Genomic DNA, 72,089 nt, shown 5'->3' with positions numbered 1-72,089 from the left:
CAAAAAATATTTGTTTCAATATGCATCCTAAGTCCGTCACCTCCATGACAGAAGGTGTGCAGTCTGTTTTATCTCTGAAATCGTGATGGTCAGCTATATTAATGAAGAGTTCTTAAATGAAAGGCTATAATTAAGAATCCTGCTAGAGAACTGGACTTTCCCCCAACTTTAAGGGCACTGTTGGCACTGGAATAATAGCTGTGTCCCTGAGTTTATAGCTGCATTATTTCCAAATGCTTCTCCTTTCATTTCTCCTTTTTCCTCCCACATTAAGTTTCTACCCTTAAAGGTGTCATGATTTAAAATGCTTCCATACAACTACTTCAAGGCTCAAAATAAATATTTGCACAGATTTTGCACTGAAAAACAGTGACATGTATCCCATTTTGCCTTCAAGGGAGAACATTTTACTGAGCCAAAGGGGTAAATGCTTGAGTTTGTAAATCTGTAATGGGAGTGGATGACATTAAAGAGGCTGGATAATTAAATTTTTAATTTAAAAAAATAATAATTTTTTTCTTTCTCTTTTTTCCCCAGAAGGTGCTGCTGATGTTTCCAGACACATTTTCATTATTGTCCTTGTATCTTCAGCTGCATTCATCTTTCTAGTGATTATGTGTGTCATTTATAGAATTGATATACTTTTATGTTACAGGGACCTCATTAGAAGAGATGAGACTTTAACAGGTAAACTTTATCGCTTTACTGGGCTTTCTTTTCTTGTCTCATATATATACTCCGTTCTCAAATGAGAAGTTAGTGTGCATTTAATTGTATTGCATTGTTATGACATAATATTTGTTGTTAGATATAATAGTAAAGAGGGTTGTAGGGCTAAACAATACCTCCCATTATCTGAGGTGACACTTTGAATTACCTTAGCACTCAATGAGTTTTTACTGTGCTCTCTTCCAGTTTTCGAAATGTTATCTAGAAACTCTGCTCTGGTTGTTCTATAGTTATTTGTCTGTCTGTTTTGTCCCCTTCAAAGATGTGGGAACCTCCTCAAAAATAGGTCTTTTTCTTTTGTATGTGCTGTGCAGTGTTATATTCTTAATAAATATTTGTTGAATTAAGCTGAATTGCTGTTGATTATTTTGGCCTGGCAAGAGGAGCAACATTGGGTAATGGAAGGAACATTATATACAGAGTCACAAAACCTCAGTTATTTCTAGTATTAGCTCTTTCCCTCCCTAGTGTGTGACATCAGGCAAATCATTTGTCATTTTGAACCCAAGTTTACTCGTTTGCAATATGAAGGATGAGCACTAAATGACTTGGGGGGCAGAGGATAGAGTGCTGGATCTGGAGACTGGAAGTCATGAGTTCAAATCCAGACCATACACTTACTAGCCATGTGACCCTTGTCAAGTCACTTAAACTTTGTCTGATTCAGTTTTCTCTTCAGTAAAACAAGAATAATCATAGCCCAAGGTTTTTTTGTAAAGATAAAATGAAATAATATTTGTAATGTACTTTGTAAACTTTAAAGTATTATATTTATGATGTTGATTAGTCATTTTCAGTCATGTCCAACTCTTTGTGACACCCTTTTGGGGTTTTCTTGGCAAAGATACTACTGGAGTGGTTTGCCATTTCCTTCTCCAACTTGTTTTACAGATGAGTAAACTAAGGCAAACAGCATTAAGTGACTTGCCCAGGGTCACGCAGCTAGTAAGTACAGACTGGATTTGAGCTCAGGTCTTCTTGACTCCTGACCCAGTGCTCTATCCACTGTGCCAACCAGCTGCCAGAGTCTGATTCTATGACCCTAAAATTATGTAGGATAAGGTAATTATAATCTGTTGGATTTATGGAGATTAAAAAAAATAACACTGTGAGAACAAAAAAGCTCATAAGCTTGGTTGTGAGATGCATGGCTTTCTGGTGAAGAGAAGCTGTAGCAAACTGTGAGAAATCTATTATATTTACAATTTGGCTTTTATAAAGGACCCAAACAAAGTCCAGCAATTTAAACAGCCTCCTCTGTTTTTGAAACAAGTATTTTCTAGGTATTTTGGATCTGAGTTGGAAATATTCTTAACTAAGTTTTTCTGCTCATTTTTCTCAAGCTGGACAATTCATAGAAATGCTTATTTGGGTGTTTATTTTAAATGATCAGACTGTATCATAGAATATTTGTACATTTTTTAAAATTATGTTTTTGTTTTTTGGGGATTTATTTTTGCTAGTAGGACCAATGAAATATATGGGACCATTTGATTTTTTAAGGTGCAATAAACTTAGGAACAGATGGTCCTTTGGGAGAGTGGGCATTACAGATGTAATTCCAAAATGAAAAGTTCAGCAATTTTGATGAATGGAAAATTGCTGGTTAATTCATTATTCTGTCTTCTACACAAGTAGTCCTCCAAAGCAGCTGTGTCTTATTTAGTATAAGCCAATTAGAGTAGGTAGGTAGGGAAGTAGTTAAACAGGAAGAAATGAGAAATGAAACCTTGTTAAACAGAACTGCTCAAAATATCCCTGGGAGTAAACATTTATTTTAGGAAATTTTAAAAGTCCATAACACATACACACATAACTCATCTGCTAATAACTCTATAAAGCATATGATTTGACTAAAATTCAGTATTCATAGAATAATTTTTAAAACATTATATATTTGCTCCAGGATAGACTATTAACATATTGCTAAATTGTGGTTGTATACACACTAATGTCAGATGTGTTCATTTGTTGGTTTGAATCTATCTTAGTTTATTTATTACAACCTACCTCTATTGAAAATGTGCTTAAACTGTGCAATTATATGTGCTTTTATATATGTCTTCTGTTTCAAGATCCAGCTTTACTCCATAATCTGTTATGATGGCACATCTCAGAAAGTTAGAATCTTATTCTAAAAAATTATTTTTCACCATAGGAAAATAACAGTTCACAATAGTGATTCCCTGTTTTAGTTCAAAGGCCCTAACATAGATTAAAATAAGGAATGTGGGATAGTATATAAAAGAAAATTTACTATGAGTCTTCAGTAATCATACAAAGGTAAAGTAGGAAACAATTTCATCCTGAAGCTGGTGAGACTGAAAGATATTTAAGATAAGTGTGACGGGAATTGGTTGGAGAGAAAATAGCATGCTGACAGGTATAAATGTTTCTTATCTGTAAAATGAAAGGGTCCTTTCCAACTTCAACATTTTATGAGTTCAAGCACAGCTTGTTGAGGTGATGAATTATGCTACTGGAATATTTTATATTAAAAATCTGACCAAAAAACACAATAGTCTTCAGGTACGACTTGCTAAATGGTTTAGTACTAATGGATTAGTACTAATGGATTAGTAAGGTAACTCTTAAAAGAATACTGAATTCTCTCCTACAATTCCATTTGTGCCAGTTATATGTCCTCTTAGCCATCAAAATGAGACCATTCTCATATTCCCATCCCTTGTAATACTTTCTTCCTCTACTAATTTATATCCATCATGTCCTTTGAGGCATGACTTAAAACTTAGGTCTTCTAGGATGCATTCCATAATCTCCCACTCTGAACATATTTTCTTTCTGTCTCATTAACATTCATGGCTTTTCAATTTTTGTCATGTTACTTTGCACATGCTGTTATGTTGCTTTGTGATTGTTATTATTTCATTGTTGTATGTTTTGTCTCTTCAACTAGATTGGAAGATCCTAGAAGTTTGGAGTATCTTCTAATTTGGAAGGGTATCCTATGCAATATTATGCAAAGAGTCCTTTTTTTTTTAAACTAACACTTTCTCAGTTTTCCCCTTTGTTCCATGAGCAGCAAACAATTACATCCTTGTGGACCCAATAGGGGTAGTGTTATTGTCAGTGAGTAATGCTTTTCTCTATGCCAGAAGAAGCTTTCTTATTAAAAGGTAATGACAAATCAAGGAGTATGTTATATTAATGTCTTGTACACCCCTTTCTAGTATAGACTCCTCAATCTTTATTTTTTTTCTATCCCTTGAGTATATCCATCACTTGAAGTGTTATTTAGATTGGTCACAGAGATAAATCAAATCCAAGGTCAGACATTCCTGCTATCATGTAACAAAGAAATGATTGGTTACCTTCCTTCATTATCAACTCATGGGAATATTAGTTAGCTTGTCAGCCATTTGCTGTGATTTAACTTTTTCTTGTATGTGTGACATCCCTACAGTTCGATTTTAAGGTCTTCAATTCCCAGAGCAACTTATACTTCTTTCCCTTTCCCTTTCTCGTGGCTTCGGGGCTATAGCTGAAAAGTTTGGATTCAGTCAAAGGGCCACACTTGAGGACCTAGAGGGCCACATGTGGCCTCAAGGCTGCAGGTTCCCTACCCCTGCACTGTCTAACACAATGCTAGGCACATAATAGGCACTTAGTAATAACTAATAGCAGAGTAGGCATTCACTAAGTACTTGTTGATTGATCCCTACCTGATATTATACTCAGTAAATGATTACGGCTAAAATTTATTACAGAAATTCAACAAATGTATCTCCTTAGAGGAGAAAATGACATATGTGAGGTGTATGCTAAAGCAAATATTTTTCTGCTCTTTGATTATGATCTTTTGGTAGTTTTTATATATTAGTTATCTAAGTTCAGAAAAAATTTTAGCCATAAAAATGTTTTATTATATATTATATATGTGTATATAGAAAAAATTATGTATGTGTGTATATATACATATCTGATATATGTATGTGTATATATATATACATATGTGTGTACATATATATATATATATGAGATAAAACCTCCTAATATGCATTTCCATTCAAGTTTCCTTAAAATGCATTAATATGACAGGGAGTGCTCTATTTCTTAGCTGGATATCTGTTAAAACTGATATTATAACTTTTTCAAGTGATATCTAGGCATAATTAATATTTTGAACATTTTCTTCAAATTATGGTATGGATCAAATTTGATTTACATATCCAATCAGTTAAGAGAAAAATTTTTTCCCCTTAGATGGAAAAGAGTATGATGCATTTGTGTCTTACCTGAAAGACTGCCAACCAGATAATGGAGATGAGCACAAGTTTGCTCTAGAGATTTTACCTGAAGCCTTGGAAAAACATTTTGGCTATAAATTATGCATATTTGAAAGGGATATAATTCCTGGAGGAGGTAAGCAAAAAGAATTTAGGGTTGGAAACCAGTGAAGGTGTTTTCTGTCTAAATAAAAGATAAAGGGACAAAAGTAGTTATGACATAGTGTTTTAACCTTGTAAATGACTGCTTTTTTCTTGTCTTTTCTAAAAAAGAAAAAAAAAAAGGAACAGCACACAGAAACCTTCGGTATCTGTGCTTTTATTTTAGGTTTACCCAGCAGCTAAACACATGTTAATTGTGGTAGCCCTGGTAACTTCCTTTCTAAGAATCTGTTTATTTTCTGTGTTTCGCACATTTCTCTGAAACTGTGGGGTGGGCATACTGTTTTTAAGATCAATTTTGATATTAAACTAATCAAATTCCTTTGATCTAGAAAGTCAGAATCCTGTTCCTATTTTGATGAAACATTTTGTGTGACAAAAGCAGTTCCCCCTATTAAGAAACTAACCACTATGCAATTTGTACAAGTGATATCCTTCCAAAAAATATTTACTTGTCTTTACAAAGACAAAGCTTCAGCTGACAAAAAAATAAAGCAAATTGGCGAGTTGGTAGTGGATAAGTATAAGAAATGATCATTACCTCTTTATTCATGAATTTTTGGAGAGGTTCATCATCCAATTGACCAGAAAGTGATGAATTTTTCAGTTGTAGGGATTACGGAGTGGCTGTGATCTATGTCAGTAAGAGTACCTACATCAATGAATTTTGCGTGTGTGTGTGTGTGTGTGTATGTGTGTGTGTGTAAGGGTAATTTTTTGCTGGCATGAGTGCAGAGCAAAAGTTGAGTTGGACAAAGCCCCATCCAGTCTTTACCTAGCTGCCATGATTTGCATGGGTCATAACTGGCATTACAGGAGTGGAAAGGCATTAAAAAGAATTTTCACCTGCAAATTCAAGTGTTTAGATTGAAAGAACCCAACAGTAGGAGGAGGAGGAGAAAAGCAATTTTTCAACCTCTGCCTCTCACCAAAACTGAAATAGCTTATTCTTCCCTTGATTCTTTCATTCATTCTTCAGTTCATTTGCTTATTTTTAAGTAGCCAGAAAATGTCATTTCTGAATAAAATATACTTAATCAAACCACATAATTAAGAAGAAAAATTCCACCCCACACATATTCTTGTACACTCTCCTAATGGTTAACTCATACTACTAGTGAAAGAGGAGACAGAGGAAAAATATAGGACTGGGGTTACTCATAGGGCAGAGCTGCTCATCTCCTCTGATGACGTCACAATTCTGTTTTCTGCCACTCTCAGCAGGTGTCTGCTGATTTAGTGCTCAGCGGTTGGGTTTTTCTTTCAGTGCTGGTCTTTAGCTGCGATGTGGGTTCTTTGCTACACCACAGCTACAGAATCTTAGCTCTAAAAAGCTCAGATGATTTCCAGAGATGGCAACCCACAACAACTAATTGCCCCTAGCTAACTAGCTAGAAAAGCCTTCAGGCATTCAATGCTCTGTTTTGAACTGCTTTTTCCCTGCTGTTATTTGTGGTTTCTTTCAGTGTGAAATTGTATTTGATTTAGAGTTAAGAAAACTATTTTCAACTTCTTAGCAATCTCATGATGCCAAGCATGATCCATGCACATCAGAAGGGCTGAGTGAGGAAGGATCAAAGGGTTGATGTCCTAGGTATACCCTTTTGTTCTACGTTCTTGTCATCAAGAAAAATCACTGTTTTCTTTATACACAGGTGTGTATTATACATTATATTTATTGAGTGACATTTGAGAGGCACCATGGCTTAGTGGGTAGACAGCTAGCTGCCCTTAGAGCTGCCTGAGTTCAAATCTTCCCTTTGGCATTTACTGACACTGTGACCATGAGCAGATCACTTAAACTCTTAGTAGTCTAGGCAACTTTCTAAGACTATATGATGCAGAGAAATTAACTACCTGTATTGGTAGAGGCAGTTTTCTAAGTTGAGAGTTCTCTATATCAAATCGTGGGTCTAATCTCTATATTTGTGGAATGAGAGCACTGGACTTAAAATTCAGATACTGAATTTGTAACCTTCCTTAGACTCATAATGATTATGTTAACTTGGGCAAGTCATGTTATTTTTCTACATTCAGTTTCCTTAACTATAAAACTGAGATAATACTTGTACTATCTCCCTTATGTGGTGGTTTTGAAGAAAACATTTTATAAATTCAAATATTATGTAAATGTGAGGTTATTATAATGCAGAAAAGATGAATTTTAAATAGGTCTGACAAAATTATTTTTTAGTCTTGTTTTCTATTTGGGAATAACTTTTTAGTCTCATTTTCTATATGGGAATAATGCTATGACTTCCAAGAAGACACCCTAATTTTATAAGGTCCACAAATAGATTAAGCTATATTACTCCTCTTTAAAAGATTTTTGGATGATTGCAATTTCCTGGCTATCCTTTTAGCTACTCTAACCAAATATACATTTTTAATTATCAGCTATTGTTGATGACATCCACTCATTGATTAAAAAAAGCAGAAGGCTAATCATTGTCCTGAGTGAAAATTACATGTGTGATAAAGTCAGATATGAACTTGAAAGTGGACTCCATGAAGCACTGGTGGAAAGAAAAATTAAAATAATCTTAATCGAATTCACACCTATTAGTGACTTTACATTCTTGCCACAGTCCTTGGAGCTTCTGAAATCTCACAGGATTTTAAAGTGGAAGGCAAATAAGTCTCTTTCTTACAACTCAAGATTTTGGAAGAATCTTCGATACTTGATGCCTGCCAAAATTGCCAAGTGAATTGTTTTTTTCTTCAGATCCCTTGGGAAATGAATCATTGCCCATTCTTCCAAAGGTTTAGTCTTCAAGAGGACCATGCCAAGTAGCTGGTTTTAAAGACATCATGAGACTATGTAATGAAAGACTTAAATGAAAATCTCCTGTCTTCATTTCAGCAAACTGAAGAGTTCATTTGAAATAAATCTTATTTTGGAATCGGTACAAACCTCTTCCTCTTCATCATTGTGAGAGTGACCTAAATGAAGTTCTCTTTCCTCTCCCTTTTTGCTTTGTCCTGACCTTATGTATTGCTTACAGTCCCCAGAGAAGGATGGATATACTTTGAAGCATGTTGTACTTGCTTGAGTGTAGATCCTTAGTTTTGAATGCTAAGAATCCCATTGGATTGAGTGGTTCCTATTAAAAAGAGAGACATGAACATTTCATGTAGATTGAGGTAGATGCCTTCACTCTCTCTCAATAACTGTCTACTTCTCCTCAGTGCTTATGTGAAATATCTTAGACCAGAAGGAAGGGGAAAATGACAAATATGGCTTGCAAAGTTAAGGAAGGCCTTAACCTTCTGAATATGTATCTTGCTGGCCGAATATTCTGCTTACCACCAATTCATCTTATTTCATACTGGGTTTCCACTATTCCAGTAAGGCATTACTAATCTGAGATCAAATCTGGACTCTGACACTTACTAGCTGTGTGACTAGTTAAGTCAGTTAACCTTGTTTGCCTCAGTTCCTTATCTATAAACTGAGTTGGAGAAGGAAATGGCAAACCTCTCCAGTATCTTTGCCAAGAAAACCCCAAATGAGGTCACAGATAGAAGGATACATCTCAAACAACTGAACAACAGAAAAATCCTTAAAAATTTCTTTAAAACTGCCTTAAGAACCTTGTCATCTGTTTGTATGGAAAACATACAGAATTATGCGGTTTATCATTTGTAATAAATTAAAAACTTGTTTATTCTATATCAGCTTTTCTACAGGTGTGGTCCCCAAGTTCCCTTGGGGTCCCCAACCCCTTTTCAGGTGGTCTGTGAGGTCAAAATTATTTTCACAATAATACTAAAGCATTATTTGCCTATTTAGAATACTCTTCCTTTTTTCAACTATGTATTGTGTGAGGCCAGATTTTCTTCAAGGACTTCAACTAAAACAATATATTAAAGCACCCTGAATACAGCAGCAGATATGAGAATCCACCTGTCTTCTATTAAGCACACATTAAAGAGATTTATAGAAATATATTTTTTAAAGTTACTCTTATTTTGGGGTAAGTATTATTTTTCAAAAGAACAATATTTCTGCTAATATGTAATGGGTTCATCATGGTTATTTTAAAATGAATTAATAAATAATTTAAAATTTGATTAATTTTAATTTGTAATATAGGTGTCAATTGATATAATTCAATAAACAAAAGCTCTTTGGGGTCCTCAATAATTTTCAAGAAATTAAAGGTATCCTGATATAAAAGGTATGAAAATTGCTGGCCTATATTAATTTCACTTATATTTAGGGATGGGTCAGAAGCCACATGGGTTCACCAGTGGGGTTTTTTTGTGTGTTTTTCTTTTTAAGGAAGATTTATGTAATTCTAAGCAGGATGATAAGATTGATATGCACCTACTGCCAATACTTACTATCAAGTCTTTGGTATAGATTAAAACAGGGGTTCTTAACCTTTTCAGTGTCATAGACCCTTTGGGCAGTCTGTTGAGGCTTGTGAACCCTTCTCAGAATAATGTGGTGGTATTGTTTTTAATTGAATAAAACGTTTAATTTCAGTTAGGAGATCAGTAAAAATAAAGATGTAACTTTTTCCCATCCAAGTTCCTGGATTCCCTGAAAGGTATCCATGGTTAAGAATGGGTAAAAGAATAGGTGGACTAAAGTGAAATCTGATAAGGTTAAGGAAGGAAGTCATTAAAGTCTGCAAGGTGAGCTGTGGAAATTTGCTCCAACTTCGGGAGAAATGATGGCAGGTATATTTTGACACTGAAGGAATGACTAAGGTAATTTCTAAATAAATGAAATAATGAAAATACGGTAAGGCCTACTACACGATCATTTCAGTAGTCTTACCTGTCAATAAGTAACATCCAGTTGTTCAGGAGATTAATGTATAATTGTTGCTAACCTATGACCTACAACTGAAATTCTGGGTTCACATTAACTGGGTCTAAATATTGAGAAATCTTATTAGGTATCTCTTCATTTGCCTCATGGCTCACCCAAGGTTTTCCTTGAGAACATTGATTTGTTTTAGCCATACCCAGGCTTTTCCCTGGGAATATCAGAATTTGGTTATATGTCTAGGTCTCTGATAAAAAGGAAAAGGGCCCTCAGTAGGTACTCAGATAGGCAAAACATCCTTCAGTAGCACTTCTCTGGATTCAGGGCTTAGGGCATGGAGGATGTAAGGGCACAACACAAGGGAAAGAACTCAGGGTTGTTAAAGAGTCAAACAATCCCGCTCTATGGCACCTATACATATAGTATTACCTTAGCTACCCTATCCCCACAAATAGGGAAAAGAACTCAGAGTCACTGGAGAGTAGAGTCCCCTTTTCTAAGATTTACACAGTTCAAGAAACTCACTGTACCAGTAAAGAGCAAGGTCCAGGTTTACTCCTCCATGTTATGATTCCACCTCTTTCTGACTCTCATTTTTAGCATCTACTTTGTCCAATAATTTCTTTTCTAGGTTCAGGAAGATTAGTCTAGGAAACTAATGCATATGGCTTCCTAGAGCACATGGTTTTCTGGAATGGCATGTTGTCTGGGTGGCTGTCTCTGGAGGAAAGAGAACCTATTTGTGTCTGAACAATTTTTCTTTACAACCTCCTGACTATTATTCTCCTATCTATCTAGCTTTCCACTTTAAGGCCCAAATCTGAGTTTATGGCCCAGATTTATGAATTGAAAATTGAATCCTTAGTGTGGTATGAATGGGGCCACCTAGGACAGTACAAAGAATTAACGATTTATTAAGAGTTAACCCCATTAGCAGAATTTCACTTCTTGCTTAAGAGACATTAATAATGCCACAATAAAGCCCTTATCAGTAGGGTCCTTAGGGTTCTGAGCAATGTCTATGTAATAAGAACAGCTCACATTTATATGGCATTTTATAAAACACTTTTATCCCAACAACCCTGTGAGGCAAAGTACATTTACATTACATTATTTATTCTTTCATTTATATACATATTTACATGTATACACACATATACATATATTTGTATATATTTCTTACTTTCAGAAGAGAAAAACAAGGCTCACAGATGGGAATGGCCTTGATAAAAATTACACATTTAGTAAGTGGCAGTCTTGGAACTCAAACTCAGGTCTTCTGACTTCAAATACAATACTCTTTCTATTATACTTCACTACTTTTTTCAGGTTTAAATATATCTACAAATATTGAATCAGTCATACCCTACCAACTTAGGGACAAAATGTGACTATGACAAAAATCTAGGAAAATTTAGTGAGGGAATGTGGTAAAGTGGAAAGAACACTGAATTTGGAATCATAGGACCTAAGTTCAAATCCTGACTTAAAACCTTTGTGACTTGAGCAACTTACTTAAATTCTGTGGGCCTTATTCTCTCCATCCATAAATGAGGGGATTAGATTGCAAAATTTCAAAATACTTAAGGTAAATATTTATAAATGCTTATATCAATAAAACAGAGAAAGAACAGACCAATGATTTAGGCATGCAACTAATAAAACTAAGAAAATGACCAATTAAAAAATCTTCTAACACCAAAATCCTGAAAATCAAAGGAGAGATTAACAAGGCTGAAAGTTTAAAAAGTTGAATAAAATTAGAAGCTAGTTTTAATTAAAAAAAAAGATAAACCTTTGGTTAATTTGTTTGAAAAAGAGAGAGAAGAAAACAATTACCAGTATCAAAAATTAAAATGGTGAATGCACAATCAAAGAAGAAGAAATTAAAACAATTATTAGGAGTATTTTGCCCAATTATATGCCAACAAAACTGACAATCTAAATGAAATGGAAGAAATTGAACAAGCCATTAGTGAGCTCCCTTAGGAAAAAACAAAACAAAACAAAACAAAATTTAGGGCAAGATGGATTTTACAAGTGAATTCTACCAAGCCTCTAAGGAATGACCAATTCCAATGCTACATAAACTATTAAAAAACATAGATATAGAAGTCCTAACAAATTTCTTCCATGACACAAATATGATTTTAACACCTAAACCAAGGAGAATAAAAACAAAAAGAAAACTATAGACCAATTTCTCTAATGAATATTGAAGCAAAAAATTTAAATGAAATACTAGCAAGGAGATTACAGCAACATCATACAAGGATCATACAGATGGGACTTATACCAGGAATACAAGGTTGGTTAAACATTAGGAAAACTATAAACATGATTGACTGTGTAATAACAAAAACAACAAAAATACATGATGTTATCAGTAGATGAAGAAAAAACTTTCAGCAAAATATAGTACCTATTCCTATTTAAAAAAAATACTTGAAAGCATAGGAATAAATGGAGTTTTTCTTAAAATGATGAATAGTTCTATCAAAAACAAAAAGTAAACAGAATTTGTGATAGAGATAAACTAGAAGCCTTCCCAATAAGATCAGGGGAGAAGCAAAGATGTCCATTTTCACCGTTATTATTCAACATTGTGCTAGAAATACTAGTTATAGTAAAAAGATAAGAAAAAATGAAGAAATAATAGGTAACAATAAAACAAAACTGTTAATTTTTGCAGATTATATTATGTTATACTTAGAGAACTCTAGAGAATCAACAACATAAAACATGAAACAACAGCTTTAGTGTAGTTGCAGAATCTAAAATAAACCCATATGAATCATTAGCATTTCTATATATTTCCAACAGAATCCAGCATTTTGCTGATTTGCAGATTTATATGAGCTAATACAAAGTGAAGTGAGCAGAACTAGGAGAACATTGTACACAGTAACAGCAATTTTGTAATGATAATCAATTGTAAAAGACTTAACACTGATTAAGACAATGATCCACAACAATTTCGATGAAAAATGCTATTCACCCCCAGAGAGAGAACTTCAGGAGTTCTCTTTGAATACAGATTGAAGCATAGTTTTCCACTTTATTTTTGTTGCTTTTTCACTCACAACATGGCTATAATGGAAATATGTTTTGTATGACTTATAATTTTTTTTAAATCTCTAAAGTCCCTTCCTGCTTTAGATCTATGGGATGATGATGATGATGATGATGATAATGCATTTTCATAGACCTGGTTAATAATTTCAGATGGAATTTCTTTAAATGAGGGAAATATAAAGTGTTAAAGTTTATGCAGAGAAAGGTTTTCCCTTTTGTATTTACTATATAAGAAATTTTGAAGTTAAATATCTTTGGCTAAATTCAAACCTAAATGTAGTTCTATTTGAACTTCCCATGTTTGTCATACGTTTGGATGTGATTCTTAGCAAAGTGCTAGCCAGATTCATTCATTCTTAAGACAATGGATTACAACAGGTACATTCTGTTACATGATATTTTGTTACTTTTTTCTTTGGTACATAGATTTTTAAAAACAAATAAAATGAACTACTGGATTTTGTGTATTTTGACTTTTTAAAGTCTGAGATCTTTGATTTTCTCCTCAAAATCACAGTCACAGAAAGTGTTACGGTTGGAAAGGACTTTAGGATCATTTAATATAGTCTTCTTATTTTTAAGATGAGGAAACTGTGGCCAACAGTAGATGACATTTTCTTTTACTTTCCTGAGAAAAAAGAAGTGTGAACTTCCTTATTTACTCCACACGTCAAAATACCTATTTTTTTCCTTCCTTCCTTCTCTCTAACCAGGATCAGATTAAGAAGTGTCCTTCTCTCTCTATCTCTCTCTCACTCTCTCTCTCTCTCTCTTTCTGTCTCTCTCTTCCCATACACATATATCTATATCTATACTTACACACATGTTTGTAGATGTATATAGGTACTTATATATAAAACATATTATGAGAAATCTCATATATGTAATATATGTATATATACATGCATACACACACATATATACATATAAAATGTTCCCAACAAATTCTTACTGATTAATGCCATCAGTTTTGTATTTAGATAAAAGAATAAAAGCTTCATTGACAAAATAATATTTTACACATCTATCAATTATCTTTTATCTTCCTTCCCTTTCTTGCTCCAACTTGACATTCAGCAGAGTTTTTTTTAATTTATTTTGTTTTATGAATTAGTCACTTCCCAACAAACAACCCTATCTCCCCAAACATATATTGTAGCTTCCCATAATAAACAGTTAAACAAAACTACTGAAAAGAGTAATTATATCTGATAGTCAGGAGAAGTTATTTTCCATATTTATAGTTCGTCATGTTTTAAGAAGAAGAACGTCTATCTTAAATTTAGAAATTTGATGTCATCACTGTCCATTGTTTTTTTAATCTGAGTTATGATGTCTTCATTGTGTATATTGTACCTGAGATTCACTTTCCAGACTTTTCATTAACTCATATGTTTTCTTTTATTTCTCAAAGTTCTTTATTTGCATCATAGCAGAGAAGCAGATAAGTAGAACATATTAAATAACCAAGATCTAGAAGCAATTAAAATAGCACAGTGTTAAACCTAAGAATATAAGCTTCTTGGGAGAGTAACTTTGCTTTACAAGAACTGCTGGGAAAACTGGACATTAGTTTGACAGAAAAGTGTTGGACAAGTGTCTTACGTTGTAAGTCACAATAAGTTTAGAATGGATAAATTATCTAACTATAGTATCATCATTAGGTTTAAAAAATATGCAGTTATCACTTGTAATGCATGGAAAGAATAAGAAAGAAATATAGTCCCTCCCCCAGGTATGTAATGCTTAAATTATTTAATTTTGGCTGTTTTGTATCCATCTGTTTGATGTAGAGCTATAGAGTGTTAGATCCTGAGTTAGAACAACCTGAGTTTGAATCCCACCTCTGACCTTTACATTGTCTCTAAGAATCAATTTTCTTATTTGAAAGACTCGATTTAATCTATGATCTTAGAGATCAGCAACTCCTCTAGTTTATGACCTTAGAGGATATTCTAGGGGTACAAAGAGGTTCAATAACTTGGTTCAGAAGACTTGAACACACATTGTCATACATTCAAGTCTAGTCAAGTCAACAAGCATTTATGAAGTGCTTGCTCTGTGCCATGCGCTGCTAAGAGCTGGGAATACAAAGAAATGAAAGATAAACAAACAAAAAATAATTCCAAGTTCTCAAGTCTAATGAAGGTAGACAGCATGTAAATAACTATGTACAAACAAGATATGTACAAAATAAATTGGAGATGATCACAGTGAAGGCAGTAGCATTAAAGGCGTTCAGGAAAGGTATTATTTTAGCTGTTAAGTTAAAAGAAGTCAGAAAGTCATGAGATGGAAATGAAAAAACCTAGGCATGGGGAACCATCAATCAAATGCGTAAAGTTAGGAGCTGAAGTATCTTGTTCAAGAACTAGCAAAGAGGACAGTGTCTTTGGATCATAGATTATGTGGAAGAGAATAAGGTTTAAGAAGATGGGAAATGAAGGATGAGGCCAGGTTATGAAGGGCTTTGAATGCCAAACAGGATTTTTTATTTGATCCTGAAGATGGAGTCTTTGGAATTTATTGAATAATGGGGTCAGATATGCTTTAGAAAGATCAATTTAACTGAATGGGATTGAGTGAAAGATGGGCTGGGTTGGGGTGAGACTTGAGTTGTAGAGACCAACCAGAAGACCATTGCAATAGTCTAGGTATGATGAGTGTGTTTACTAGCATAGTGGGAGTGTCAGAGGAAAAAAAGGGGGAATATATGAGAGATATGACAAAAATTGAATAAATAAGACTTGGCAACTAATTGGATATGGGGATGGGTGGGAGAGGAGTCAAGAATGACATCTAGGTTGTGATTTGGAGAATGGTGGCTTCCTTGACAGTAACAAGAAAGTCAGGAAAAGAGGAGGGCTTGCATGTTGGGGGTGAGGGGTGAGGAGATAATGAGTTCATTATGCATGTTCAGTTTAAGATATCTACAAGACATCTTGTTCAAGATGTTCAAAAGGCAGTGAGATGCAAGACTAGAGATCAGGAGAGAGGTTAGGGTTGGACAAATAAATATAAGAATGATTTGCATAGAGATGATCATCAAATCCATGGGAAAGGTTGATAACAGCAAGCAAAATAATTTAGAAGGAAAAGAGAAGAGGATCCAGGAAAGAGCCTTGGGGACACTTGGGATTAGTAGACTTGATCTACATGATTATCCAGCAAAGGAATTTGAGGAAAAAGAGTCAGAAAAGAAGGAAGCGGTTTTCCTGAAAAGTCACAAAAAAAGCCCATAAAAAGAAGAGATCATCAAGGAGAAAAAGGTGACCAATGTGCCAAAGTCTGCAAAAAAAAAGTTTTGAAGAATGAGGATTGAGAAAGGGCCAATAAATTTGAAGATTAAGAAATCATTGGTAACTTTGGAGACAGCAATTCAAGAATAGTCCATTATACAACACTTCAATAATCGTCAAACTCACATAGAAACAGGACCACTAAAACATATATAAGTATTCCTGCAGGTCACATACTGACTTAAAAATCCACAAATTAATATTATCTATGTTTTATTGTATTTTTATTTATTTTGTTAAATATTTTCCAATTGCATTTTAATCTGGTACAAGTTCACTTAGGAGTATTGTGGGCTACATGACACTTCTGCACTATACCACATTTTAGCCTTTCATTCAGTCTTTTAATACCATGAAAAGAGCTGCTAAAAATATTTCAGTATTTATTGGATCTTTCTTTCTGACATCCTTGGGGTTTGTTCCCAACAACGGGATTACTGGGTCAAAAAGGATGAACAACTTGGTACCTTTTCTCATAGAATTCTAAGGCATAACCCTTTTGAAAGAGTGTGGATCTCCATTATCACCCACACCAGTCATTAAAAACTTGAGTGCCTGGGAGATTAATCAATTTCAGATTTTTTAATATGTTCAATTTTATTGTTACCTGTATTCTCACAAATTGCAATCTGTAGGTACATGTGGTATACTGAAAACTCTAATTTTCATATGAACCAATTTCTCCAGACCTGCAAGAAGGTACAACACCAACATCTGAAAGAGGGTGAATTTTTTGGAGTCCTATGCCTTTTCTGTCACTATATATTTCTCCTGGTAATGCTCAATGATGTCTTTCTCTACCATGACAGCTGGATAACAGTCCATGGTGGCTGTATGTGTGTGTGTTGGAAGGAGGGGGACTTCCATTCAAATTCTTACAAATTCTCCTGGGACTTTTGGTAGCCACAACCATGACATGATTGCTTGTATGTCCAGTCCTATGAAATATGTGACTAAATATTCTATCAGGTAACCCACTGAGTTATTGGAACCTCTTATTTCCCCCTCTATCTCTGAGTACTGCTATCCTATATTTTGTAATGTTCCTGTTATAATCTAATGGATACAATGCCATCTTAGTGGTGTTATATACCATGATCAACATGGTTCACTTCTTTCTCTGTGTTGAAATGTCTACTATGACCAGTGACTTCCTCCATTTGATCTTCTCTCTCATATCATCTCCAGTCAGAGTCCCTAATTTACCTCATGTTTTGGACTGCTCTAATCCATTAAAGGTCAAGAAAATGGGACATGGCCTTAAAAGAAAGGTCCAAGTTTACTTCGGATGAAGAGTCACATGAAATCACTGGTTATCTTGAATAGGGGAGAAGAGTGCATAAAAGAATAAACAATTCTAAGGTGGGATATGGGATAATGGCAAACTTTACCTCATATCCATTAATGGGAGTAGGCTATTTAGAGAAATTTACCTTTGGGTATGTTTTTAGTTAGAATATATCCACAATCATACCTCCTACACCATTAGGTGATGATATAAACCCTACCAAATTCTCCTTTCCCTTTCCCTCTCTCTTTCTTTTGAGTAACTTGGGAAGATAACATTTTTCTACCCAAATAAATGCATGAGGATAGATGGAGATAAGGAAAATAGAAGAAAACTCCAGAAAACTTGAGGAACTACTCTCCTTCCTGTGCCTGACTCTCTATGAGTTACTTTATCAGCATCAATCATGATTGTCCTCTGGTTTTGATTAGGTGATCATATCCTTTCACTTCCTATAACTATAGAACATTGGCAGCTTTTGCTGAAGTTGGGGAGGAACTGGAAGAAGCTGAAGGAATTTTAATATTTATTCCCCATTCTTGATAAACCATTTGAAGTACTTTGTGTATATTTTTAATTTTGTCTTTCTCTCCCTGCGTCCTTTCTTCCAAATGACAATACTTGGTGCTAACCTAAGATAAGATTAGTTGCAAAGTGTAAATCATTAGTCATGGTGCTGAATCCACTGAAGACCTAGGTAACTTTTTTAATGTGCCTCTGGGCCACAAACTATTAGTAGAAAGAGTAGCAGCAACAGTTGCCTTGATGGTAACTCAAAATGATTTTCCCTCTTAACCCAGCAAGGAATCACCATTGCTTCCTTTTATACCCACCCTCCTCAATTCAACATCCTAAGGGAGTTAGTCAGAGTGGAAGTAATGAGAATCCTGGCTAAAACTTCTGGTGCTGGTATGGAATAGCCATGTCCTGCCTTTCATAAACCAGGGTGGGTGGGGTGCTCTAATAGGAATCTACTGATTTCATTGACTGGTACATGATGTGAAGAAAGCTAGATGACACAGTGGATAGAGTGCTGAACCTGAAGTCAAGAAAACCTAAATTCAAATCTGGCCTCAAACACTTAGCTGTGTGATCCTGGGCAAATCACTTAATTCCGTTTGCCTCAGTTTCTTCATCTATAAAATAAGCTGGAGAAGGAAATGGCAGACCACTCTAGTATCTTTGCCAAGGAAACTCCAAATAGGATCATGAAGACTGGGACACAGCTGAAATGACTGAAAAACAACAACAACAACATGTGACTATAAGGTGCTGGAAAATGGTCCTGGGTTACCAGAACCAATGGTATGTTGGTGGTCTTTACTGAATAATGACCTTTAGACCAGTTTTGGTGTTAGGAATTCTTAAAGTGGCCTGTCTTATCATGGGTCCCCTTTGGCAATTTGGTGAAACCTATGGATTCCTCAGAACAATGTTTCAAAAAGCAAAAATTGAAATACATACAATTACATCAGTCACTATGTATAGAATAAAGGTTTTCAAGGATTGGGCAGATACAAAGTTAAGACACCTGCCCTCACATAGCTTAATTTACGCATAGTTGTTTGCATATTGTCTTCTCCCTGAGTTTATGAGCCCTTGAGGCCAGGGTCTGTCTTTTATCTTTCTTTATATCCTCAGAATTTAGCACAGAGCCTGGAAAACAGTCCATACTTAATAAATGTTTATTCACTAATTGATTATAAAAATATGTTAAAAATTTGTGGACTTGAAGTTAAGAACTCTTGTTTTATACAGATATCTGAGCTGCATCATTCTCTCAAAACCCATATCCATAGCTGTGGGTTGAATTGATAATTAATTTATGACATTATGATAAGAGGGCTGGCACACCAGGTTCTTTGGGTACTCAAAGACCATGCTTGGGTTGTGAGAAATGGGGCAGCAATCACACTTTAGTAAGTAAGCCACAGAGACAGGCAGCAAGAAGTGGAGAGGGATATGGAGATGGTATGACTCAATACAGGGGAAATGGGATGGTGAAGGAAGGGAGCTTGAGGAAGAAGATAGGAGTGGGGAGGGGTGAGACAGAGAATAATACTCTTATAACCAAAGAATTGAGTTGAGAGCACTAGGTAGCATGGACTGAATAAAGATTGCAAGAGTTCTCAATGACCAGGAGTTTGAGGACTCATTTTTGTAGGGTTTTTTTTTTTTGAGAAACAGACCAACTCATATTTATGCTTCCTTGAGGTTGGTTCATTAATATCTTTAAATCATCTCAAAGTTATTGGTAAAACTTCAAAGTTGCATCTCAAAGTTATCAGCATCTTTTTGATTTTTTGCTGGTCTGGACCTGTAGTGATCTGGATTTTGTCTGGAATTTACATATTATAGAACCAGTTTTTGTCAATATGTTTTACAATTTGTAAATTATGCTACTTTGATCTTTGGGATGGTTTGTATGGGATTTCCAGGTTCTCCTTTGCAGTCTTATTTCCTGCTATTGCTTCTTTATACTAGCTACTATTAAAGTTACTATACTGACTAGGAGGAGGAGGGGGGAAGGTGGTTAGGAGGACCAGAACAAAATACGATTTTAACACATGGGTCCTGCTGCAATACCATATAAAACCCAGTTGCTGTACATAGATCCAACATTGGGATGTATCTCAAAGACAATGGGCACAGTAAGAACTTAATTAAATGGGAGTAGGAAAACATGGTTGTGTTGCAGGAGGGTGGGAGAGGGTCCAGAAAAATAGGATTGTAAAATCAGGCAGGAAGAAAGGTATACTCTCACTCATTTCAACCCTGTTTTGACAATTGCCTGAGTAATTCCAGGCTATACACCCAGAATTTGGTGTTAAAACTATGGGAGGGAGGTATATGCTCCCCTGATCAGATGAGCATTTCTCTGTTGCTTGTGGGAATTTTGACCTAACAATTAACACCAAGAAAACACAGGTTCTCCACCAGCCAGCCCCACACTATACACATGCGGAACCATTGGTTACAGCAAATGGAGAAATATTGAATGCTGTGGGTAAGTTCACTTATCTTGGGATACTTTCCAAGGATGTACGCATTGATGACGAGGTTGATGCATGCATTGCCAAAGCTAGCTCAGTGTTTGGGAGGTTCTGAAAGAAACAACCTTTTGGTCATATATATGTATTAGCTGCTTATATAGTTTAGATACCAGACCTCATCAGAGTATTTGCTTCATTTTCTTTCCATTTGACTGCTTCCCTTCTTATCCTAATTAATTTTGCTTATACAAAAGCCTTTGAATTTCTTACAATCTAATTTATCTAGTTCATCTTTTGTGATCACTACTGGCCCTTGTTTAATTAAGAATTCAAATACAATAGGGGAAGAATTCTTAATTAAATGAGGAGAGAAGAGAGTATAAAAGATAAAATAGGTAATTTTGATTGAATTAAATTGAAAAACTTTTATATGATCAATGGAGTTGGATAAAGAGAAAATTGGAATTGGAAAAATTTATAAATTTTCTCTGATAAAGTTCTAATATCCAAAGTATGTAGGGAATTTCATAAATATATAAAACCAAAGTCATTCACCACCAGCTAGGAACAAAAAATTCTCAAGAAAAAAGAATTGCAAACAATTAACAAACATATGAAAGAATGTTCTAAACCACAAAAGAATATAATGCATGTAAATCAAAACAACTCAAACACAGCAAATTGACAAAGATGACAAAAGAAAGAGTCACTACCCTGCCACCAAAGAATTCAAAGACAGAAAAAGGTCCCACATATATATTTTTTAAAAATATTCTTTTCAGGGGCAGCTAGGTGGCTCAGTAGATAGAGCACTGGCCCTGGAGTCAGGAGGACCTGAGTTCAAATCCGACCTCAGACACATAACACTCACTAGGTATGTGACTCTGGGAAAGTCAATTAACCCCAATTGCCTCACCAAAAAAAAAAATTCTTTTCAGCACTTTTTTCATACCCAAGAAAAAGAAGCAAAGTAGGTACCCATTGATAGAGGTCTAGCTAAATGAAATCTGGCACATAAATACAGTGGAATAGTACTGTCTTATAAAATAAAAAATTCAGAGAAACATGTGAAGATTTCTATGAACTGATATAGAGAGAAGTAAGAAGAAATAGGAAAATAATATATGCAATAACTGCAACAATGTAAGTGGAAAGAACAAAACAAAAAATGTATGGGAGGGAAGGAGGTCTACAGAGCTGTTGTGCTCACCTCATTGCTGTATGCCTGTGAAACCTGAATAGTATACCATTGACATGCCAGGAAACTGAATCATTTCCATTTAAATTGTCTTAGGAAAGTTCTAAAGATCACCTGACAAACTGAGGTCCTTTCTTGAGCTGAATTGCTAAGAATCCAAACCGCTACAAAGAACACAACTCTGATGGGCTGGCCAAGTTGTTAGAAAGTTAAATATACTGTGAGGCCTACTACTGCATATTCATGTTTTTTTATTCTGCTTATTATTTTTGCTGTGCTGGTCATAAATTCTATTCTCCTCCACATTTCTCTTCTAATTATTCAGGAACAATATGAGAGCATGGAACCATGCTCTCAACTCCCACTGTCTCATCAAATATTGGATCATTTTACTTTGTTTTGCAGTATTTATTCACAGGTACTTGAACTATTTTACTACACGTGGAGGCCAAATTTCCTTCTGTTTTTCCTATTGATTTATCTGTTTACATTCAAGATCTTTGAGATTTCTTCTTCCTGATTCAATCCTGATTCCCTTCCCTCTGATTGTGTTTTCCTTGGGGGCTGGATAGTAAAATGTCTTAATCTCCTCCCACTCTGGGCAATTCACAGATCACCAACTTTCATCTCTACCTCAACTGATTTTGGGGCCAGAACTGGCCCTAGGTAAATATTGTGCTCTTCCTTCGGGCTTGGTGGAGTGTTGCACAGCAATCCATACACACACTACCACAAACAGTGGTCCTATTCCCTCCATTTGTTGTTTCTTTGGCTCAGCACTGGCAGTTAAAAGCTTGCTAGCACAAACAGTGCTGAGTCTGCTTTCTCCAGAACCTGCAGTTCAGAAATACCAGCAGTTGAGAGCTTTGCTGTATTGGTGCTTCTGGGTTGCATCCCCCAGCAGGCTTTTATCCCTGAAGAGCAATGGACAAGCCAGATGTTGAGGCCCAAGGAAACTTTCACTGTCTAGAACTGGATTCTCTATGACACTGGAAAGAGGGAGAGGGGACCGTAGTGTAAGGATAGGTTTTGATGTAAGCCTGTGTTGTGGCCTGGGATGCTAGTGCATCCTTCCTACTGGTAAAATGGGAGATAGGGGAGGAATGCTGAGTAAGCTTAGAGTCAGTGAATAGCAATTCCTTTTTTATAACCTTCTTTTGGATTCTTGGTGTCTTAGACCATGAGAACAGCTGAAATTGCTTTATCTTTGGCACAGTTTGAGAGGTTATAGATATTGGAGAAAATGTCTAGCCTACCATCCTGTTGCTTACCTAATCCAAAAGTCACCCATATTGTTTATAGTTCTTTTCTTAACAAAAAGAACTTCTGTAAATATATTCATGCATATTTTTCCATTCCCTCTGTCTTTTACTTCTTTGAGACATATGCCTAGTAGTGTTATTTCTGAGCCAGAGTCTAGGTAGCTTCTTGATTTTTTGGAGTATATGCAAACTGTTTCCCAGAATATACTAGGTCACCTTCATCTCTATTTTTCTTCCATTCTTTCCCTTGAGATTCTTGACTCTTTGTTCCTCTGGATGAGTTTTGTTATTATTTTGTTAAGTTCTATAAAGTAACTCCATGGTAATTTTAAAGTTTTCCCAATACCATTATTATTCTTAAACTCAATTTGACAAGATTAATTAAGCATTGCTTGCGTGCAAGGTTATAGTATTTGCTAAGAACAGGGGATACAAACACAAAAAGAAAGAAAAGAAGTTACCTCTGCCCTCAAGAAGTCCACATTTTCCTGGGAGATTAGGGTATGAACAAAAGTTAAGTAAATAAAAAGTACATACAAAGTTATGTAATGTAATTTCAAGAGTTAGAGAACAATAACTACCAAAAGGAATTAGGAAGGGCCTCAGAGAGAAGGTGGCACTGAGCTGAGTTTTGAAGGAAGCTGTTACTCTAGTTGACTTGGCAAATACATGAAGGTAATTTTCTTCCGCTCCATCCCACTTCCATTTAAAGCTTCTAGGAGAGTTGTGATGTAAGATAGAAGTGTCTGGAGAACCTGGGGAGGATACACAGATATCTATAACCGATTCTCATTGGCTAACGACATGGCAAATAGGAAGCTTTTTGATTGGTTGCGGATGCACTTAAAAGGCCTGAGTCAGTACTGATCTGGTCTCTTACCTTGCTCTGTTCTGGTAGTTTGACTTCATTCAAAATGTTTGGTGAGAGACAATGCTATATAGGGAAAGGCCTTCCCCAGGAAAGTCATGGACTTCAGTCCTTGGTCTTTGTGTTTGTTCTTCTTTGTTCTAGGTAATGGCATATCTGTTCTCATGACCTTTAGAAAGTCAGGTAGGAGCCTTAGCATCCCAGAATTCTGGCACAGCATACATGCCTCAAGGGACAAAGGATAATCTTTGAGAGATATGTGACCTACTCTAGTGGTAGCTGGGAAGAGGACTCATCCATCAGCCATACCTTATCTGGGTGAATGTGATGGAACCAATTTTATGTGGGAATTGAGTTAAAAGTGTGTTCCCAATGTGTTGGAAGGAATGCTTTTATATTTGTTCTCACTGTATTTTCAGAGTAAATAACCTTTCATGAAAGCTAAATGATGTTAAGTGGTTAAATGGAACTGAGCACTACTCACTGGCCCCTAATATCAAGAGGAGAACACAGGAGATGGAGGATCTAGCTGATGGAAGTAGAGAAAAGAGATACCTCAGCCCTTCAGGTACCCTGAAAGCCTGAGGGGCTGATGTAGCAGCCAGAGTATACTTACTACACCCATTTGCCCTTCCCCTTTCCCTCAGGGTTGCGACCTGTAGCAAAACTCGCTTAGAATGTTCTGCTATACCAGTCACATGCTTTATGCAAGATTATATTCCTAGATCAAACTGCCTACTTATTTCCCTGGTGGCTCAGTCAACGGGGCTCCATTGAAAGTTTTATTTATCCAAAGCACTCTTCTCATCTTTTCTCTTACTTTTCTTCCTCCATTTTTGTAGATCGCTAGGGAAATCTTTGTAAATAGTTCTCATTTGCCTTTTCTTATAATAGCTCAATTGCCTTTGACTACTGTCAATGGCTTTCTGCTAGAGTCTCAAAACAAATAGAACCTGGTCAGCTGTTGTCTGCCAGGGCATCTCAGGTGGAATGCAATTAGAAGTCACTGTACTCTTTCTTCTTCTATGTCTCCCACTAAAAGGATTTGGGGATGTAGGTAGGATTTTACAAACTTCCTCCTTTCTTTCATTTTGCTGTCCCTGTTCCTTCGTATGCATGTAGGTACTATAATTTTATTTATTCACCAGGTTACTAAATGTTTGTAAATTATCTTTAGAAGCTGTATAGAAGCCTCCTAATTACATCATCCGTTGTGAATGTTTCATTTTTTTAATAGAAATTGTAAAAACTGTCAAGATTTTGTTATGTAAAAGTTATTTCCCTTCCTGTAAAACCAACTAACCAAACAAAAAAAAGAAACCCAAAACTGAAACACCAAAAAACCCTAACCAAATGAATCAAACAATTACTTCATATGAGAGGTATTGAAAGGGATTTTTCCTCCTCATTTGTTTGCTTTTGATATGAAAAAAATACCAGAAGAAGCTTATTCAATCTTGAGGTTACAACTTACATACATGTTCTTCAGTTAGTATTACAAGAAAATAAAAACCACATTTGAGAAAGGGTCTGTACTGAGGAATTTCCTCTAAAGGAAATAAGCATATATACTCTTTCATTTTAACCAGACCACACATCTTATCAGACTGAATCGGATGGCCAGAGACAGCATTTGTAGATGTTCATCTTTTAAGGTTTTAAAATATCTGACATTTCCTCTGCTTGATGGAAGAATAGCGAATCTAGTTTTATACAAAATGACCATTTGGTTGAAAACAACCCCTTTTAGGGGCATGTTTAAGACTGAAGTTAGTATTCTTGCTGGCTAATTGAAGGTTTCATAATAACAGTTCCTTTCTTTCTACAGGTCTAACTTATCAACATCAAACCCTAAAATTTAGGGTTTTCTCCAATATGTTCTCTCATCCTGGCTATGAAAAATATGGGATTCTGTGAAAATGGATATTCCCACATGCTTCTCATCAGTTGCATCACCTTGAAATGACTGAAATAGAAAGGAAATACAGCTCTCTCTGCTTTTCTCATGTCTCACTATTGGTAACTAAGGTAAGACAATTGTTACCCACCATTCAATTTTGGGTGCTACTAGTAAAATGCCCATGAGCAAAAGACTTGGGCAGTGCTGGCAATAAATGGAACATCTCCAGGCTACTTTTCCTATTAGTAAAGTGTTGTAGCAGACAAGAAGTACCCATAACTAGGGTGCACATACACTGTACACTCTTTTTATGAATATAGATTATTCTACATTTTTATGAATATTTTTGAATAAAGAATGTTTTGAGGAATTAATAGGGAAGATATTAGATTATACATGGACTCACGATGTCTAAATTAGATTATTCACATTAGAGCTTATCAATTCTTTGATGGCAGGGATTGTGCTTCCTCTCATGCAATAGGTATAAATAGGATATGATGGACCCAATATTAGAGTTGAATTTTCTCACTATTTTTACACAGATCACTTCTCCCCAAATCTGTTCCAACCCTACTTTTAAAAAGCAAGCAAACAATAACAACAAAAAAAGATAAAATATTCTATTTAAAAAATCCACTAAAATGTTTTCTGTGTATTCATCAAAACCATCTTCAGGCAAAATCCTTCTTTTATGTCCTGTAGTCTTCCCTTTTATTTCTGTCTGTCATCTTTCCCACCTTTTTCAAGCTCTTTTTCTCTTTCTTTTCTCATTTAAAAAATTATTCTCATGAAATGATGTTATATTCATTTTTATTTTATAAATATTTGTTCATTATACACTCTGTAGGAGGCATTGAGGTCAGTTACTTAGATATTTATGATTTTAAGACATTTCTCCCAGGTTTATTTGCATTTTCAGCCTTATCTCTGGCTTTAAAATGAAGGAATTTCCCATGTCATATATTAGAGGAAAGCAAAGGTATCTTACAGAGTCCCTAAAATCAAACCATGTAGGTGGCCACCTACTCTGTCTGTCATTAAAGCTGCCCTTTATATTCATGCATGTAGAGTACAACTTAATTTAACTGGTGCGTCCCAGTGTTTTACTTCACGCCATGTGTTTGTTGCATATGAGCTTTGAGTTTATATTAGGGAATCTTTTAAAAACTACCTCATAATAGTGGGAGAAGGGCAGCTAAGTGGCACAGTGGATAGAGAACTGGGCTTACAGCCAGGAAGACTCATCTTCATGAGTTCAAATCCAACCTCAGACACTTACTAGCTGTGTGTCCCTGGACAAGTCACTTAACCCTGTTTGCCTCAGTTCCTCATCTGTGAAATGAGCTGGAAAAGGGAATAGTGAGTCATTCTACTATCTCTGACAAGAAAACCCCAAACTAGGTCACGAAGAGTCAGACACGATTGAAATCACTCAACAACACAAAATAGTGGTAGAAGTGGTAGAATCCCTTCAAAGGAGACCTTGTCATGTAAGAGATTTAAAAAAACAGCAAAGAAAATGATTAAGTTTCATTCTCCATCTCTTCATTGTCTCCACAGAAGTAAAGAATTGTAGACAGTTTAAGATGGCAGAAAGAATCCTAGAACTTGCGTGTGTGTGTGTGTGTGTGTGTGTGTGTGTGTGTATGTGTGCATGCATGCATGACTGCATGCTTATGTGTATTGGGGGAATGAGTCAATAATCAAATTTTGAACTGTGCTAACTACACTACTGATTCCTAATTGGAAGAGACTATTTGAACTTGAGATGATCATCAAATGGATTCTCTATCATTTAAAGTTATTTAAGGTGTCCTACATGCAGTGTTGTAGGCTCTGTATAGCAAAAAGTCAGACTTTTTCATGCATTGAAATGTTATGATGAATCTGGTTTTTGGTTCTTTGTAAGTTGTACTTATATTTGGTACCATTTGGTAGCCTTTGTATTTATCATGGTATTCTGACCCTTTCACTCATTTAACTTTTCTAAGTTTGTAAAATCGGTTTGAAATAGATAGCATTCTCTTGTTAGTATTTGAGATGATTAGAACTAGATTCGCATTGCACATTTTTTTCTTAAAACATAGCTATATGATATTAATTTCTGCTTGTAATGCCTGGTTAATATAACTCATTGGAACACGTGTGGGTGCTTATTTTTTTTGAGCTAGGGTTATGTGGCCTCATTTGCATTTGCATATGTATTATTATTTTTTTAATGTTGTGCCACTTGGTGAAGGTTGGTGAAGATGGTGGTTATCTATTGACCAAGAGCTTAAACTCTGTCACATTTTTAGTTTCTTTAAGTTTATTTTTTGCTATGTGAAAGGAAGAAGAGTTGTTCAGGAGAAAGAGTACTTGATCTGGTGTCAGAAGACCTGGGTTCAAATCCTGACTCTGTTACTACTTGTGTGATCTTTAACATGTTACCTTCTCTGTCTGGGCCTCAGTTTTCTCATTTCTAAAATGAAGGAATTGACCTGATAGTCTCAAAGTTCCCTTCCAGTTCTAAGTTTCTGAGCCAATACTCATATGACTGCATTATATAATCTGAAAAAATTCAAGTACTATTTGTAGAACCAGTTTTGAATTTCATATTGAAATGCTACAAAAGACAATAGATCAATCATCAACAACACAAAACCCTATAGAAAAACTTTCAGTTTAGCACAAGTTGTTTCTGTTTGTAATTTTCCTTGAAATTGTATGAGTTTTAAAAATTTATAGAATAAATGCATGAAATGAAAGAACAATGGAAAATTAGGGTCAGCAGACTAGGCTGGATGAACTTTAAATATCTTCTAGCTCAAAGATTCTGTGATATATTTTCCTAATGCCAGTAATTAGAATTGAGTCATATCCACTTTAGACTGAAGACACAGATCATAAAAACTTTGAACTTGAAAGGTGGAAGGAACATGAATTCATATTGTACAATCCTTCCACTTCATAGATGAGGAATGAGAGGTCTAAAAAGTTTATATGATTTGCCTAAGGTTGTGCAGCTGGTTATGACCAATAAGAAATAATCTGGGAATACCTAAGGAACCATATTCTGATGAAAAAACAGTAAGAATTCATACATTTATTGGCCATTAATATAATTCACCTTTTTCTCTCTCCACTTTTAAACCGCTTTTAGACTTTTACCTCATTATTAGTTTGTACAAATGTCATCTCAACCTCCAGTTTTATTATGGGCATTCTGACATTTTCTTTAGCTATAGTCATCTCTTTAGAAAACCACCATCTAGGACCTTCCAAAGGATCAATGGAAACAATCTTTCTAAATGAGAAAAAGTTCAAAAAGAAATATAGCCTCCTCAAAATGGAAAAATTTTAAAGGGTTAATGCTATAATGGAGTTTTTGATGCATTCCCTTCATACATACATACATACATATATCTATCTATATATATATATATATATATAATATGAAACTATCATATACCATTTAGAATGTCACAGTCACATTGTTTTTTCCAATAAAGCATTGTGCATAAGAGCCCATTCTCGTAGGTCTTGTTAACCCAGAACTTCCTGTGTGACTTTTGTTGTGAAATTGGCCTCTATTTCCTCATTTCCCATTTCTCACTTTAGAGAAATGAAGGTGATTATGAAGGCTAAGACCTAATTCACTCTGTATTGTGATCTTTCAATAGCATAGATATACTGAAACAAAGCAAGAAAACTGAAAACACAATGCTTTCTTTGTATTGCATCTTTCTTTGGCTTGTCCTAAGGGTAGGAGTCAAAGGAGCCTCGGATCTGTCAGGTAAGGAAATACCTTTCATTTTCCATATTGTGGTGAAAGTCCAAAGTGATAGATGATATATCAATACAACTAATATGTTATATTCATTCACATGATTTCCACTCCCTTTAAGAAGAATTTTTTAAAACTCCTACAGTAGGAAAAGAGGAAGAAAATATTGGGAAAGAATTATTTCTAGCTGCTATAGTGAACAGTTACATTGGGATACATTTGCAGCAAATAAGAGATTAGTGAAGGCAGTCAAAAACCACAAGCCATGGTTAGGCTGTCTATCTCTTACTTTTAGTATATTGAGCAGTTCAATGTATTCAAATGCTTTTAGTGAGCTTTCAAAGACATAATTGCCATGCCTGAAAGTGTAGCAGTTCTTTGTTAAAGTACTATATGTAGGGGGAAAAAAAGTTTTATTTTGAGGAATATGCATAAGCATATAAGTATCTTGCAACCGAGATTAAACTGCTATCAAATCAGATTGTAGAAGATATTGGTATACTTATCAAACGGAATCTGACTATGAACTTCATCCTCTTACAAGTTTCTACAGTTATCTGTTACTCTCTTTTTCAGGATGCCCTTCTACAGAAAACACCTGGAGATACCGTGCAAGGAGTGGAGAGAAGTTTTTATTATTCTGTGATGTTCCTAAACCAGGTCTCTGCAAAAAGAGAAATGTTTCAATGAGACAGATGTGTGGTGGAACTTTGTGCCAAAGGGTCCAGTGGTACAAACAACCTCAAAATGGATCACAACCATATGCTATTCAGAATGACCACCCTCACATCACATGGGAAAATAATTTACTTCAGTTTTCACCAATTGGTATCAATGATGCTGGGTCTTATATTTGTGCAATCAAATATAAGCCAAAGGCAATAAAGGAGTCCAGGTAATGCTCATTCCTATCTGAAAATACTATCTAATCTTTGTTTTATTTTGATACAGTAAATGTGTTTACTGGAGCTTATTATCTTTTCCAGAAAATCGAAGGAGGTAACTTGTTTTCTTAATATAACTGTAGAAGTTCAGCCAAAGGAAAAGACACCCTGTATGGACTCTGTAAAAAATGAGCTCTATCTTCTCATTGGTAGCACTGATTCAGTTCCTTGTCCTGGGGTGAACTGTGAGGGAGATTTACAAAGGCAAGACGTGACTTGGTACAAGGTAAGAATGACTGAATTGTGTCACCAAGAGACATCAAGTATAAAACACAAGCACCATTCTCATAATGAGCAAGTTAAAGACTTAAATATAGGATCTCTAAATTCTACAGAGTTGGCCCTATAGTAGACCCAGAAGACTAAAACTCTGATGCCAAGGTGACTGGTTCACCTTTAGTACTTACATAGAATTGTGCAAAGAGTGCCAAAAGATCTCACCTTTAGAGTCATGTCTTTAGGTAAAGTACCATCTCTAGAATATCTTGGTTGAAATGTAAATATTCTATAGGGAAAGATAATCCATGAACCCATTAGCATATGTTAATTTAGCCCAGCTTAATTTATCAGATAATTAATTGTCACCTGAGTAAGCAGAAGGTAGGACCTTGAAGGAGTGGAATATGTGTTTGAAGGAAAGGTCATGAGGTTAGGCACAGCCCAGGACAGAGGAGAATATAGAGAGAAAAGAAGGCCCAGTAGAGAACTTTGGGCACATCCACGGTTAGGTGGCATGATATGGAAGATGAAACAGCAAAGGAGACTGAGAAGAGTTGTCAAACAGATTAGAAAGATATTAGGAAAAATTGAGTGTCATGAAATTCCAGAAAGAAAAAGTATATCCAGGAGGAGAAGGTGGTAAACAGAGTCAAATGCTGCAGATAGGTTAGGAAATATGAGGACTGAGAAAAGACCATCAGGTCTGCCAGATAAGAGATTGTTGGTAACTTTGAAGGGAATAGTTTCAGTTGTGTGAGGAGGTGGGCAGCCAGATTGCAAAGTATTGAAGAAAGAATGAAAGGAGAGGAAGGGAAAGAAAGCTTTTTCTAGGGATTTGGAAAAGAGAGGAAACATTAATTTTCTTACATTATTGAATTAATGCAACAAAAACAAGAGGCTATAGACCACAGTAAGTATTGCACATTTTTGCTTCCGGTTACGAGGTAAGTTAAGTGAGAAGGATGATTACTAACTGTATAATGCCTCTGATTAGGAGAGTAAATTATGAGAACAGCATTATGGTGCACGCCTGTAATGCCTACTTTTGAGGTTTTATGAATCATTGAATATAGGGGTTCTGAGATGCAGTAGGGCAATAGCCTAAAGGGTGTACACAATAAGGTTGAGACTAATGTGGTGAACCTTCAGGAACAGAGGGGCAAACTGGCCCATTTTAGAAAAGCACGGTAGGTTAAGGCTTATGTGTTCATGAGTGGCTACTGTACTTCTAGTCCAAGAAAGATAGGGAGACTCGATCTTAAAAGGAAAAAAAAGATCATGAGAATAGCAAAACTTTAGTTGAGGTACTGGGAGAACAGTTAGAATTCGTAGCATCATTAGTAGATGTCATTGTGAAACTCATTTTGAGATTCAATCTAAGTACAAATTAATGATTGATAATCAGTGGCATATTTTGGTCATAGTTGGATTTTTCTAGTCTTTTATAACCATTTTCATTGTTTTTGTTGCAAGAGTTCCTGCATATCTAGTTCTATCACTTCTCCATCTCCAGTCCCCTTCTTCCCTGAATCCCTGTCAACTTAGAAATGGCAAGTCACTTAGTGAAACCTTTTGGTACCATTCATTTTCAAAGCAGCAACATGGTACAGCAGAATGAACATTGGATGGGACTCAGAGGATCTATGTTCAAATCCTACACCTGCTTATTACCAGTGTGACTGTACACAAATCACTTCCCTTTTCTGGGGTTCAAGGATGATAGAATTAAAGTAGATGATCTCTAAGATTCCTTTTAACTCTGAACCTGTGATACTATGTAGGTATATGCTGGTAAAACATTAATAACTGGCTCTCCAAATAATAAAACATATGTAGGACACACCTTTAAGTTTAATCTTCATTGTTAACATTTTCTTCGTTGTGTTCTTAAGTCTAAATAATCAACAAAACAATAAAACTTAACAACCAGTTCTGCCAGTTCAAGCTGGCTCCAGCACTCCTTTTTAAAAAATAGCATTTTCTTTTTTCTAATTACATATAAAGACAATTATTACATTCATTTTTTTCAATTTGAGTTCTAAATTTTCTTCCCTCCTCTTTCACTATCCCCTCTCTAAGATAGTAAGCAATTTGATATAGGTTATGTATGTGCAATCATGTAAAACATAGTTCCATGTTAGTTATGTTGTGAAAGAAGGAACAGGACAGAAGAAAAGAACCACAAAAAAAGAAAGTGAAAATAATGAAAATAGTATGCTTTGATCTGCATTCAGACTCCATCAGTTCTTTCTATGGATGTGGATAGCATTTTCCTTTGTGAGTCCTTTGTACTTGTCTCGGATCGTAGTATTGCTGACAAGAGCTAAGTCATTCACGGTTGATCATGGTACAATGTTGCTGATGCTGTGTATAATGTTCTCCTGGTTCTGCTCATTTCACTCAGCATCAGTTCATATAAGTCTTTCCAGGTTTTTCTGAAGTCTGCCTGCTCATCATTTCTTATAGCACAATGTATTCCACTACATTCATATACCATAACTTGTTCAGCTATTCCCCAATTGATGGGCATCCCCTCAGTTTCCAATTCTTTGCCATTACAAAAAGAGCTGTTGTAAATTTTTTTTGTATATGTAGGTCCTTTTCCCTTTTTTTGTGATTTCTTTGAGATACAGACCTAGTAGTGGTCTTGCTGGATCAAAGGGTATGCACAGTTTGATTGCTTTTTGGGCATAACTCCAAATTGCTTTCCAGAATAGTTAGATCAGTTCACAACTTCATCAGCAATGCATTAGTGTTCCAATTTTCTTTTTTTTCTTTTTTTAAATTTTTTTTAGTGTCCCAATTTTCCCACATCCTTTCCAACATTCATCAATTTTTTTTTTCTGTCATATTAGCCAATCTGATAGTTGTAAGGTGGTACCTCAGAGTTGGTTTCATTTGCATTTCTCTAATCAATAGTGGTTTAGAACATTTCTTCATATCACTATAGATAGCTTTGATTTCTTCATCTGAAAACTGCCTGTTTCTATCCCCATTTATTAGTTGGGGAGTGTCCAGCACACTCTTGATCTTATGATCCCCATAGCTCCTTATCACCCCTAGCCTCTGGAAGTACCTCTTCCCTTCTCTGCTCACCATCATTTCCACTTAACCGCTGAAGCCTCTGACATTGCAGATCCTCTTTCCTGAGACACAAGAGCTGACATTAGTGGTCTGTGGCTAAGAGAGTCTTCTTTGCAAATGGGGAAGATGGGAAGAGAAAATCCTCAAACTCATCAGAATGAGGAAAAATAAATTCTTAGCCTGGAATCCTAAGCAAGTTCTCCCTTAGAAATATTGTTCCTAAGGGTTTAGAACACCTTCATCATTTTGATCCTTTAGTTCTCTGGATGCACACATTTCTCATTTTGTATGTCTTGACTTCTCCACCCACTTTTCAGCTTTCCTTTTGCATATTATCTTTCCTGTATTATATTGTAAGCTTTTTGAGGGCAAGAGTCTGTGTTTTGCATGTTTGTATTCCTAGTACTTAGCACATTTCCTAACACATAATAAGTGCCTTCTGTCACTATATCTTCCTCCCATCTCACACGATTAGTTGCCCTTACTCCTTACTGAGACTAACTTCTCTTCTTGTTAAGGTGACCCTGTTCCATTCAGCCTCCTGTAACATATTGCCCCCTCTATCATGCCCATTCTTTCACATATTTTCAAACTTTTTCTTTCTATTGGCTTATTTTCCCCTATCCTGAAAAAAACTTTCCCTTAATCCTTTCATCCCCACTAACTATTGCCCTATATCTCTTCTGCTCTTCATAGCTAAACTCATGGAAAAGCCTGTCTATAATGGATGCCTTCACTTTCTCTCCTCTCACTCGCTTCTTCATTATTTGTTTTTTTATTTATGTATTTATTTTTAGTTTTCAACATTCACTTCCACAAGATTTTGAGTTCCAAATTTTCTCGTCATCTCGCCCCTCCCCACACCCCAAGGCAGCATGCATTCTGAATACCCTTTCCCCTAATCTGCCCTCCCATTTATCATTAGGCCCTTCTCATCCCCTTCCCTTTCTATTTTCCTGTAGGGCAGAATAAATTTCTATTTCCCAGTTGCATGTGAAAACAATTTTTAACATTTGTTAAAATTTTGGGTTCCAGATTTTTTCCCTTCCTCCCTCCCCACCCAACCTCATTGAGAAGGCAAGCAATTCAATATAGGTTATACATGTATAGTCATGCAGAACACTTCCATAGTAGTCAGGTTGTGAAAAACTAACTATATTTCCCTTCATCCTATCCCACCTCCCATTTATTTTCTCTTTTGACCCTGTCCCTCCTCAAAAGTGTTTGCTTCTGATTACTCCCTCCCCCAACTGCCCTCTCTTCTATCATCCCCCCTTACTTTCTTATCCTTTTCCCCCTCTATTTTCCTGTAGGGTAAGATAGATTTTGATACCCAATTGAGAGTGTATGTTTCCTTAAGCCAAATCTGATAAGAATAAGTGAATCTTATTCCCTCTCACCTTCCCCCAATTCCCCTCCACTGTAAAAGCTTTTTCTTGTCTGTTTTATGTGAGATAATTTACCCCATTCTATCCTCCCTTTCTCCTTCTCCCAGTATAATCCTCTCTCACCCCTTAATTTTATTTTCTAGATATCTCTCCATTTTCAACTCACCCTGTGCCCTCTATCCATCCATCCATCCATCCATCTATCCATCTATCCATCCATCCATCCATCCATTCATCTACCTATATCTATATCTACATCTATATTTATATCTATATCTATACATACATACACATAATTTTTCCCTCCAACTACCCTAATACTGACAAAGGTCTCGTGAGTTCCAAATATCATCTTTCCATGTAGGAATGTAAAGAGTTCAACTTTAATAAATCCTTTATGATTTCTCTTTTCTGTTTACCTCTTCATGCTTCTCTTGAATCTTGTATTTGAAAGTCAAATTTTCTATTCAGCTCTGATCTTTTCATCAAGAATATTAGAAAGTCTTCTATTTCACTGAATGTACATTTTTTTCCTCTGAAGGATTATATTCAATTTTGCTAGGTAGGTGATTCTTGGTTGTAATCATATCTCCTTTGACCTCTGGAATATCATATTCCAAGCCTTCTGGTCCCTTAATGTAGAAGTTGCTAAATCTTGTGTTATCCTGATTGTGTCTCCACAATACTTGAATTGTTTCTTTCTGGCTGCTTTCAATATTTTCTCCTTGACCTGGGTTTGGCTATAATATAACTAGGGGTTTTCCTTTGGGGATCTCTTTCAGGAGGTGATTGGTGGATTCTTTCCATTTCTATTTTACCCTCTGGTTCTAGAATTTCAGGGCAGTTTTCCTTGATAATTTCTTGAAAGATAATGTCTCGGCTATTTTTTTGATCAAGGCTTTCAGATAGTCCAATAATTTTTAAATTATCTCTCCTGGATCTATTTTCCAGGTCAGTTGTTTTCCCAATGAGATATTTCACAGTGTCTATTTTTTCATTCTTTTGGTTTTGTTTTATAATGTTTTGATTTCTCATAAAGTCACTTCCATTTGCTGCATTCTAATTTTTAAGGAAGTATTTTCTTCAGTGAGCTATTGGACTTCCTTTTCCATTTGGCCAATTCTACTGGTTTTTTTTGGGAGGGGGTGCTAAGCAATGAGGTTAAGTGACTTGCCCAGGGTCACACAGCTAGTAAGTGTTATGTGTCTGAGTCTGGATTTGAATTCAGGTACTCCTGAATCTAGGGCCAGTGTTCTATCCACTGTGCCAACAAGTTGCCCCTCAATTCTGCTTTTTAAGGCATTCTTCTCCTTATTGGCTTTTTTGGACCTCTTTTGTCATTTAGGTTAGTCTATTTTTAAGGTATTTTTTTCTTCAGTATTTTTTGGGTCTCCTTTAGCAAGCTGTTGACTTGTTTTTCATGCTTTTCCTGCATCATTCTCATTTCTCTTCCCAATTTTTCCCCTACTTCTCTTACTTGCTTCTCAAAATCCTTTTTGAGCTCTTCCATGGCCTGGGACCAATTCATATTTTTCTTAGAGGCTTTGGATGTAGGAGCTTTGACTTTGTTGTCTTCTTCTGGTTGTATGTTTTGATCTTCTTTGTCACCAAAGAAAGATTCTATGATCTGACTTTTTTGCGCTGTTTGCTCATGTTCTAGCCAGTTACTTGAGTTTTAAACTCTTTGCTAAGGTAGGGGTCTGCTTCTAGTGTGAAAGCTGTACTGTCCCAAGCTTTGGGGGTTTTGTGCAGCTGTTTTCAGTGATACTTCTAGGGACCTATAAATTTTCAGTTCTTCCAAGGTGGTATGATAAGGGGCTAGGTGTTTACTCCTTTCCTGGTCTGTGCTCTGGTCTATGAGTGACCACAAGCACTCTTTTCTGCCTTGAAACTATGAGGAGGATTCTCTTTTCACTGCCACTACAAGTTCCACCATGCCAGCACTCCTCCTTGCCCCAGGACCACCACCCAGAACTGTGACCCAGATCCAAGCAAGGGCAAAGCAAGAGAATCCTGCCTTAGCACCAGCAAAGAGATCCCTGCAATCCCCCTCTGATCAGCCACTGGATTCCCCCACAATCTGTGGGCTGAGAGCTCCAGAAGCAGCCACTGCCCCAGGGCTGTGCTGGGACTGGAGCTGGGACCAAGCTTCTCTCTCTCTCACTGTAGTCAGACAGACCTTTTCTATTGACTTTCTAAGTTATCTTTGGCATTTGTGGGTTGAGAAGTCTGGAACCTGCCACAGCTGCCTGTGATTCAGTCCCCTGAGGTGTGCTCCAGGTTCGGTGAGGCCTGTTGCCTACAGGGCCCATGTTGAACTGCTGTGCTCCTCTCCCAGTCTGGCACAATAGTCCTTTCCAATCAACCATCCAGGTCGTCTTGGGCTGAAAAATTTGTTTCACTCTGTGTTTTTGTGGGTTCTGCTGCTCTAGAATTTGTGTAGAGCCATTTTTACAAGTATTTGGAGAGGTTGAGGGGCTCAAGCAAGTCATTGCTTTTACTCCACCATCATGGCTCCACCCCACCTCTCACTCTCATCTTAACCCCTCAAAATTCTGCTTCTAACCTCATCATTCCACTGAAAGTACTCTCTCTGAAGTTACTAATAATCTCTTAGTTGCCAAGCCCAATGACTTCTTTGCATTCTTCAGCACTATTGATCACTTTCTCCTCCTTCATACTCTCTAATCTCTAGGCTTTGGGAGCACCAGGCTCTCCTCCTTCTCCTCCTACCTATCTGGCCACTTCTCTGTCTCCTTTGCAGGATCTTTTTCCAGATCACACCCTCTAACTGTAGATGTTCCCTCAGTGTTCTATCTTAGACTATTCTCTTCTCCCTTTATACTACTTGACTTGGTGATCTCCTCAGCTCCTGGGCTTAATTACCATCTTTACGCTGTTGATTCTTAAATCTACCTATCCTACCCCAAACTTTCTCCTGACCTCCAATCTCCCATCTCCAACTTCCTTTCAGACATCTTGAATTGGATGTCCAGTAAACACCTTCACCTCAATATGTCCAAAATGAAACTCATTGTCTTTTCTATCTATATTTATATCTATATATCCATCCCTCTATCTATCTACCTACCTATCTATCTATCTATCTATCTATCTATCTATCTATCTATCTATCTATCTAACTGACTGCCTTTCCCACCTCTTAGCTTCTCTGTTACTGTAGAGGGCAACACCATCCTCCCAGTCCCTCAGGCTTGCAACCTAGAAGTCATCCTGGATTTCTTACTATCTTTCACTCTCCTTATCCAATCTGTTCCCAAGACTTGTAAATTTCACTTTTGCAACATCTCTTGAAAACATTTGACATTGCCACCACTCTGGTGTAGGCCTTCTATCACCTCTTGCCTTTATGATTGCAATAGCCTTTGGATATGTCTACCTGCTTCAACTTTCTCTCCATCCCAATCCATCTCTCATTCAGTCAAGAAAGTGATTTTCATAAAGTGAGGGTCTGTTCATGTCACCCCCTCCTACAATAAACTCCAATGACTCCCTATTACATCTAGGACCAAATACAAAATGCTCTTTTTTTGGCATTCATAGCCCTTTGTAACCTAGTCCCCTCCTACCTTTTCAGTCCTCTTACACATTACACCCAAACACCTGTTATTTGATCCAGTGACACTGACCTCCTTCCTGTTTCACAAACAAGACACTCAATCTCTCAGTTCCAGGCATTTTCTCTGGCTATCCCCCATACCTGGAATGTTCTCTCCCATATACTCTGACTACTGACCTTTTTGTCATCCTTTAAGTCCCAACTAAAATCCCACCTCCTACGGGAAGCCTTCTGCAGCCCCTCTTAATTCTAAAGCCTTCTATCTGTTAATTACTACCTATTTATCCTGTGTATAGCTTGTTTTGCATATATTTATTTTCATGTTGCCTCACCTACTAGCTCCTTGAAGGTAGAGACTTTTGCCTCTTTTTGTATCTCTAGAGCTTAACACAGTGCCTGGCACATAGTTGGTCCTTAATAGATGTTCTTTGATTGCTTACTGCTTGTTAATTGACTATTGACTGTTACTGATTAGAGTTCTAATGGTAAAATATTTCAGAAACATAAGGAGCTTTTTTGAACTCACTTATGACAGGGAGGAGGGTACAACTACCTCATATAACATTGTTTCTATGGGAAAATGCATTCCAAATTCCAAACTAATTTATAAATAAATTTCGAGGTAAAGGTGGTTTGTAAGGGTGGGACTTCCTATAATTTGGACTGACCAAATCATTAAGGTTTTACTAAAGTATGTCATTGTCATAGAAAACGGGACGACTACTATGAATTCATGATAAAACTGAAAGTCTGATTATTTGATTTTTGTTTTCTCTTGTATTAGAATGGAATGCTATGTCCTTATTGGAAAAACACCCACATAGTCTTTGATGAAATTTACCATCAAGATCACGGTGTGTATGTATGTGATTATAACCAGTCTATTAACTCAACGTGGTGGTTAGTTAGAGCAGTTGTTGAAGTGAAAACCGTTGGTAAGTAATATTCAGTTCAATGAAATTCTTTAAAATATGGCACTGAGATTCTGACTCACGTTAAATTAAGCTAGTTGGTCTTAGTGTCATTACTCTGTGCATAAGTAATAATTAGATAAAAGCCCTAGTCATGGGGAAAAAAAAAACTTCACTATTTACATTTTAAAGTCAGTAAAAAAGAAGCTTTATTTAATTTCTCTATATAGAGAGGTTTTTCACTATAAATTTACAAAGCCCATGTAGTTTTAAAAATCAGTGTCCCAAAAATTTTAGTGCAATTTTAACTTTATTAACACTTAAAGCTTTCAAAACATTTTATCTTTAAAGGTTATATTAATAAAACAAAACAAATACTTTCCCAGCTTCCTTCAGAGCTCTCTCCCAAATTATCTGTTTTCTAGAATAATAATAATCATAATAATAATATCTAGCATATAGAAGTTGTTTTAAGGCCTACAAATGGCTTTACAAACATTCTCTCTCTTTATCCTCACAACCACCTTGAGAGGTAGGTGCTATTATTATACTGATTTTACAGATAAGAAAACTGAGGTTAAGTGAGTTACCCAGGGACAAACAGTTACTAAGTTTCTGGGACTAGATTTGAATTCAGATTTTCCTGACTCCAGGTTCAGTGTTCTATCCTCTGTGCCACCTAATTGCCTCCCCATAAGAGTTTCCATTCCAACACCTCTCCTCCCCCCAGTAGTAGGATTTTTTTTGGATGCTTAATATGCAAAAACAACAAAAACAACAAATGACCTTAGCAGTTACCTATAAAGGGGTTGGGGGGTTGGGTATGGCTCAGTGGATAGAACTCTGGGCTTAGGGTCAGGAAGACTGGAATTCAGATCTGGTCTCAGACACTTACTGTCTGTGTGACCTTGGCAAGTCACAACCTCTGTTTGCCTTAATCCACTGGAGAAGGAAATGACGAACCATTCTAGTATCTTTGCCAGGAAAATGTTATAAACAGTATGGTCTATGGGGTCATGAAAAGTTAGACATGACTGAACAATTGAACAAGGAAAGTGAGTTGAAATTGAAAGTTATAAAATGGCTTGATTCCTTGGCAGGAAGGGGAAGAAGAGATTGAGGAGGGGCAGCCTTGTGGTATCCTAGGGTTTCTGTCTTCCTCCATAGCCTAGTGTCCTCACCAACTGCTGGTTCCATATTGCCCTGGGCATAGTTCGCAATGAATGCACCAGGGGCAGAAATTCTTATTTACGCTAATAATGCCTTATATCTAATCTCTAGATAAGGTTTTCTGAATCTGCTGTTACATATGTTATCATGAACAATAAGCAGTTATCAAGGGATTACTACATGCCAGGCATTGTGCTAAGTGCTGAAAACACACACACACACACACACACACAAAAAGTTCCTGCCTTCAAGGAACTCAAATTTTATTTATTTGGGAGACAATATGACAATAACCATGTACATATAAGACATATAAGCAGTAAATGGGAGGTAATATCTATCTATTTTTTAATCATATAAAATCCATATATTTTGGGAATCATTCAAAATTTGCAAAGCACTTCTTAAAGATAAAAGGAACCAATTGAATAGCTGGAGGAATATTCATTGCCCATGGCTGGGCCATGTTAATATGTTATTAATAAGACTACCACTAATGTTAATTTACAATTTTAATGGCATGCCAACAAACTACTGAAGGGATACTTTTCAGTGGTAGATAAGATAATAATGGAACTCATTGAGAAAAATGAAAGATTTATATTATTAAGGTGAGAAGAGAAGCATGTTTATGGGTAGGTATATATGTATACACAAGCTGTCGCGAAAAACCTTGGTGCTATTTGAAGATTCAATAGCAAAAGATTTTTTGAACACCCTATATAGGGGTGTGTGTGTATGTGTATGTGTATGCATGTGTGTGTGTGTGTGTGTGTGTGTGTGTGTGTACAACCCATGTGATCTCAGGCAAGTCATTGCTCTTCTAGGAAGGGGTCATAACCTCAAAAATGTCAAGTGTTGTTCCATAAGCTTGTCCCAACTTGTGAAGAAAGCATTATGTGATAGTATTCCCTTACTGAGTCTTTGGGAAATACACTTTCATTTAGAAGTCTTTAAGATAAGAATCCTACCCTCCACTCCCAACACACACACACAACATAGCAGAACAAAACAAAACAAAAAACTTGCTGTCCTAGTATTATGGTGCTGGGAATTGATGAGGGAGGATGAAAATTTGAAATGCTTGTCTCCAAATCAAGACCTTGTTCCAAAAGGTTATAAACAAATTTGTCAGTTTTTGTAGTGCAAAGTGTAAAGCTTTGTTTTCTCTTCCAGTGAAAAATACTTCACTTGCACCAATCATTGTTAATCCAACAAATGACCCAGTTACGTTGGAAGTGGAACTTGGTAAGTTTGGACCTAAATCTCCTTGGAAGGGGCCTTGGACATATGGACAATGGAAATCATTTTATCTCTGTTGTTCCTTATTTGCATCTCTTCTACCAGAACTGACTTTTTTTTTTTTTTTTTGCTTTTTGGTGAGGCAATCGGGGTTAAGTGATTTGCCCAGGGTCACACAGCTAGTAAGTGTCAAGTGTCAAGTGAACTCAGGTCCTCCTGACTCCAAGGCTGGATCTCTATCCACTGCACCACCTAGCTGCCCCCAGCAGTGTTCATCTTTGTGAACAACTCCCTTGCCTTTTTCATGGTTCTCAGTCTCAGTTTCCTCATCTGTAAAATGATCATATTCTTCCTTCCTATTCCGTATTTCTAGGAATGCCATTGACTCTTGAATGCAAAGTACATTTTGGCCAGGAAAGAAATTTCAACCCTGTGGTAAAATGGTATGTCGAAGATGCTGAGCTTAACAGGGAAGAACTAAGACAAGCAAACATAAGGTAAAATGAAAATCCAATGAAATTCAGCTCTAGCTTTATTAAATGCTTTATCTTCTTACATATCAGTTTCATCATCTGTAAAATGAAACAAATGGACCAGTTGACTCCTAAAATCCTTCTTAGCTCTAGATTTCTGATCCTATAAATTATACAAAGTGTCTGAAAAGTCTTAATGTGGGTTTAAGCTTTAACAGATTTAATAACATTTTGGGAAACTGTGTAAGTGCAGTTACACACATATGTATATACACATTGTGCACATATATAGTATGTGATTTTTACATACATACATACATACATATGCATGTGTGTGCACACACATTTACAGAGAGAGAAAAAAAGATGACAGGTAGATGGACAGAGAGTCAGAGACAGAAGACCAGGACTCAAGTCTTACCTCTGACACATACTATGGGACCCTTGGCAAGTCACCTAATGTTTCAGTTCCCCAGACAACTTTCTGTGATTCTAAGTTGCAGACCATGTACCCATTTACATTGGTAGAAGGAGATGCTTTATTAGGAATTCCTACATCAATGAAATGGGGTCATAGGATCATAGCACCAGAGGTGGAAGGAACTTGGGAGCCATCTAGTCCACACCTCTCTTTTATAGATGAGGAAACCGAGGTAGAAGAAGGTTAAGGGACTTGTCCAAGCTCATATAGGCCATTATTATAAGAAGTGGGATCATCGGTCAGCTCCTATACATACATATATGCATATCTCTTTCTCATCTATACATACATAATCACAAACCATATATAGTCCTTTCTCTATGTACCCTTCTCATTCATAGACACACACACACACACACACACATACACACAAACACACACACAAAAACACACACAGTATCTTAATGCAAAGGTAGAAAGAATAATTGTAATATAGTGCTAGAGAAAGCATTCAATGTTACAGCTCCTAACTTCCAGTCCTGTACATTTTTTAGCCAGATGGTTGAAATTTGACCTTCCTCAGGGCCACTGTCTCTTCCATATCATTACTATTAAGCCTTAGGACAAGTGCATCCAGCATAATAATCCAGCTCTGACTTCTTATTCCTATTAAATACATCCAGATTGAATCATAAAGACATTGGATCATAGGATCTAGATAAACAAGAGTCTTTAGAAATGATGTAAGCCAAACCTCTCATTCCACAGATATAAAACTGTGGCCCAAAGACTTCTGTCTTTGGGAAAATGACTTGGGAGAGAGAGTTTGGATAGGTAGTGAATAGCAAAGCTAGGGACTCAGAACCCAGTCCTCTGACTCCAAATTCAACACTTTCCTTCCACTTTATGCCATTTCTGAAATAAATTTCTCATTCTTATGACTATTGATAAGTATACTGAGATATCAGTAGGCTCACAGGAGGTGCCGACATGTGTTCTTTCCATAGATGATGACCTAGGGACATGACAGTAGTGTCTTTCTTTCCTAGTATTGACAACCAGGTGGAGAGGCAAACTATATATTATACTGCCTGCTTGAAGCAAGTAACTAAAAAGGATCTACAAAAGACTTTTATATGTTTTGCTCAGAATTCTGTGGGGAATGCTACATGGACCATCAAGCTGAAACAGAAAAGAAGAGGTAAACCCCAAAGCATCATGTTAGAGATGTGGTCTATCCGTGTCTACAGGGAAGTGGGTATGAGGTAGGCTTTGTTGTTAAAGAGAAATCTAGTTCTATTTTTAACTTCACTTCTAACTAACTGCCAACCCCTAGGGACTAATCCTATTGCTCATATTTATTGGGAAGAAAGGAATAAAAGAAATAAGCATTTATTAAACATCTACTATATACCAGGCACTGTGCTAAGTGTTTTGCAAATATTATCTCATTTGATTCTCACAATAACTCTGAGAGGTAGGTGCTATCATTATCCCCATTTTACATTTCAGAAAATTGAGGCAGACAGAAGTTAAGCATTTTGCCGAGGGTCACTCAGCTAGCAAGTGTCTGAGGCTGTCTTAGTTCTTCCTATCTCCAGACCCAATGCTCTATCTGCTGACTCCGGAAACCAACAGGGCCCTTATAACAATCTAGACTTCTCTTGAGCAAGTGCCAATCCTCTGAGAGCTTGCAATCTAATACTATACGACAAATTCTCAGGAATAAATGTCCTCAGAGTTCCTGGGCTTCCTCACTCATTCCAAACATAATAAGTGTATTATGTTAGAATTGGAAGGGACTTTGAAAGTGATCTAAACCCAACCACCTAACTTTTAAGGTGAGAAAACAAGCCCAGAGAGATTAAATAACTTGCCCCAGGTCATATAGCTATTAAGTGGCAAGTTGAGATCCGACACCCAATCCAGGAATCCATGTACATCTAATACTGTCTTTCATCTGGTTTTCTCCAAAGAGTTAGAACATATGAATGGAGAATGCTTCCAATGGAGGGGTTTTTATGAAAATGATTGTAAGCTAAAAGGCTCTGTTTGGGAATACGAGTTCCTTTACAGTGTATTCTTATGCAAACATGGTCTTTTTTATAGACCTGTTGCTTGCAAGAGTATTAATGGAGAAAAACACCTGTAATTTTTTTCTTCCCAGTGTTTTTCACATACATACTGTTTGGCACCACTATAACACTGGTGGTAATCCTCATGACAAGTGCCTTCATCTATCGTTACTGGGTTGAAATAATCCTTCTATACCGAACTTACCAAGCCAAGGATGAAACTCTAGGGGGTAAGTTCTGCAACCTTGGATTTTCTCTTAAGGAACTGAAATAAATGGTCAATAGTGAGTGGATGCTTGAAAAGGTTTTCTTAGAACTGATAAAGTCTGAATTCAGATTAAAGTATATATATATATATATGTAATATATATATATAATTTTCATTTTCTTTATTTTTCTTGCTTTTTTATTTGCAACATGACTAATATGGAAATATGTTTTGCATGACTTCACACGTATAAGGAATTTAATATTGCTTGCCTTCTCAATGGGTAGGGGAACAACTGGAGGGAAGAAGAGAATTGCAATTCATAACAAAAAAATAGATGTTTCAAAAAAAGTTCTCTTAACCACTGACCCATGCTGTTTGAATGGGTAAGATTTGGGGTTTTCTGAGGGGAAATTACCCTTCATATTACTCCAGTTTTTGTGGGCACTGGTCCAACATGTAATCTAGTGCGACAACAGAGTATGTGTAGCAAGAATTCTACCAAGAGAGTCTAGAACTGGCTAGTATTTAGTAGGATCATCCTGGCATAAAACAATTACTGATTGTACACAGCTGTCAGCTGTGCTCTGTGTACCTGGGTGTCTCTGGTGTGGTACAGAGCATATCGTAGACTTTTAATATATTTTTTTGCTTTCTTTTATCTTACTTCAACCATGTTCCCTAATCATACCATTAAGCCAGGGTATATGTAGGTATTTCTCATATTTGTGAAGGGGCAGCTAGATGATGGTACGGTGGATAGAGCACTGGCTCAGGAGTCAGAAAGATCAGAGTTCAAGTCTGACCTCAGACACTTATTATCTGTATGACCTTGGACAAGTCACTTAACTCTTGCCTGCATCAAACTGGAGAAAGAAATGGCAAACCATCCCAGTATCTTTGCCAAGAAAACCCCATGGACAGTTGGTCCATGAGCTCACAAAGAGTAGGGGTATGATTGAATGGCTGAACAAGAAATACTTGTGAAAAGTATCAGGGGGAAAATTATTGAGGTTCTCCAATATGCTTACAAAAGTTCTTCTCCCAAACTTTAGAGAGGAAAGTCAGGTTTATAATATCTGACAATGGGGTGGGCTGATGATAATACAGTAGGAAAATATTGGATTATCCATAGGTGAACTATAGATTTTTTGAAAGCCAATTTACATTTTCCCATCGGTGCTCACCGAGGACTGCAATGTGGAGAACATGGAGTAGTGCACAGATGAGAGGGTGGTTGTAGAATGACTTTGGAAAATGAAGAGGGGCTATGCAGATATAAAATATTCTTACTAATTAAATATTCTAATCATTTATTCGGAAGTGAGACTGCATAGTGTAGTGGAAAGGGTGAAGGATTTTAAGTCAGAAGAACTGAGTTTGATTCCAGGCTCTGTCACTTATTATCTGGATGATTTTGTTCAAATTGCTCCATTTCTCTGGTCCTTGTTTTCCTCATCTGTAAAATGGCCACTAGGGTCCCCTTCCAGTGCTAAACCTGTCTCACGATCCTTTGTTCTTACTGAAGTCCCACATTTGAATTTTCCTTGTTCTTCAGAAAATCATGTGCTCTTTTTTTTCTTAGTTCTGGATGTCTTTAAGATTAATTTGTGTTGCAGACCTGCCCAGGGATGAATTCTATGATTTTCTTACTCCTGAAAAAGGATAACCAATATGTTTCTTCTTGCTTGGCCTTGCTTTTTTTTTTTTTAATTAAGTCTGGTTCTTACTATTTCACCCAGTCTAGAAATGCAGGGTCTATTCCACCTCTGTTAGCAATAACCTCTCCCTATCTCAAGTCCTTCCCCATTCTGCACCATCACCATTTCAGTTACCAAAATGATTTCCTAAAGTGTAAGTGGGTCCACATCACCACCTCACTTAAGAAGTTCCAAGACCTGCTTTTTTTTCTGACCTGGGCTGTTTGCCTCTCCTTAGGCAACTTAGTGGTCCTCTTTTCCAAAAGACTCACCATATTAATGCTGATCTTAATGTGGATAGCTCAGAACTTTCATGCTTGAGATCCACCAGCCTCAGCCTCCCAGGTAGCAGGGATTCCAAGCATGCAGCCATTACCCTAGCATAGATACTCTGAATCAATCCAACAACAGGTATTTATCAAGTGCTTACTATGTGCCAGATGCTGCCTTAAGCACTCCAGAAACAAAGACAAAGCAAAAACATCTATAAATCAGAATATACAAGTTAATTACAAAGAACATAACCCTAGAGGAGATTGTACTATTAACTGGGAGACAAGGAAAGGTCTCCTGCAGGATTTGGTGCTTTAGCTGAGTCTTAAAGAATGCCAGGATTTCTAGAAGTCAGAAATTAGAAAGGAGAGCTTCTAAGCATGGGAAACAGCTACTAAGCATAGGAAACAGCTACTAAGCATAGGAAACAGCTTCCAAAACATGGAGGCAGGAGATGGGGTGTCATGGACAAGGTAGCCAGTATTGCTAGGTCGTAGAGTATATGGAGAAGGATAGAATGCACAAATATTGAAAAGGTAGGAAGAGGCTAGGATGTAAAGAGCTTTTAATGACAAAGGACTTCATATTTGATATTAATGAAAAGAGAGAGCCATTGGAGTTTCTTAAGCAGGGTGGCAAAATCATTTTGGTAGCTAAATTGATGATGGTATAGAGTAGGGAAGGATTTGAGACAGAGAAAGCTTTTTGTGATAGACCAAATGAGAGGTCATAAAGGCATGAACAAGGCTGCTATTTGTCTGAGTGAAGAGAAAGGAAAGTTTGTGAGAGAAATTGTGGACAAGGAAATTATGGGATCTGGCAACTGATCAGATACATATACATACATAGTGGTCAAGAGAGAGGAGTCAGAGATAATAGAGCGGTTAGAAGTCCAGTTGACTGGGAGGATGGTAGTGCCCTGGACAGTAAGATGGGTGTCTAGAACACATGGGGTCTTGAGGGTAGAGTGGGGTAGAATAATGAGCTCTGTTTTGGACAGGTTGAGTTTAAAATGACTACTTATAGGGAGCTGACAACTGGACAGCCTTGTGCTTTCCATACTCCAGTCTAAATGCCAAAATTCGTAATGAGGTAAAAAATAGTTTCCACAAAAACAAAAGAAAAAGAATGCATGGAAGGTAATATTAATAATATTTATTTATACATTGCTTTAAAGTTTTGTAAATTACTGAGCATATGATATCTCTAGTTGATCCTTACAACAAGTCCCATGGACACTATCGCTTCAATCTCGTAGATACCAGAGGTTCAGGGAGTTTAAGTGACATGCTTAGAGTCACAGAATTAGTAAGTGTCAGAGGTAAGATTTGAACCCTAGCTTCTCCTATTTCTAGATTGAAACTTTTCCCCACCATTTCATGCTATTACTTAGATTAGATCTATTATGGAAAAAACTTTTCAGAAACTGTAGTGAGAAATACGTGATTGCGGTATATGGATGGGGCTGAGGATAGGGAAACTCAGATTTCATTTCTTTTTGTTGTTGAGTTGTTTCAGTACTGTCTGATTCTTTGTGACCCTATTTAGGGTGTTTTTGGCAAACATACTGGAATGTTTTGCCATTTTTTTTCTCCAACTCATTTTACAGATGAGGAAACTGAAATAAACAGGGTTAAGTGACTTGTTTAGGGTTACATAGCTAGAAAGTATCTGAAGCTGGATTTGAACTCAGGTCTTCCTGGCTCCAGGCCAGGCTCTCTATCACTGAACCATCTAGCTGCCCTTGATTTAATTTCTAGTTGGGCCAAAATAAAGTTGACCCCATCACACCTGGGCTTTGTAGTTTTAGTAATTGGTTTTAAAACATTCTTTCAATTCAACAGGTACAGTAGGATATGTCTTAGTAGAAACTACAGAGTAACTACACATGCTCCTTACTCGAAAGAATTACAGCACAAAAAGTTCTTTTACACTTTGAAAAGATAAAGTAACCAACTCTAAAACATTAAAATAGCTTGTTTATTTTTTCATTTTAAGACTCTGATAGTGGCTTGGTGATTAAGTAATTGACTTTTAAATTTAAGGAAATTATTTACCTCATTGCTCCTCATTTTCTCATCTGTAAAATGAGGGAGGGTGATTAAAAACCAAATGACAGTAAAGTCTCTTCAGCTCTTAAATTATTTTATTTATTTATTTATTTATTTTGCCATCTACTCCTGAATTTCAATGTCATATTTTTAGAGCAGTAATATAGTGCCCTCTGCTGGCAGAATTCAGAAACTTTCTTTGAATTCCAGTTAATTTATTCAAGTATTTATTATGTACTTACTATTTACCAGGGCTAGGTGGTACAGTGGATATGTCAGAACGACTCGTCTTTCTGAGTTCAAATCTGACCTCAGACACTTAGGAACTGTATGACCCTGGGCAAGTTACTTAATCCTGTTTGCTTCAGTTGCTCATTTGTAAAAATGAGCTGGAGAAAGAAATGGCAACTCACTCCAGTATCTTTGCCAAGAAAACCCAAAATGGGGTAACAGAGAGTCAGGCACAACTCAACAACAACAACAAGAAAAAATCTTGGAAGACATCCATAATTAGCAGATAAAACATGGATGAAGACCCACCAAAGAAGAATTGAAAAGGGTTAGTCAAGCAGGTAGGAGGAGAAAAAGAGGCAACAGTTTTACAAAAGCCCAGAAAGGGAAAAAAAAATATGTAGGAAGAGAGAGTGGAAAATAATATCAAATGCTACAGTAAGGTCTAGAAGGATGAGGACTGAAAAAAAAAGTCATTGAACTTTGCAATTAAAATATCATTGGATATTTGGGAGTTCAATCAGTCAATCAACTAAAAAACAACTACTACAATAAGAGCTAAGGGTACAAAGCAAAATCAAAAGGCCCTTTAATGGCTTACATTCTAATGAGAGAGACATGTACATGTAGATACATGCAATTTAGATGCAAAGTATATACAAGAAACCAAAAAATAAAATAAAATTGAATAAAAAAAAACAACTAAAGTAGATACAAGGTAATCATAGAGGGGAAGGAATTATCAGTTGAGGGTATCAGGAAAAGTATCTTGCTGAAGGTCCTACTTAGGCTGAGGCTAAGGTGGAGAAGACTATTCCAGACCTAGGAGGCAGCCAGGGCAAAGGCAGTGAAGAGGGGAGCATCCGGTTTGAGGAACAAGAAGGAGGCCAGTATTGCTGGATTGTAGAATGTGGGGAAAGGAGCAATGTTTAAGAGACTGAAAAGGTAGAAAGGTGCGAGGTTGTGAAGAGCTTTGATTGTCAAAAGACACGTCCAGACTTCTCTGTTAGGAAAATCATTTTGCAAGCTGTGTGGAAGATGAATTGGAGTGGAGAAAGTATTCAGGAAGGCAGACCAGTCAAAAGATTATCTTAATGGTCCAGGCTAGAGCAATTTCAGTTGAGGTTAGATTCTAGATTAGAAGGAGGTGAGAAGGAACTGAGAGCTGAAGTGGCTCAGTGTAGATGGTTCAGGGTAAATGATTTTTTCTAGAATGTGGCTATGAGAAGGAGTAGAGGTAGAGAATGCTAGCTTTGAAGGGCTGGCAGGGTCAAAGGTTTTTAAGGATGGGGGACATTGGGATAGGAACCATGGGGTAGAAAGAGACTGAAATTGAAAGATCCAGGTGATGATTGGAAGAGCAAACTACAAGAGGGGATTAGAGGCGATAAGATCAAAGGGTCAAGTTGAAGGGTGAGCTTTGGCAAGGGGAAAAGGCCTCCCCTTTGGAGATTAAAATAGATGAGAGAATAGGGGATTTGTTTTTAAAATGGAGCATTAGAATAGGGCTTTAGTGGCAGGCTTTTAAATTGCTATCATACTGGGTCAACTGAAACCTAGGCAAAGCTTGGTGATGCTAGGATTCCATTGTTTTCAGGTTATGCCATACAGTGCTGAGCTATAATAATACCTGTGAATAAGTAGAAACCAGGAAGTATGCTAAGAGCCCCAATAAAATATAAATGGATTTGGTGGTTTAAAAAGGATCCTTCTCCTGGATTTTCTCTCTTCTCTAGGGTTTTGTGATACTGCTCTCTCCTGGTCCTATTTCCTACCTATCTGATGAGTCTTCTCCACCCTCCTTTGCTGGATTTTCATCCAGATGAAACCCATTAACCTTGTGATCCTAAAGATCTACCATTGCCCTTTTCTCTTTTTCCTTGCTTGGTGATCTTGTCAGCTTTCTTGTATTCAATTACTTCTATGCAGGTAATTCTAAGATCTATTTATCCAGCTCTAACCATCTCCTGACCTCCAGTCTCACATCTAACTTACCTATTAGACTTCTCAAATTAAATGTCCATAGACATTCAATTCAACTAGTTCAAAACAGAGTTCATTAAATTTTTCTTCAAAGTCTCCCCATTTCCCAACTTTCCCTTTACTCTCAAGGGCATAATCATCCTCCTAATTGTCCCAGGCTATTGACCTCAGTATTATCCTCTATTCCTCACTCCACATTTACCCCATCTATTCAATTTGTTGCTAGGTGCTACAAAGCACATCTCCTTCCCTCCTCTGACATAACCCTGGTACAAAACCTTCACCTCACTACTGGACTATTGAAATAACTCTCTAGTTTTTTTTTTTTTTCCCCTGCCTTCAGTCTCTTCTCTACCCAGTTTCAAATGTGATCTTTCTAAAGCAAAGATTTGACTATGCGGTGCCCCCTATTCAATGAACCCCAGTGGCTACCTATTATATTCAGGATCAAATATAAAATTCTTTGTCATTTAAAGCCCTTCCCAACCAGGGTCCTTCATGCTTTTCCAGTTTTCTTACACTTTACTCCCCTCCATGTATTCTATGTTCCAGCAACATAGTCCTTCTCGCTGTTCCTTGAATATACCGCTCCCTCTCTTAACTCTGGGCCTTTTCATTGGCTGTCTCCCATGCCTAGAATGTTCTCTCTCCTCATCTCCTATCTCTTGGTTTCTTGTAAGTCTTAGCCCAAATCCCACTTTCTGCAAGAAGTTTTTCCCAACCCCTTTTCCTACCCTACCACTGTTAGTGTCTCCCCCTGAGATTTTTTTTTCCAATTTCCTTTGTACATATCTCATACATATTTAATTGTTGGCATATTGTCTTCCCCCAATTGAGGGTAAAGACTGTTTTTTAATCTTTCTTTTTATCCCCAGTGCTTAGCATAGTTAGATATATATGTGTGGGTGTCTCAGTCTACATATATATATATATATATATATGATATATATATATAATTACTTAGTAAATGCGTGTTGACTAGTTGAATGAAATGGAAAGATTCTACATTAAATTATGATGATAACCATCATTATAATTATAATTATCACAGTCATCATTATTGAATAATAGACCTAGAGCTGGAAGAGACCTTAGAAGTCATCTGGTCCAAGTCCCTCATCTTTCAGATAAGAAAATTGGGACCTGAGGAAGCTAAATGACTTAAAATGACAAAGCCACATAGGTAGCATACATCAGATGCAGAACTCAAACCCTGTTCCTCTGACTCCAGAGCCAGTATTCTTTCTACCTCTCGTAAACGAATACAGAACACCATCTAACGCATGTCCAAAATTTGGTCAAGGAAATAAATATACCTTGTGAATCATTCAGAATCCTGTAACAAAGAGCAATCATTTATACCTGCTTCATATAATTATAGTTTCATCTTTATATAATGTGTTGTAATTTAATATTTTCCTCATGTTAACACTGGAAGGTTGCCAATACAAATATGATTCCCATTTTACAGATGAGAAACCAAGGCTTTCATTTCATATTTACTCATACTCATCACCATCATCAATTTCATCGTCATTTTCATCATCACTGTTGCTAGGTGACTTAGCAATGTCATAAAGCTCATGCAGGCTAGAGCAAGAAATAGATCTTTCTTCTCTGATGCCAAATCCAATGTTATTGTTTTATACATTTCAAAGCACTTTCACATCTATTCTCTCATTTACATATCACAATATTCTTATGACGTGGGTAGAACTGTATTATCTTCATTTTACAAACATATAAAATGAGATTCCAAGAAGTTAAGTGACTTGTCCCCCAAGGCCACATAGCAGGCTAAAGACAAGGCCAACGTTAAAATCCAGACAACGCTACTTTAATTGTGTGTTAGTTTTGCTAGCACTTTTTCTATAGAGCTTTGAAGAGGGAAATTACTATTAAAAATAAGGAAGTTTATGGAAGAGTAAGTGTAGGTATAATAAAAACAACATAATTATAGGTAATTACTATCATTGCTATTGCTATAGGTAATTACTATTATTGCTACCTAGGCAAAATGTCATTACAATGAACTTTAAGGAGGAATCCAAGTTGTGTTGTTTTGATTTCTGGAATTTCTTGTGTGAAACCACTTTTAAATAAGTGGACCATTGACTGGCATTCATAGAAAACTTCATTTTAAAGAGTTGATGGTGGTGGTAGTATTTTATTTTATTGTATTGTATTTTTTGGTGTTATAATGGAATTCCCTGCAATGGGGTAAGGCCTGTAATTAGCTGTTTAGAACCTTAAACCAATACTGACCCACAAAATTCGTCAAACGAGGTGGCATTGTGGATAGAATGCTGGGGCCTAGAGTCAGAAAGACCTGATCAGATCCGGCCTTAGGCACTTACTAGCTACGTGACCCTGGGCAAGTCATTTAACCCTGTTTGCCCTAGTTCCTCATCTGTAAAATGAGCTGGAGAAAGAAATGGCAAACCACTCCAGGACCTTTGCCAAGGTCACAAAGAGTTGGCTATAATTGCAAAATGACTAAACAACAACAAACAACAACCTTCAAAATTAGGGAAAGTGTTAGAAGAATCAGGTAGTGGAAGCTGAGGTTGGTAGATCCCTTGAGCTTAGCAATTCTGAGCTATAGGTGGCTAAGATGATCACACTAAATTCTGAATCAATATGGTGAGTCCTTGGCAGCTTACATGAGGAAGAAGGGAACCTACCCAGGTCAGAAATGGAGTAGGTCAAAAAGTTCCAATGATGATCAACAGTAGAATCAGACTTGTAAGTGGACACTGCATTTCCAACCTGGGTAAGAATGGGAAACCCAGTTTTATTTTCTTTTAATTGAAAAAAAGAGTGTTTGGGTGAGATAATTAGTTGCTATCAGTCATGGCGCTGATGGAGGCAACAGAGGACTGCTATCTGTATCATTAGATAATGAATGTATTTATAAATCTAATGGACTAGATAATTAGATAATGGAAATATTTGGGTCAAACTCTAGTGTGAACACTTATCAGCTAGTCACATTACCTCTTAGAATTTCCTTACCCCTAAAATGGGAAAATCAAAGCTAATTTATCTCAGAGCTGGTCTGAGATAAAAAGCTATGGAAACCTTTAAGCCCACTAAAATAAAATCCACTATTACATCTGAACAGAAAGCAAATCATCCATTTTTAACATCATCACTCTTCTCACATATTTGTCTTTTCCTTCTAATAAATATTGATGAATTCAGTTACCATTTTCCAACAAATTAGAATGATTGGTTTGTGTTACGATAGGATCCTGAAACATCATTTGATTATCCAACTCAAATCCAAGCATTCACCTACAATTAAAAAGTACCTACTCTACTATGCCCTTGGCATGGTGATTTGTATGTCTCATGATTTCTTTCTGGGAGAGGGACTAGATGTGGGATTTCAGGTGAGATCTTTTACGAAAGCAAACCAACAATTATTCCACCATTTATAATCCAACAAGGAGCATTAAAGGATTAAATGACTGGCCCAGGGTTACACAGAGTGTATATTGAAGGCAAGACTTGAACACAGATCTTCCTAACTCCAGGCTAGTAATATTGGTCATTAAACGAGCATGTCAGCCTTATAAATATTATTAACTAATTTGTTGTTCAGTCATTTTTCAGTTGTGTCCAATTCTTTGCGATCCCATTTGGGGTTTTCTTGGCAAAGATATTGGATACATTTCCTTCTCTAGATTATTTTACCAATGAGGAAAGGGAGGCAATCAGGGTTAAGTGACTTGCCCAGGGTCACACAGCTAGTAAATGTATAAGGCCAGTTTTGAACTCCAGGCCCAGCACTCTATCTACTGTGGGACCTAGCTGCCCCACCAATTAATTAGTAACAATTATTAATAAATTATTAATAATAAATGTAATTCATTATCAATTAATGACTGATATAGCACTTTAAGATTTGCAAAGTATTTCATGTGTATTATTATTTGATAAACCAAATCAGTATATAAATGTACACTTTTTCATGTAATCTGTGTAAATATATGGATGTATCTATTTTATACAATAGACAGCTGGGTGGCTCAGTTGATAGAGTACTGGGCCTGGAGTCAGGAAGACTCATCTTTGTGAGTTCCAATCTGGCCTCAGACTAGATATGTGACCCTGGGCAAGTCACTTAACCCTGTTTGCCTCAGTTTTCTCGTCTGTAAAATGAGCTGGAGAAGGAAATGGGAAACCACTCCAATATCTTGACTAAGAAAAACCCAAATGGAATCACAAAGAATCAGACATAACTGAAACAATATGTCAATTATACATGATGTTAAAATAGAAAATGGATTAAATTCCCCCCCCTTTTCTCCCTATCAGATGGAAAAGAATTTGATGCCTTTGTGTCCTATGCTAAACAAGACTCTTTTGATAGCCTGGACCCTTCGTCTCTGAATGAGGAAAGCTTTGCATTGGATTTACTCCCTAAAGTGTTGGAAAAAAAATATGGATACACCTTGTGTTTGTTTGAAAGGGATGTGATCCCAGGTGGAGGTAAGTGGATATAGGTAGAGTTTCCTTCTTTACTAGGCATCTGTGCTTTTAGCACCCTCTGGATTTCATGAAGAACACCCAGACCCCTGATGCTTGCAGTGGTGAGGGGTGTCACAGAGCACACATAATGAAATACTTGTTTCTTTCCCTCCAGTTTACACAGAAGATATTGTGAAAATCATCAAGCAGAGTAGAAGAGTCATTTGTGTCCTGAGCCCCAGCTATGTGAGCAGCCCCACTGTCTTTGAACTGCAAGCCGCAGTCAATCTTGCCTTGGAAGACCAAACATTGAAACTCATTTTAATTAAATTCTCTCCTTTCAAAGAGCCAGATTCTTTACCTCACCGAGTGAAGAAAGCCCTTAATGTACTTCCCACCATCACTTGGAGAAGTTCAAAGTCAACTCCTTCAAATTCCCGATTCTGGAACTGCGTTCGCTACCATATGCCTGTGAAAAACCATCAGGGATTAGGAGAGAAAGGGTGCAAGATTTTTCCAAGAATTTTCTCATTAAGAAAAAAAGAAGAAAATTATTCACTATGAGAGAAACCACTGGGAGGCGCTACTGGCTCAAGGAATGGTAAAGTTAGAGGAGCTGCCTCCTGCCTTCCCAGGGACTACAGGGAATACACTGGAAGTTTTCCCGACAAGTCAGTGCCAGACCTGTAGACACACAGCAACAGTCTTGGGACAGCACTGCACGACCTTTGGCTTCCTTTACTGGAAAGGGAGTACATCCCCCAAGCCCCATGTTGCTCGTCATCCAAGGGTTCTTGGTTTTTTTCCACTCCGATAGGCGAGTGAATTCAATAGCAGAAAAAGAGATTACAAAAGCTTTATGGGCATATATTGTCATTTAAAATGACTAGTGGATATATTGTATGACTTTTCTTTTTCGTCTGTGGACAAAATCAAATAAAAGTGTTGCATTTGAAATGATTATCACCCTAGCTGAAGGTTTCTTGGCAGAGTTACTGCTCATTGCTCCCCAGACACCTCTAAGGTGTTGGGAAGGAGGGGGTGTGGATGGGGAAAGCAGATGGGTGTGACCACAACGCAGTATAAAAACTGGGATGGCCTTAAATACCCAAGCGAATGACTAAAAAGATAAGCAGCCTGGAGGGCAGGTGTGAATAATAGGGAGACGGCATGGTGGAGTGGAAAGGACACTGGACTATGCGTAGAAAGATGGAGGTTGTAATCTCAAGTTGGCCACTAAGCTAATTTTTAAAGTTAATTACTTTAAGCAATTCACTACACATCTCAGGACCTCTTCATTTGTACAGTGAAAGTAGCTCTGTGTAACCACAAAAGACACTTCCACTTCTGAGATTTGATGATTTCATGAGTGGGGAGACCAGGAGTCAGAAATGAAGAACAGAGGAAGGAAGGAAGGGTATGCTGGAGCCAACTCTCAATGGTTTGGGAGAAATGATTGTTAAATTTTCAGTGTGGCTATTTAAATCTTGGAAACTGGGAAATGCTGTACACATCAGGGCTTGGTTTATTATTTTGTTGATTTTGTAAATTTAAGAAAGTAGTGGAGAAAATGTTAATAATGCAAATTAAACTTAAAAATGTATCCTGTGTACCTTTTTTTTTTTTAAGAGAGCCAGTTAAATACCACTGGGTCTGGGATTCAGGCAAGAATGTGTTTAAAAAAAAAAAAGAATGTGTAGGACAGACAGATGCTAGGCAGAGTTTGTCTAACAGATACAGGGCATCAGTACCTATAACAATTCATTTCACTTATATGGCACTATCTAGTTTACAAAGTACTTTTTTATCATTTCATAGGATCCTCTGAACAACACTTCGAAGTAAGCAGACTAGGGTTTCCTGGAAGGGAGCTCATCAGCCAATCAACAAACATCTAATAAGTGCCTGCTATGTTCCAAATTGTGTGTCAATTGCTGGAGAAACAAAAGCAAAAATGAAACAGTCTTTTCTTTCAAGAAGTTTACTTTCTATTCAGCGACAGAATACACAAATGAATATGTACAGGGGATAGGAACTAGACCACATTAAATTGTGGAGCTGGGGGTGTTTAGCCAGGAGGAAAAAAAAAATATAAAAAGCATTCAAATATTTAAAGAGGTATAATATGGCCAAAAAGATTAGACTTAAAATTTCTTTTCCCCAGAGGACAGAAATAAGAGTATAGAAGTTTCAAAGAAAAACACTTAAGCTTGATGCAAGAAGAAAAAAAGAATCTATGTTATAATTGGAGTTGAATGGGCCGCCTGAGAAGTTGATGGATTCTTATTCACCAGAACTCTTCAGGCAAATGCAGGATGGATAACCGATGGTTACAGAGGGGATCCTTGCTCCATCATGTGCTGGTCTCTGAGGAAACTTAGAACTCTGAGATTGTGCGATTCCAATTTTACAAATCAGGCTCACAAAGTTAAGTGACTGACTTGCCTAAAGTCACATAGCCAGTAAATGGAAGGCCTGAACTAAAACTCAGGTCTTCTGACTGCCCAGAGTTCTTTTGACTACACCATCAGTAAACAAACAAATAAATAAAGCTTTCTGAGACTGGAGCTATTTGCACAGTTCCTAAACTGGTCTCAGAGTATGGTTGGAATAAGTACACAGCACTTAGAGAAATAGACAAAGCATTTATTAAGTATTTACTATTTCCCAGGCACTGTGCTAATCACCGGGGATACAAGCAAGTGAGATAGGACCTCACTTTCTTATTGGGGAACATATTCTCCAAAAAGAGAGCCAGAAAGGAGGAAGACGAGTTGAGAGGGAGAATGTGGCAGGAGAAGAAAAGGAGGAGTCAGGAGAGTCTTCGAGTGAGATCAATTGATCAAGCAACCAATAAACATTTATTAAACACCTATTATATATTTATTAGGGCAGTTAGATGGTACTATGGATAGAGACTCCTCTACATGAGTTCAAATCTGACCTCAGACATTTACTACCTGTGTGACCCTGGGCAAGTCACTTAACCCTGTTGGCCTCAGTTCCCAATCTGTAAAAGGGGCTGGAGAAGAAAATGACAAACTGCCCCAATATCTTTGCCACTAAAACTCCAAATGGACATGACTGAAATGACTGAACAACAACCTAGCACCTGTTATGTTTCAGGCACTGTGCTAAGTGCTGGGAACACAAAAAGAGACAAAAAATAGTTCTTGTCCTCAAGGAACTTACAATTTAGAAGGCTGAGGTCCTTCTTAAAATGTGGTTCTGGGAAAGAAGTAATAAATCAGGTGGGAAGGTTCTCAGAGTAGAGGATTCTCCAGTGTGGCAATGTGGCAAGGGAAGAGAAAGAGGAAGAATCCATAGGGAGAGATTCCAGGCATGTGTGACTTAATGCATTGTTCTTCTTGTGATAGGTGCTTATTAAATATTTATTGAATGAATAGAGTCATAGATGAGAGGAGAGCTAGTCTGATACAGTTGAGATTAATTTCATTCTACACAAAGTTCCTCTCTGGTGACTCATAAAGGTGTGGAAGTATTAGTGGGTTCTTGCTAGTTGTGCTAGTAGACCACAAGTGCTGGCATGTTCTGCCTTCCCGGGAAGACTTCTAATATGGTCCTGGCAATAGATTATAACTGCTAAATACAGAAAGGCTCATCACCAGTCAGCTGGCCACTTGGTGACGAATTCTGTGGCTAATAGTCCTCAGTCTTATGAAGCCCTTGTCTGCTTCTCCAGTCATGGAAGCCAACTGCTGGGATGCTAAGCATTTTTAGACTTATCTATATTACTTCTACATTACCCATCCCACTCCAACAATTCTCTAGTCAGCTACTCCAGGTTCTATATACTTTGTAGGTAAAAATCTTTGCTAAATCTTTGCAAAACCACCAAAGTACTTACTTGTATTAATCAGTCAGAAGACAAACATAGTTCAAAACAAAGCCATTTAAGGAAATAACAATGTAAAAAGAAATAATAATAGTGACTCTCCCTATAAACCTTGTGTTCACTCCCACAATTAAACATTAAGAGTAGACCTATATAGGTATAATACATGGATTATCCACACATAGGGACACATGTGCCCAAAGCATACATATGGAAAGGTACAGATACAAGGAATGCATTCATGGAGGGGAAATTCATACTTGATGCTACAAAGCCATGAATGTCTTCTAATATGATTGTGCTCATCTTTGGTACTCTTCTGTGAACTGAACAAGTTATCCCTTCCACATTGCAGGGGTTAGGAGTGCAGCACTCCCACTATCTGAAAGATCCAAATAAAATTTTTTGGTCCTCCCTTTGTACCAAAGAAGTCTGAATCATTATGGTATCAAAAGATAAAATATGCTGATATTATACAACACTACAAATATATTTTATGCGTTTCTGAGTTTCTAAACTTTTTCTGTGTTGTCTGCAGCTTCTGCAAAACTCCCCCCAAAATTCCCATTTAATTTCTTATGTCAACCCACAATTATCAAAACTTAGATGACAAAAGTCACAATGTGAAAGGGATAATTGTATTTGATTTATCACAGTCTTTCCTGAGTCTCCCAATTCAATGATCATCTAATTTATGATCACAAACCTGTTTTAGTTCTAAAGGTTTTTTTTCTTTAAATATGTACACTACTAAGTAAATTACCCCAAAATGAAAAAAGAGCTATGATATCATATTGAGGAGACTCAAGTAATCTCCCCTTCCTTACTATTCCTTCATTCTCACCCCACCCATCGTGTTCCTCACTTCTATAGGAATAAAAATGGCTATGCTATGTGGGAAATTTTAACAGGCTTTTGGCCTTTGTCAAACTTCCTCCTAGTAAAAAAAAAAATCACAGCCTATTCTCTCACAGTTCTCTCTCTCTCTCTCTCTCTCTCTCTCTCTCTCTCTCTTTCTCTACATATATATATATATATATACACACATATATATATAAATAATTGTTGGTAACATAAATGTGAGATTTTTATCAAGTGATCCATGAGCTGATTACTGGAGGGACTGAATTCAATCATCTTGACATTCTTGTCACAGACAAAACCAAAAGACAAAAAAGAAAGTGCAGTTTTAGGATGGCTCACAGGTCCTCTTTGGAAAGGTAAATAAAGAAACAGGAGAGATTGGTTTTTCCTTGCAGTGAAAGCAATATGAAACATCACTTCATGGGACACGTAGTTATCTCATATTTTAATGTCCAAGATAAGAATTTGCAAATAGAACAATGAAAATAATTTCAGCTTATGAACTAACATCTATTTCAAAAGTTGAGGAGTCAGGGAAATTCTACAGAGAAGTCAAGAATGCCCTCCAAGTTGTATCAACCTATATTTTGATATCTTTTAATTCAAACGCAGGAATAGGGAAGAAAGAAAAATACATTGGTAAATATGATTCAGGAATAAGAAACAAGAAGGACCTAATTTTGCAAAGAAGTTTCACATTAATATATCATGAATACTTTCTCCCAGAACTAAAGAAGGTGCTGTAAGCACCAAATAGCAACCAAAAATTAAAGTGATAATATTTTGATAGAAAAGAAATGACTCTTTTACTGGTGTGGGTGTCATTCAGAAATCAGCTATCTATGTACAGCCAAATTATCAAATTGTTAGAATGAAGATTAAAATCAATTCAAAGACCTGAATTTTAATTGTGACTTTGCCATTTGCTACGTGTGTAATTTTGGACAATTTAACCTCTCAGGGCCTCAGTTTCCTCATCCATAAAAAGAACTTGTTAGACTGTGTATTCATTATATACTTGTAATTCTAATAAAAAAAATGATGGAAAGATACAGTATACAATTGAAACGATTGCAACCCAATCTGTTGAAATGAGTTGTTGTTGTGAAAAATGAGAAATTGGTGAACACCAATTCCCAAAGAACTTTAAATGTTACATGAATTAATTGCAATAAGGAAAAGATCACAAGACCTAGAAATTCCCCATCAAACAATAAATACTTGATCTTTTCCAGGTGGAGAATATAGTAGCCAAAAGCAACACTTTAAATTTAATCTTCAGTAAATTCATTTATTGAATCTTAAAGGAAATAGAAAATGGAAACCATGAGGAGTGTCACCTTATAAAACATCAAGAATTGGTGGAGGTAAAAACAAGTTTAAATGAAGTTTAGCAAAAAATCCAACCAAGTAAAGTTACCTCAAGGATATTTAAAGATGAAATGGGAAAGAAGCCAACAAACTGATGAAAAATTAAAAGAGATATACAGATTTTTATAATAATTCTTTTCACCATCAAAAGCTATGGTACCACCACATTTGGATTCTAACATCACAGTCTTGATGTACTGCATGAAGAAATGGTTATGGCCCTTAAGAAAACAAAAATAAGAAACGACTCTGGACCAAACACTGATAAGGTCTGTGCTGAAATACCAAAATTTTGAAGATGTTGAAAAATTAAATTTCAAGAGAGAGGACTATACCAAAAACATAAAATAAATCTTATAACATTGCTATTTAAAAGATAATAGAAAAAATATAATAATTACTGACCCATATCTCTACTTTCTCACCTCTCTATAAAACCATTAAGACAATAGCCTATATATATATATATATATATATATATATATATATATATATATATATAAAGGACATCCTCAAACAAGGTATGAAAAGCAGACAGGGAGGTTTTTGTAGATGCTATTCTATGACAGACCACATTCTTATAGTCACATGACTGACTGAAAGGCTTAGTGAATATGAGACTTTGTTCCTTGATTATTTTTAAAAAGCATTTGATTTAGTAGAGCTAAATGTCACCTTAAAGACTGTTCTCCAACAGTGTTCCCCATATCTATGTCAAGATTATACAAATGTCTTTGAAAGACATAGTAAATGCATAATCTTTGTTTGACAACCCTCTGAATATTAGCATCAAGCTTAAAATAAGGAGTTGGGTGCTTTTCCAAAGAGTTTACTATTGTCCTGGTTGATATCTAGTACAGAGTCCAAATCAAAGATGGAGACTCTATAAATAATGAGGTGATCCAGAAGATTTTCTTTACAGATGATTTATTGCTTATTGCATTAAGCCCTGCAACACTGCAGAGCCTCCTAAATCAAATCCCTAATCACTGAAAGGAGTGCACCCTCATTATCCAATCCACACAAGAAAAAATAAGACGATAAAAAATGCTAGTTGTTTATACTATCACACACTTGAATAGATTGTTCATAGAGTTCATTTGGAGACATACTTCAAATAGACAATAAGTTGAGTCTAGAATTGACCAGGTGGACAGCAAGCTGTATTAGCTTTGGGAAATTACATAGTTCTTTTAATGACCCCATGTTTCTCCCTAAAACAAAGATCTGTCTTTAATTCACCATTCTTCTAGTGACATTGAATGTGTGTGTATACATGCACATATACATAAATATACATACATGTATATGTGTGTATATATACATATATATGCTATGAGCTTTATCATTGAGGAGAATACACATATTGATGAGGTCACAGATCCCTTGGAAAAATGAAATTACTCCACAGAAGTATTGAAGTAATTTTATTCTCTAAGTTTAATTGTCTGAGCTGTGTTCAGTATGCCTGGCAGTGCTAAATCAATATCCTTATCATGTACTGCTAAGTGCTATAGGAACTTTATCCTCTAAGACCTCCATTGGGATGGAATGATCTGTCATTTTAGATGAAGAAGCAAACCGACCGGTAGAATTGGTCTTTTGGGACATGTCATCTTCTGTGGTCTGAATGTGGTCCAATTTGGAAGTGGCTAGAAATTACTACCATTCAGTTACTGCCTGGTGGCCTGTGTGAAGAAAATTTCAGGTCTTATTTCACTTCCCAAAGGCATCCACATCATAAAAACCACTGAAGATCTGGCACCAAGTTGACATCCCAATTGGAAATCACAGTGAAGAGGTTAAAGATGAGCCATGGTATAATGGAAAGAGCCCCAAATTGGGAGTCACGAGTCCTGGAGTAGAAGCCTACTTCTATCACCAATTGGCTGTGTGATCTGGGTGATCATTTATCTTCTCTGGTCTAGTATTCTCATTTGTAAAATAAAGAAACTTTACTAGATTATCTCAAAGGTCCTTTCCAGCTCTAAAATGATATGAATTTATGCTAAATTGCTTCTACTGACAGTAATCTAGGAGATTATTGATACTTTACTATAGAAAAAGTCCCTGCTCCCTTAAGAACCTGTGGTTTCATTAATGTGGGTGCACCCACCTATTAAATTCCAACTGATTATGAAACAGTGGAAAGAGTGTGGGCTTTGGAGTCAGAGGACCTCAGTTCAATCCTTGGTTCTGCTATTTCTACCTCTGTGACCTTGGGCAAATTGCTAGGCTTCAGTTTCCTCATCTGTAAAAGGAGGGAATTGATTAAATGACCTAATGTCCCTTCCAGTTCCAAATCTATGACCTTCTTCATTTGTTTTCATGACTGAAAATATCATCACCAGGCTTTCTTTTCACTTATTTACCATTGGTTTAGTTCTTCTTCATAGCAAGTGTGGCAGTGGTATGGAAATGCAGACAACTTCTCAAATTAAATGAACTACCATAAAGCATTTCTATGACAATTAAAAAAGAGTAGATCTCAGATTGCACAAAGCAAATTTGCATCAGACTTCTAATCTCAAATCAAACGCCACTTGCTACATGAGGCCAATGGCAAAGATCCTAAAGACAACTTTATGTTCCAGTGGAATCCCAGAAGCCCTGTCCCCACCCTTGACTATTTATGTGTATATATGTATATATACATATCTATAAACAGATCTATATACACATATGTATGTATATATGTATATGTTCCCTAATATATATTCTCTCTCTCTTTCTACATACACACACACACACACACACACACACACACACATATGATTCTCTAAGGTCAAATATTTCTGCTTTCTCTGGGTATATCAGATGTGCACAAACTATCTTCCCTTCTTCCTTACACACCAATAATCTTCCTTCAGTATTATATTCTCAGCTAGCTATATTGGAGGAAAGCAAGGGTTAAATTCATACTACCATGTTAAGGATTAATGATTGCTTATTATAGCATCTCATTCATAGGAAACTTGTTTCTTTAAAAAATATGATGACAGTACTTTAGTCTAAATAAATAACTATTTAACAGTGGAATCGTGGTCACTATGTCAAGTGCGACAGGAGAAATTTAGAGTGGGGCACATGTATCTTCCTATTTTCCTTAACAGATGGCTTTCCACTCAGCTCATGCATAAAATGAACCCTGATTGCTGTTGATCTCATAGCAACTTTTTATATCTTAACCACACCGTAAAAATTCACCTTTGAAATCTATGATCTTCTTACCTCATGGTACAATGAAGCCAATACTGGCTTTGGAGTCAGAGGAAGTGGGTTAGATCCTGACTCTATTGTTAACAGCCTATTTGACCATGGACAAGTCACTTAAACTTTCTGGGCCTATGTTTTCAACTCTGAAAACTGGGGTGACTAGACTTGGTTACTTCTAAGGTCCTTTTCAGTTCTAAATCTATGGTTATCAAACAAAGAGGCAAAAGACCATATGAACAAAAATATTCATAGTGACTCTTTTTGTGGTATCAAAGGATTGGAAATTGAAGGTGCCGATCGATTGGGGAATGGCTGAACCAATTATGTTATATAAATATAATGGAATATTATTGTGCTGTAAGAAATGATAGAGGATCTAGTTTCAGGGAAACTTAGAGAGACTTGTTTGAAACATTGCAGAAATAAGTGAGCAGAACCCAGAGAACAATTTATACAGTAACAACATTGAAAAAAAGAGCAATTTTCAAAGACTTAAGAACAACGATCAACATAATGATCGAACGTGACTCCAATGTCCTGATGATGAAGAATGTTACCAATCTCCTGACAGAGAGGTGATGGACTCAATATGGAATAAAACATGCATTTTTATATATAGCCAATGTGGGAATTTGTTTTCTTGACTATGTGACCTGTTGCAAGGGTTTCATTTATCTTTATTGTCAGTGTGGAAGGGAAGATAAAATAAATGCTCACCAAGTGAAGAAAAATAAGATTTGCTTTTTAATATGTAATTCTCTGGTATCCAGAGTCTACCTGGGCAGATTAGTTTACTCTTTAACCCTTGCTCCAAACATTGTACTAGGTTCTTGTGCAAAACAGTTTTGGGGGGTCTTTGTCAAAGCATTTCAGGGTGAATGGGATTCTGTGGATTAGAGTCTTTTCGATTTATTAACAGAAGAGCTTGGAGGTACCATTGGAGTTCTCTCTCAAAAGTCATCTGAATACTTAGTGTGGCTCAAGGCTTTCCAGGCTCCCCAAGAACAAGAACTCTGAGTAGAAAATCCTGCTCACTGGTGACCCTCCCAGCAGAAAACCAGGTTTCTTTCTAGCATGACTCACCCAGACATTCTAATATGTCTCAGGATTTTGACAATTGTTAACATTTATATAAAACTTTACTGTTTGCAAAGTTCTTCACTTATGTTACCTCATCTGATCTTCATAACAACTACAAGATAATAATAATAATAGCCAGCATTTATATCATGCTTTATTTTCACTATCTTATTTGAACCTTACAGCAACCCTATGAAGAAGGTACTATTATTATCCCCATTCTATAGATAAGAAAATAGAGGCTTAGAGTAGAGAAATTACTTGCTCAGACTCATACAGCTAGTAAATGTCTGAGGCAGAGTTTGAACTCACATCCTTTGACTCCAAGTCTAGACCTCTATCCAATAGATCACCTACCTGCTTTGGCAGCTTTGTTCTTGACTAAGTGTTGCAGTGTATTGAGCACTGGGCTTACAGTCAGGAAGACCTGAGTTCAAATCCAGCCTCGGACTAACTTTGTGAACCTGGGCAAGTCACTTAACCTCTGCTTGCCTTAGTTTTCTCAAATGTGAAATGGGGATAACAATAGCACCTACCTTCCAGGGTTGTTGTGAGGATAAAAATGAGAAAACTGTGTAAAGTACTTAGCACAATTCCTGACTCATAGTAGGCACTATGTAAATGCTCATTCCTCCCTCCTCCCTCTTTTTCCTCATCAAAGAAAATACAGGTTTCTTTTCAGTTTCATTTTTCCCTTTTTTCTTTCTTTACCTTGTTTTCCCTTTTTTTCTCTGCTATTCTTTTCTCATTCTTTTCCTTTCTATCTTTTCCTTTACTTCCCCTTCTTTTCTTTTTTTCTTTGCTCTTCTCAAGAGAAAGCCAGAAAAGAGAGAAATTATTTTACTCCTCAAAAGTCACATCTTCAGGGATCACAAGAAGACCTGTGATTGGCACTCAAGTTCTCTGAAGAAGTCTGTAGCACTGAGACCTAGCCTTCCTGATAGTAGGAATAATGATTGCCTAACTGACTGTGAGTGAAAAATAGTTTTCTTGTTAAACTGGATTTTAGAGAATCTATTTTCTTAGGGAGTAGAAGAGGAAGAAGAAGAAGAAGAGGCCAGGAGACTTGAGAAGAGTCACTAATCTGAAAGGAGAGAACAGTGGGGCAGACCTGGTAGCTGTGTCCAGGAAGGTGTGACATATTCACTGTTTTCAAGATGTGTCTGTTATCTAAGTTCTGTCAATTTCTAACCAGAAAGAGGAATGGGATGTCCAAAGAGGCCATTAATTTTGAACAGGAAAAGGAGCTAAGTTGGTGTGGAGGCCTTTACTGAGTCCAAAATTGGGAGGAAAGGCTCAGAAATGCGATCCATAGCAATGAAGAACTCATGACTTCCAGAGAGGGTGGTGCCCTTGAACTAGTCTAGGCAAAGCATGAAGAAACCATGTTACATCTAAAGGTCAAAGCAACCTTAGTGACCAGCAAATGAATTGTCTTTCTTCAGGAACAGGAACCAGGTCTATAAGTCCTGGGTCAAGGATAAGTTACAACGTCATAGTCATAGAATGTCATACCTGGAAAAGACCTTAAGAGATTATCTAGTCCATTTGAGAGGAAGCATGGCTTAATGGTTTAAGCACTACCTTAAAGTGAGGAAAAACTTTACCCAATTCCTGCCTCTTGCAGGCAAGTGTAGGCAAGTCAATTTACCTCTTACAGCCTTAGTTTCCTCATCTATGAAATGGGGATAATGATACCTACAGCACTACTTGGCAGGGCCATTATGGGGCTTAAATGATATAATATATGTAAAAACTCAATAGAAATATAATTTTTTATTATTGCAGAGGAAACAGAGGCTCTGAGAGGTTTTGATTGCCCTCATAGGGCAAACAATCTCTCTCTCTCTCTCTCTCTTTTTTTTCTCCTATCCCAGTTCTGAGCTGTTCCAAGAATCTCTTTGTTGGTCATATATGTCAAAGACTGTGGGAATGTTCGGCTTTGGGAGGTAGGGACAAGGCCAGGTCGGTGTCCCCAAAGCCGGGTCAAAACTTTTGATTGTCCTCCAGCTCAGGATGCGGGCCCTCAATTCAAGGTTTGGAAGTGCCAAGATGAGATTCAAGACCATCCCAGCTTAATTAGTAGCTACAAACTTGGAAAGCAAGTCGTCTTTCTGAACAACCTGGGACCAATTCTATATCTCTGTTTCTTTCCTAAAAAAAGAATAGAAAATTTGAGCCCTGTCAGAATAGCAAGACATACAGCAGATATTCAGTCCCCAAAGGGCTGAGCAAGCTAGAGTGAGGAACTCCAACCAAAGTCAAACCCCTCCACATGCTATGGGAAAAAACATAACATTGGTAACTTTTAATTTTTTTAAAAACATTTTAATGTGTGAGCACAGAGAGATGGGACTATTGGTTGACCACATACAGCTGAAGAATTTGTTAGTTGGTTAACTTTCTTTCTGGGGTTCCCTTTGCATTAACTATTGTGGGAATGTCTAAAACAAAGCCAGTTTCTAGGAATCTAGAAGTAGAAGGGTAAGAAAACCCTAAAGGGCCGTGTTTCCAGATGTGTACAGTTGCAAGCTGTGTTGCCAGTGATGCCACCACAGAGCATACCATCCTTGACCTATTCCTGAGAGTGAATCTAGTATTGTCACTCAAGTGGCTAGCAATTCATTTGGGTCGTTCCATTCCTTCGGGGCTATGTCTCGCCTTTTTTGCTGGAAGGCTTCTAAATGAGGAAGACAGAGGAGGACTCTTTAATTATAGGACCAGGACTGGCTAGGAACTTCCAGGGCTTTTGGGTCAGGTTTTCACTGCTAATTGAAATTCAGACTTTTACCCAAATGTGGCAATTATCTAGATACCTCTGAAAAGATCTGCAGATAATTCAGTCGGTCCCTGTTGGCTAAAAGTGTCTGGATATTTACCTTAATTCTCTGTAGACAATTATTAATAGAGAATAAACTTTATTTTTCATAGATACACACACACACACACACACACATCATACTTCAAATCTGAGACGTGGTGTAGTGAGTGGAGAGTCAGGAAGACCTGAGTTTAAGCCCTAAGCAAGTCACTTAACCTTTCAGTGCCTCAGGCAACAATTTTATCCTTTATTACAATAAATTTCAGAACAAAGCTAATCTGGAATTGGGAGTTTCCTACGCTGGTGAAATCATAGGTCTCGACCAAAATAAAAATATGCAAAATCTTGTTCATTGCTTTGTGTATATATACATATATATGAATATGTATATAAATGAATATATATTATACATAAATGTTGTACACCCTGATGCTTTTTCCATTCTCAACTCTCTCTCCTTCTCTCTCTCTCTTTCTGTCTTTCTCTGTATGTGTGCGTGTGTCTCTGTCTGTCTCTCTGATATTAACAGAAGTACTCACCTAGATCATAGGATCTTAGGGTTAGGGCTAGAAAGGACCTTAGAAGCTATCTAGTTCATACCCCCTTCCCCTATTTGACAGTTGGGAAAATCAGGTACAGACACAGACACAGTGTGCCTTCCTTTGGCACAGTAGGTGGAGCACTGGACCTGGAGTCAGTAAGACCTGAGTTCAAATCCAGCTTTAGATACATACTAGTTGTGTGACCCTGAGCAAGTCACTTCATTAGCCTCAGTTTCCTCTTTTGTAAGAATAGTTATAAAAAAAGCACCTATCTCCCAGGGTTGTTGTGAAGATAAAATGTGATAATATTTGTAAAGTTCTTTGTAAATCTTAAAGCATTATATAAGTGCTAGTTATTATTGTTATTGTTAGTTATTATTATTATAGTGATTTGTTTAGTATCATAAAACTAGTCAGTGCTAGGTAAGATTTAAAATCGAATCTTCCTAATTCTTAGTCCAACACTCATCTTGTCACTAAGGATAGAATTTTAACTTGAGTTTCAACTGCAGTCTGATGATTCTTAAGTTTGATTATACTTTAAGGATCTCTATCAATAGCACCTACCTCGACTGGGGGGGGGAGGAGCCAAGATGGCAGAGTGAAAACTGTGACTTGCTTGAGCTCTCCCCCAAACCCCTCCAAATATCTGTAAAAAAATGACTCTAAACATATTCTAAAGCAGTAGAACCCACAAAAAGACAGAGTGAAAGAAATTTCCAGCCCAAGACAACCTGGATGGTTGATCAGAAATGTATATTGCGCCAGGTGGGGAGAGGAGCACAGTTCGGCGTGGGCGAGCAGGCCACAGCAACCCTAGAGCAGGCCTCAGAGGACTGAATCGCGGGCAGCTGTGGTGGTTTCCAGACTTCTCAACCCATGAACAGCCAAAGACAACTTAGAAGGTCAGTGGGAAAAGTCTGAGAGAAGGAGCTAGGTCTCAGTCACAAGTCCCAAGTGCGGCCTCTGGGGCAGCGGCTGCCTCCTGAGCTTCCAGCCCACAGACTGAGGGAGAATCAAATGGCTGATCAGAGGGGGATTGCAGGGATCTCTTTGCCAGTGCTGAGGCAGGAATCTCTTGCTCTGCCAGTGCTTGGATCTGGGTCACAGTTCTGATGGGGGGTCCTAGGGTGAGGAGGAGTGCTGGCATGGTGGAGCTTGTTGTGGCAGTGGAGAGGAAACACCTCACCCCTTATCATACCCCCTTGGAAGAACTGAAAATTTACAGGTCCCTAGAAGTATCTCTGAAAACAGCTGTACAAACTCCTGAAGCCTGGGTCAGTACATTCTCCACATTGGAAGCAGACTCTTATCTTAACAAAGAGTTTAAAACTCAAGTAATTGGCTGGGATCATGAGTAAGCAGCACAAAAAGAGTCAGACTATATCTTACTTTGGTGACAAAGATCAAAACATACAACCAGAAGAAGACAACGAAGTCAAAGCTCCTACATCCAAAGCCTCCAAGAAAAATATGAATCAGTCCCAGGCCTTGGAAGAGCTGAAAAGGGATTTTGAGAAGCAAGTGAGAGAAGTAGAGGAAAAACTGAGAGTGATGCAAGAAAATCATGAAAAACAAGTCAACAGCTTGCTAAAGGAGACCCAAAAAAATACTGAAGGAGATAACACCTTAAAAAATAGCCTAACCCAAATGGCAAAAGAGGTCCAAAAAGCCAATGAGGAGAAGAATGCCCTAAAAAGCAAAATTGGCCAAATGGAAAAGGGAAGTCCAAAAGATTACTGAATAGCACCTACCTTCTCTAACTGCCCTTATTCCTTACCATACCTTGATTTCTACTCCATTCAAAAAAAGAGTTATATCCTTCGCTCCTCAAGACTTCTCTTTCATACATAAAAATCCCTTCTTGAGGGCAGAAATTATATCTTATTCATCTTTACAACTCCAATATCTCTCAGTGCGATTCTTTGAACATACTAAGTACTCAGTAAATACTTGTTAAAAAGACTGATGGATATTAAAAAGACTGATGGTTGGATATTCTCCCTCTCTTCTCCACCATACCATATCCCTTTCTTGCTTCAGACCTTACCTGAATGTTGGAATATCTTTAGGAATCCCACTTAGCTCCCATTAACCTAGCAAGGCCTTACTAGCTCAAATTCCTCTTTTATGCTATGATAACTCTGTACTGATAGCTAGGACTGTTGGGAAATGTAGTTTTTACTAGATGAACATGAAACTGAAGGATTATGAGAAGAGACACAAGAAAACTTGGAAACTTTGGAGATTCCCTTGTATCTTTCCATAATCCTTCAGTCTCTCCTTCTAATTAGTAAAAATCCTATATTTCTAAGCTGACCTTTCTGTCAGTACAGATTA

General features: G+C 36.9%; 2 protein-coding genes across 5 annotated transcripts in view; both read left to right on the top strand.

The window, feature by feature from the left end:
- Positions 1 to 8,571, top strand: part of LOC114046225 (interleukin-18 receptor 1-like) — a 46,847-nt gene extending 38,276 nt beyond the window's left edge. Inside the window, exons 9-11 of one of the 2 annotated variants that reach the window (XM_027866466.1) lie at positions 538 to 687; positions 4,954 to 5,112; positions 7,536 to 8,571. In XM_027866466.1, the coding sequence (XP_027722267.1) occupies positions 538 to 687; positions 4,954 to 5,112; positions 7,536 to 7,846 (620 nt within the window). In that variant the 3' untranslated portion in view covers positions 7,847 to 8,571. Of the gene's footprint in view, positions 1 to 537; positions 688 to 4,953; positions 5,113 to 6,655; positions 6,785 to 7,535 lie in introns of those variants that run through there. The other variant, XM_027866467.1, reaches the window with a different exon arrangement.
- Positions 8,572 to 25,512: 16,941 nt separating this feature from the next.
- Positions 25,513 to 57,574, top strand: LOC114046268 (interleukin-18 receptor accessory protein-like). Of its 3 annotated transcripts, XM_027866551.1 has the most exons (12): positions 25,513 to 25,556; positions 25,730 to 25,929; positions 29,467 to 29,579; positions 30,147 to 30,465; positions 30,557 to 30,740; positions 39,570 to 39,720; positions 42,043 to 42,114; positions 42,482 to 42,605; positions 44,052 to 44,203; positions 45,170 to 45,307; positions 55,847 to 56,020; positions 56,175 to 57,574. In XM_027866551.1, exons 3-12 carry the CDS (start codon positions 29,507 to 29,509, stop codon positions 56,561 to 56,563), a joined length of 1,776 nt encoding a protein of 591 aa, XP_027722352.1. In that variant the 5' UTR covers positions 25,513 to 25,556; positions 25,730 to 25,929; positions 29,467 to 29,506; the 3' UTR covers positions 56,564 to 57,574. The 3 variants fall into 3 exon arrangements, with proteins under 3 accessions (XP_027722352.1, XP_027722354.1, XP_027722353.1); XM_027866553.1 differs by lacking the exon at positions 29,467 to 29,579; XM_027866552.1 differs by lacking the exon at positions 45,170 to 45,307.
- The last annotated feature ends 14,515 nt before the right edge of the window (positions 57,575 to 72,089 follow it).

This window comes from Vombatus ursinus, unplaced genomic scaffold (genome assembly GCF_900497805.2).
Source record: "Vombatus ursinus unplaced genomic scaffold, bare-nosed wombat genome assembly UNPS02014781.1, whole genome shotgun sequence".
NCBI classification, from domain to species: Eukaryota; Metazoa; Chordata; class Mammalia; order Diprotodontia; family Vombatidae; genus Vombatus; species Vombatus ursinus.
This window is presented reverse-complemented; position numbering and strand designations above follow the sequence as displayed.

What these genes read in the sequence shown, in the direction of transcription:
- LOC114046268 (XM_027866551.1), top strand. Translation starts at nt 29,507, where the DNA reads ATGCTTTCTTTGTATTGCATCTTTCTTTGGCTTGTCCTAAGGGTAGGA. An exon ending in AAGGCAATAAAGGAGTCCAG is followed by an intron (nt 30,466 to 30,556) that starts GTAATGCTCATT and finishes TATCTTTTCCAG; the next exon opens with AAAATCGAAGGAGGTAACTT. An exon ending in CAAGGATGAAACTCTAGGGG is followed by an intron (nt 45,308 to 55,846) that starts GTAAGTTCTGCA and finishes TCTCCCTATCAG; the next exon opens with ATGGAAAAGAATTTGATGCC.